This window comes from Malania oleifera, chromosome 12 (genome assembly GCF_029873635.1).
Source record: "Malania oleifera isolate guangnan ecotype guangnan chromosome 12, ASM2987363v1, whole genome shotgun sequence".
Classification (NCBI taxonomy): domain Eukaryota; kingdom Viridiplantae; phylum Streptophyta; class Magnoliopsida; order Santalales; family Ximeniaceae; genus Malania; species Malania oleifera.
The window spans coordinates 85,520,666-85,577,611 of NC_080428.1; the positions used below are offsets into that span (position 1 = coordinate 85,520,666).

The following is a 56,946-nucleotide window of genomic DNA, read 5'->3' on the forward strand; positions in this document are numbered from 1 at the left end:
TGAAATTAAGACATTGAACAATGTGCACATCTTTTTCCCAAACCTTAGGAGGGATGGTGTCCTCTTACAAAAGGGGGAAAAAATTTTTTTGTTGTTGCAATGGTATTAAGTAAAGTCTTGACTATTTAACCTGCAATTTTCATTTAAAAAAAAAAATATTTTTTTCTATATTTAGGAGCTTAAAATATAATTAAACCTTGAATTGAAGTCTTAAATATTTAAAAATTTATCCAAATTTGTATGAATCTAAATCCAAATGTTAAATTCTACAATCTCTTGCCCACAATCTTTGTTGGCAATTTAAAAGTAACACTACTTCATCTATAATTTTTTCATAAATAAGCTTGACCTTGCTCTTATAATCTATTCTTATTTTTCTTCAAAAACACACTCCTGCTATCTCAGGATTTGGACCTTACCCTATGCTTGCAAGTATGAAATTGAGATCTTAAATTTGAATTTATACATATTTATATAAAACATGGTACAAAATTATACCCATTTTTTTTTTTTTTCAAATCCACAACCACAAATTTGAACTCCAAAATTCACACTGGGAAACTCTATCCTAGATTTCAAAATCTAAGCTCAGGATTTTTAAATCACCACTAATTATTATACATGCATTGATCATTGTGTGTATTTGGTGTGATGATGCAGTGTCAATTAGAGATGGCGAATGAGAGGAGCTAGCATTTGCAGGCAGATGCAGAAATCAAGTAGCTATATCTATATTACATTTCCATCAAAATAACTACTCTGTTCTTCCCACCCACCTTCTGTGTTTTGTATTCAAGCAGAGTCACTCGCAGATGTTCCTGGTTTGATCCATATATCTTGTACCACTCTTTATATATATTACTTGTTCTGTTTCCTTGTATACCTTCATTATACAACATCACCTTCACTTCACACACATGGGGAATGCAACCTGCATTTTTACTTTTTTTTTTTTAAATTTTTTATTAGATGGCATTTAGTGATACGAGCAGAAATAAGCTAAGTTTTTTCATTCAAATGGGCTTTTGGAGGCAAGAGGCAAGGGCTTAGCAAACCTTCGACATTAACATTGTGGCCAACACAGGGCAATGCGCATACACCGGTCTATAATTTATGCTCTGTCAGAAGATAAGTAATTTTTTGTTTGGCAAACAAGAATTGAATTGAAAGGAATGGAAACAAAATGAAACTTGTCTATGCAATTTAGGGGTGACCAAACGGTCGGTTCAGCCAAATTCGGGTAATTAACTGAATTAATCGAAAAATTCGATTAAATAGTGCTATTAAGCAAACCGACCAAACTAATGGAGGACAATGAACCAAACCCGACCGAATTACCAATTCGGGTAATTCGGTTAACCGATTTTATTTGAAATTAATTGCTAGAAATAGAGCCCAAAACAAAGAAAAACAACGACAAATAATAATAATAATAATGATCCGGGAAGTCATAATAAAATTCAATGCCAGCAAAACAGCTTATGGGCTCCTTAATGCACTTGCATGTTGCATAAGCAATATAGGGTTGTTCACAATAAGCATAACCAATGTTCATAAAATTGCCAAACCAAATAAAGAGTTTAAGCACAAGTTCTCTTTCTACTAAAGGCAAATTAAGCAAGACAATCCCAGAGTTTAATAGAAAATATAAAAAAAGGGTAGGGTGGAGTGAAGAGCTGAGGACGGCGAGGAGGGATTCGCAAAACCAGGAGACTAAAGGTCCGAAGGAGAGGGCCGAGAGGCTGTAGAGCTGAGCTACCGAAAACTTGAAGAGGGGATTTGCCAACTCCGAGAGGTGGTCCGATGGAGAGCTGCGGGCTTGCAACGCAGATCGGCAGAGCGCAAAAGAACTTCACAGTTCACACTTCACACAAACGAAACCTTAGCCCTAAGTGAGTCTGTGAACAAAGTGAGGTGAGCTGTGAGTGTGAGATACAAGAGAGTGTGTCTTTGAGTCGTGCTTATTCCCCCCAACGCCCAAGCCCGATTGTCCAACCCAAGCCCTATTCCGATATTCCCTAACAAAAAAAAAAAATTATATTTAAAATCTAATTAATTAATAATTCAGTTAATCGGTTAAAAGAATTACTTTTTATTGTTAACCGAACAGAAACCGATTAACCGAAATTTTGTAAAATTCCAACCGAACGGGGTTTTTTACCCGAACAGAACCGGCCAATTTCGGCCGATTAATTCGGTTAATTCGGTTTTTCCCAAATTATGCTCACCCCTACTATGCATTGTCATTTCATTCTATCCCATTTCATTCCATTTCAAAGCACCAAACAATGGGTCAATGTCAATAGGAGAGTAAGAATTGTAGAAAGCATGTACTTTGGATGAATGAAATTGATGAGAATTGAGCTATGAGAAGCTTTTAGAAGAATTTAAAAGTTACAAATAGTTACATAATATATAAGGGTTTTAAGAGGCAATTTACCTAGCTAGCCCGACCCCAACACCCAAAAGGGAAAAATCCAGGTCCTCGTACTTCGAAATACAAATAACCAAAAAAAAAATAAAATACAAGAGACTGGACAATCACTGGTAAATAGTAGGAAAAAAGTTTCCTCAATTTAGTAAACTAGCCTAGCCGCAGTAACACAGTTTAAGAATGGGGAGATAAATATGTAGTAGAAATGGTTACAACTCGCATTACACTGTAGGAAGTTCACCACAATCGCTGATGACCACTTTCTTCCGAGGACGGTCTCCTCTCTCCGTCTCCTGAGACTCGATCAACTTAACAATGTCCATGCCTTCCAAAACTTGCCCAAAGACAACATGCCTCTGATCCAGCCATGGAGTCTGTTGTTCACCACAGATGCACAGAACTAAGTATACACAAGGTTTCAGACAGTTGTAATGCAAATACTTTTTGCTAATGTTTTTAAACACTCTTGCTGCTCACCTCAAGACAAGGTATGCCTAAAAGGTTAAAACATCCCTAGTCATAGTGCCTCCCTAGCCAACATTCCCATTTAAAACCTATCCCTTTTCAAATTACCTCCCAGGGTGGCTAAGAAGTTGGAAAAGATCATGAGGGGTATTTTATTGTCTGGTAATGGGGAGAATAAAAGCAATCACGGGTTAGGCAGGATGCTGTTAGGAAGCGCAAGTCTGAAGGGGGCCTGGGTCTTGGTAATTTGGTTTCTAAACATGTATTGGGAAATGGTTATGGACGCTCCTTTAGAACCTAATTCCTTATGGCATAAAGTAATAAAGAGTAAATATGGTTTGCACAGAAATGGATGGGATTCAAAAGGGAGTGGCATTGCTACTTTAGCAAGTCCTTTGAAATTTGTTTCACAGGTAGCTTGCCCTTTCTTCACTTTTACTTGTTCCAAAGTGGGGATTGGGAACAAAATTCATTTTTGGGAGGATATTTGGGTTGGTGAGTCTTTGTTGGAGCTGTTGTTGCCGCACTTGCTTAGACTTTCCTCTGTCGATAAGGCACCAAATTCAGCTTTTTATTTCAATGGGGGGGACTTTTTTTTTTTTGGTATTTCCATTTTTTTAGTAGTTTCAATGAAAGAGAGGATGATGAGTTAACTTGTTTGCTGAGTAGATTGGGTTCTTTCTCGCCAAATTTGGAGGACACAAGGCTTTGAATTGGGGACACTTTGGGGTCCTTTTCTTCAAAGTCCTTCCCCCCCCCCCCACCCCCACCACTTTTTCAAATCTTACAAAATCCACAAACTATAGTCCCTTCTTGTTAAATAAAGTTGTTTGGAAAGCAAAGATTCCATTTAAGGTTCAAGCTTTTGTATGGATTCTCATACGCAACAAGATTAATACAAATGATGCGGTACAGATCCGGAGACCCTACAAAGATGTTGGTCCAGATATTTGTACGTTGTGCAGTGGTTCAAATGAGAGTTCTAGCCATCTATTCCTTCATTAAAAGGTGGCGAGATACATGTGGAATAATCATTCTTTTGTTTTTTCGGAGAAGAGTGGGCAACTCCAGAATCTATCTTTGATTTTTTAAAGGTAAAGTTTTGGGGATTTGGGAAGAATAAAGCAGGAACTTTTGGGTCAAAACTGTGGGTGTTGTGGATTAGAAGGCCAGGATTTTCAAAGATAAGAAAACCCCTCCCTTACTCTGGGAGAAAGTTATTTTTACATCCCTTTTCGGGCACATTCTTTTGGGGTTTTTTGAGGGTTTATCAGTCTGATATCCAAAGATACTGGAAGGCAGCTTTAATGTGATTGCATTTCTTTGTTAGTTTTCCTCTTTTTACCGAGAGGATTTCTTATCCTCCATTCTCTGTAATTAGTCTTTTCATTTTTATAGATCCTTTTTTGCTATAAAAAAAAATATAAAGCTATGCATTTGCGCAAAAGGTTTTGGCTTTTTGGTTAGGGCTTCTGCATTTCAAATTTGTGGTTTGTATGTCATTTTTTGTTTTAAACTAGGGTAACAAATTTAAATTTTACATATAACACACACACACACATAAGAAAGGATTAAGGAATGTTCTAATCTTAGTGAATTTTTAACACTCTTGAACCTGAACCTTTTCAAGACGAATTGAAAGTAGGAATGATTATCTCTCAGCATGACTTATAATGGAATGAGAATGCAATGGAACAAAAGCTTGAATGAAAACTTGTGGAAATAAAAAGACAAATTTGATCCACTCCAATTAGATTCCATTCATTCCTATGAACCAAATGTATAGTTAAAGTAAATCATGCTGAGAGATAATCATTCCTTAATCCTTTCTTATATATATAATTATATGTGTGTGTGTGTGTGTGTGTTTTACATGAGCTGCAGAAGTAACCTGTGCAACTTATAGTTTAAATGACTTGACCAACCATCTTTTTCTCAATAACTTAAATGAGAAATCTGATTTTATTGACCTAGTCACACAAGTTACTTTTATAAGTAATCCATAACATCCTTAGAAATATGAAAATTTTTCCTAAAGGTACCTTGACAGTGCAGATGAAAAATTGGCTCCCATTGGTGTTGGGGCCTGCATTCGCCATACTAACCACTCCTGGTCCAACATGAGTCACTGCAAGACATTCACCGTTCAGACTGAAAACTTGAGAATAAAAGGAATAACCACATCCCAAGTCAATCTATCAGGATGAAGGGCAAGATTATATCTAAAAGCAACAGTCAATAAATCCCCAAGTAATTAACCAAACTGGAATATGACATTTGAATGATTCATTGACAGCTCAAATCTCCCCCATAAAAAAGAAGGCAGTAAGGCAACAGATAAAACAGCCCTTGCCATCTAAAACTCCTAGGGATCAAGGTAAAGTCAAATGTCGGCTTTATGTAGTAGTGGCTCCCAAACCTCTGATGACTACCAAGAGGCATGTACAAATGAACTTTTCAAAAGCTAGTAGTGCAAATCAACTTACACTTGAAGTTCTCATCTTTAAATGTACGACCGTAGATGCTTTTACCTCCAGTTCCCTGCAATAAATTTCCAATCCCAGACAATAAGTTAAAAGATATACTCACAAACATAAATGACAACACAAGGACACAAAATTATAGTAGCCTTTCTTTCTCTAGGGCAATCAAATAAGGTCTACAGTTATACTTAGTTGTAAGAATTACCAAACCAATGGTACTGTTAATTAATCCATAACAAAAAACACTAGTTACTTAGAAGGGATGAGAAAATATAATATGAGAAAAGCCTTCATGAACTCAACAAATCCTATCATTTCACTGCTCCTCAAAGTTAAGTAGATATGTGTCTTAGTAGTTTATTAGTAAGCATATTACACAAGATGTTATCGATACAAGTGCAGGGCATAAATAAAATTGCATAAATACGCGTTAAAATTCAAATTTCAAGAGTAATATGAAAAATATATTATCCATAGATTGGTCAATGGGATGTTGCAGGATGGACAAAAGCAGCTTGAAATCTTTGCTTTGGACACGTCTCAAATGCCATCATTGTAACATTCATATCCACTTGAGAAATTTGACAATTTTCTACCGAGAATGTAAAATCATATATATTGGCAATTAAATGAGAAGAGACCAATCAAATTGGTGGGATAGTGGAAAATGCTAGTAATGTCAAATGTGGACAATTGTTCCTAATGACAATAAGATTACATTTGCAGATTTGCTAACAGCAAGAGCTTGACTTTAAAATTGCATTCATTTGAATCCCGACTGCCAAAAGACATGAGGCACATCTTTAAGTCTGGATAGTGCTTTACATTTGAGAAAGTCCTCTCCCACCACTGTGCATCTCAATGCCCTTTCCAATGGTGTTGCATGAATCATTATTGCCCATCAACAGAACATCTTAAATTGATTCATATGTGGGGACCCTTCTTTTCACAGTATATATATACTTTTTTTTGGGGGGATAGCAAAAGAAGAGATTTCATTAGAAAAAGAAGAATTTACAAAGAGGATAATAAGCTATCTCCCATTAAAATTCTGGGAAAAACCATAAAAAGAAACTAAAGACAAAAAAGAAATACTTCTAAATATCAAAGCAAAAAATTTCTCCAATCTAGCTGAATTTCCAAAAAGCTCACTCCCTTAAAGCAGCCAGAGCCAACGCAGCATAAACAACAACAAAAAAACCAAGCCTTAATCCCACTAAGTGGGGTCGGCTATATGAATCATTTTCCGCCAATTTATGCAATCATGGACCATTTCTTTTGATAGATTCAAGGATATTAAATCCTTACTCACTATCTCCTCCCAAGTTATTTTAGGTCTACCCCTACCCCCTCTATTGCCCCCCATAGTAACTAAGTAACTCTTCCTCACAAGTGCACTATGTGGCCTACATTGCGAGTGTCCATACCATCTTGAGTCGTACCTCCCTTATCTTATCTTCTATAGGAGTTACACCTAACTTATCACGAATATGTTCATACCTTAATTTATCTTTCAATATTATACCACTCATCCATCTAAGCATTCTCATCTTGACAACTTTTTACTTTTTGGATATTATGTTCCTTTGTCACCCAACATTCCAATCCATATAGCATAGTTGGTCTTATAGTTGTCCTATAAAATTTTCCTTTCAATTTTAAGGGTATTCTACGATCACATAGCACACTTGAAGCACTTCTCCATTTTACCCAACCTGCTTTAACTCTATGCATTACATCATCTTCAATTTCTCCTTCAACTTGCATAATAGATCCAAGGTATCGAAATCTACAAGTGCTATTTATTTCTTCATCATCAAGTTTAACTATGTCTCCAATATTCCTCCTATCATTACTAAAATTACATTTTATATATTATGTCTTTTTCTACTTATCCTAAAGCATCTAGATTCCAAAGCTTCTCTCCATAATTCTAACTTAGCCTCTACTCCGTCCCTAATTTCGTCAATTAATACAATATCATTTGCAAACAACATACACCATGAAACTTCCTTTTGAATACTCTTAGTCAATTGGTTCATCACTAAAGCAAAAGATAAGGACTCAAAGCAGATCCTTGATGTACACTTATGGTGTTTGGAAATTCTCTAGTTTCTCCATTTATAGTCCTTATACTAGTCATTACTCCATCGTACATATCCTTAATGACATCGGTATACCTACTACATACACCCTTTTTTTCCTAAAACCCACCATAAAACTTCTCTAGGTATCTTATCATATGCTTTCTCAAGGTCAATAAATATCATATGCAAGTCTCTCTTCTTTTCCCCTAAACTTTTCCATTAATCTTCTTAAAAGATAAATAGCTTCTATGGTAGATCTCCCAGGCATAAAACCAAATTGATTTTCTAAGATCTTCGTTTCTAACTTTAATCTTTGTTCAACTACCCTTTCTCATAGTTTCATCATATGACTCATAAGTTTAATTCCACGATAGTTATTACAATTTTGAATATCTCATTTATTTTTATATATAGGTATTAAAGTGTTTTTCCTTCATTCAACTGGCATTTTCTTAGTTTCTACAACTGTATTAAATAAATTAGTTAAACCATATAATTCCATTATCACCTAAGCATTTCCAAACTTCAATTGGGATGTTATCTGGACCCATAGCATTCCCATTTTTCATCTTTTTTAGTGCAAACTTAACTTTGTTAACTCTAATTTTGCGAATAAATATTATATTTTTAGTCTTTTCCTCATTTTACAATTCTAAGTTTAAGCCTTCTATTTGGTTTTCGTTAAACAACTTACTAAAGTAACTTCGCCATCTTTCTTTAATGTCTTCGTCTTTAACCAAGACAATCTCATCCTCATTTTTTATATATTTTACATTTCCCAAGTCCTTGCTCTCCCTTCTCTAACTTTAGCAAGTTTAAATATATCTCTTTCCCCTTCTTTTGTACCTTATCTATCATACAAACTATTAAATGATCTATAGTTAGCTTCATTAATGGTTTTTTTTTGCATCTTTTCTTACCTCCTTATATTTTTCAAAGTTATTTCTGTTTCTACATTTTTGTCACGTTTTATACCAAATTCTTTGTCTTTATGATTTTTTGTACGTCTTTATCCCACCACCAACTCTATTCGCTATTTGAGAATTTTTCCCTTGATTCACCTAAAATCTCTTTTGCTATCTTTTTAATAGAGCTAGCTAATCTATTCCAAAGGGTATTTTTATCTATCCCATCCTCTATGCTCCAATCATCATCTTTGATCCTTTTATCTTTAAATTTTATTATATTTTCTCCTTTTAGGTTCCACCATTTAGTTCTCTTACACTGGTTTATTTTATCCTTTTTCTTTCATTTTTTAATACATATATCTAACACTAAGACTCTATGTTGTGTGGTTAGGCTATCACCTGGAATAACTTTACAATCCTTGCATGATAAATGATCTACCCTCCTAGTTAAAAAAATCTATTTAACTTCTATTTTGTCCACTTTTAAAGGTTATTAAGTGTTCTTCTCTCTTCTAGAAGCAAGTATTCATTATACTAAAATCATATGACATAGCGAAGTCTAAGATCATCTCTCCAGACTCATTTTTGTCTCCATATCCATATCCTCTATGTATCCTCTCATAATTTTTATTATCTCTTCCAACATGTCCACTCAGATCTCCTCCTATAAATATTTTCTCAGTCCCTAGTACGTGTTGTATAATACTATCCTTATCTTTCTAAAATTGTCTCTTAAGATTTTTTGCTAAATTGACTTGAGGAGCATAAACACTAATGATATTTATTATCTCTTGTCCTAATACCATCTTGATTTTTATAATTCTATCCCATACTCTAGTTACATCCACAACGCTATCTTTTAAGTTTGTCTATAATAATGCCTACTCCATTCTTATGTTTTTCTTTTTCAGTGTACCGAAGTTTAAATCCTGATTTATCAATTTCTCTAACTTTCTCCCCCACCCACTTAGTTTCTTGAAGGCAAATTATATTAATTCTTCTTCCGATCATTGTATCCACAATTTCCATGCTTTTACCCGTAAGTGTCCCTATATTCTAAGTTGCTAATCTAATCCTAGTTTCTTGAATTAACGTCTTTACCTGCCCACGTCCAGAATGATGCAGGAACCCTCGCATATTTGACATCATACCCGGGTGACAACCTAGCCCACCATCGCCCACTTTTCGCTATGCCTGGGTGGTTCAAGTGCAACACATCGCTCGTAACGGACGCCACAGCAAATATTCGGTAAGAATTCATATCATAGTGATCTGACAAATTTTATGCTGGCTATTAGCTACCTAACACAACCCTCCTCCTCTACCCTCCTTTTGATCATTGTTACCACAAATAATGAATCTTCTCCCAAACCGCTGCCTGCTCAATTTTTTCCCTGAAAACATCCGTGCATTAAGCTCCAACAGTAAATCCCACAGCACTGAAATATTCCACACTTCCACAGCGCATTCGTATCCTTTCTTCTTCTTAAGCCCTCAAAAGAGAGCCAGCAACCCATCCACCAATCACTGGACAAACGCAAGCTTCTCCCAACACATCAAATAAATTATTCCAAATGCTCCAAGCAAAATCATAGTGCAAGAACAAATGAGGAACCAACTCAAAATTCAAATAACAAAGCACACAAACATCTGGAGGTGAGGCCTTCACAAGTCTCCTAATTTGCAAAAAATTATTACTATTGATCCCACTAAGCACAGTCAGCCAAATGAAAACCTTAATCTTTGGGGGAGCTTTGACCTTCCAAAGACAAGGAAATAGAGGAAAACAAGAGTAGGAACAGGTCAAATACTCCAAGAAAGATTTACAAGAATCAACCCCTGAATGGTCCAAAGCCCAGGACCACTTGTAAACCCCTGAATGATCCAAAGCCCAGAACCAAGTATCCCTATCGCAAGAAATATGACAATTGTTCAACAACTATAACAAGGAGGAAAGTTCCATCATCTCTCTATCATTTAGAAATCTTCTAAAATAAAAGTTCTAAGAAACTAGAGTCAAATTTCCTTGCCTAGACTTTGATACAGTTGAACCCCTCTCCATTGCGCTAATTGTAGCTAACAACCCTTAAGTTTCACTATCATTGGATGTCCCAGTCAAATCCATATCTATCAACTCATTTGAAAATAAGGTCATTTCCATTTCGAAAATAGGGATGATTTAACATCCTCCATGGAAATCATCTCTCTCCAATAAATGATTGTCTTAAACTGCTTATACAAAAGGTGGCCATGACACAACAATAGAAGGACCTAAGCTTCATCCTCTATTCTAGCATCCAAATTCTCTAAATCCAAAATGATGGAATTGAATTTATCAAGATGGGTCCTAGTGAAAAAAAAAAAAAAAAAAAGCACTCTTTCAAATGAAGTTCACTCATGGAAGACTAGCATATAAAGAGACTCCAACACGTCAACCATGAATTGACAATCAACTCTTCATGAAGAACCACATGCAATAATTCATTTGACAAACTTAGCTGTAAATTGAAGTAAGAGCATGCATATCTAATTCTCCCTTTTCATCTTGAGTTATGTACCAAGCATCTTCTCCTTTCTAGCCAAAGCTTTCACCAAGACTTTATGAGAAAAGAGAACTTTCATCTTTTTAATTTCAATAGAAACAGAAATTTATTAAGGTAAAAGCAAAAACATAGAGGATGAGGAATCCTCAAAACAATCAGAGAAAGAATTTCATCTTGATTTTCCATAAGTTGAAACTTATGATCTGATCAAACTCAAATTTGAACTTCATAAACAATTCTTTGCCTCCAGTAGATAAAAATCCTAGGCTCTTATACCTATTTGCTGTGGAATATAATGTGGAATTAAGCGCAAAATATCAATGCAAATGACTACTACGTGCAAGAATAAAACAAAGTAGTGAAGTTGATAAATGCCCACATGAATTTACATGGTTGGACTACACTAACAAGTGCCATGACAGGAAAAATCCATTATGATTAGGAAGGGTATAAAAGAGATGCAACATGAAACTCTCAAGTTCAAAAACCACTATTGCACTCATTATCATGGAAGGAACTCATAATAATGGTTTTCTCACCTTAAAAAACCTAAACAACTTCAAATCCAAAACACAAGTCACTAAGAGTAATCAACAAACACTCTTGGTCTTCCTTCTACAGTCCAACTCTAAAAGCTCTGCTACCTCTGAAAACCAAAAGGATACAACCCACCTGTATACCCAAAAATCTGCACCAACAATTATCTTTGTCAGCTCGGCATTTGCTGTCCAAACTGCCACAAGCACTTCCCATGCAATGGGCTACTCATATAACAAAAAGGATAAATACCCAAACTTAAGTGCTTAAATTTATAGAAATTTAGAGACGTGGTCAACAAATTGACTCACATAATTTTTGTTCTGATATGTAACTTAAATTGAGTGGAAAAGGAACCACCAGCACAATAGGCTCATTACACAGCTACATTTGCATTAGTGAAAAAAAACCACAGAGAATTGTTGGCAAAGAGAAGGTGTAGCTCCCTTTTTGCCATACACATTTCCACCTTATGAGTTGGTCCTTAACAGAAAAATAGAGGGGGTGCCAATAAGAGAAGAAAACGCCCCATATTTTGGGGACTTTCTTCCTTCCAAAAAAAGAGCTCCCCTTGAAAGCTAGGGAGAACAATGAATTTAATATCCCTTGCTTATTTGAAGAAACCCCTACCAGAAGGCAAATGTCTTCCCTTTTATTGCACAGTACCTCCACATCCATTAAGAAATTAAAGGACTTAACCACCTTCAAAATTTTCTCCTTCTTCATCCTTTAAGCAAGCTAGCTAGATACTTCCTATCACTCTCTCCCCAAAGAGAAGAATTAGTTGATTATCTCAACCTAACTTTTGACATTCACACTCTGACCCTTTGGCTAGCCAAAATCCTTTTGGGCTTTCGTCAGGATTTGTGAGTGCTGATCAAGTTCTGGGCAGCTCTTCTTGGAATGAAACTAGACACCCAGGAGACCCTCTTATTTCTTTACCAAGTTATCAAGGCATTTGAGAGTGAGAGACCCTAAAGCTAGGAAACCTCTTGATGTGGTCTATGACTCTACGGTGCCCAGCCAAGAGACACGATGCATCTTAAGGCTTAAATTGCTAGAAAAGTAACAGTGGACAGATACCTTCATTGCCTTCTCTATTTCCAAAACGACACAGTTTTATGAGAAATGACGACTGCGTAAATAGATCTTCACTATCAATCAAAGACTAATGAGTTTAAGTTGAAACTATAATCTACACATAGCCAGAAAAAACAAGCAAAGACATTTTTTTTGCCAAAATCCTTCTGGTGGAAAATAAAATAAGGAAAAAAAATTCATATGCTGACATTGTAAATGCCATTGAGTTCCTAGACAACAAGCAATATTATTCAAGAATTTGCACAATACAAGCAAATGAAGGCATGAAGCTAGATAAAAGGAATAGATAAAATTGCCCTCCTACCAAAATACATTGACATGCTTTATCATAATGGTCATAACCCATAATGTTGCCATTTGAGTAAGAGGTTGGTGCTAATTACGACAGAATTGTAAAGGATTCATACATAAAGGCAATGTTACCACAAATGAATAAATTAGATGTGACCTACATTTCCCTTATCAAAGTCTCCTCCTTGAATCATGAAGTCCTTGATGACGCGGTGAAATGAAGAGCCCTTATAACCAAAGCCCTTCTCTCCTGATTTATTAAAATGAATAAATAATTGAAAAGAAATAATTACATCAAAATGCATTCTGAAGTCCAGTCAATCTTTCAACAGAAGTAATACTGATACAAGGTCTTAAATTTCGATTCCGACTCAAATTTCGAAGCTCCCAAAGTACGGAAATTTTTATGGAAATTCTGATTTCAATGTCAATTTCGATTTCAATTTGGAAAAATAAAGGAAATCAGTAATAAGGCATGATATTCTTTTATGAAACTTTAGAAATGATTAATAGACATAATAATGTAAGTTTTAAGACTAATATATTACAAGTAAATACATCTACACTGTGCATGAGGTGGAGAAGTTGTATGTGCATCAAACATATTTATAAGATGATGTACATTAAACAGATTTAGTGAATCAGTTAATGCAAATGAATTCATAAATCATTTAAATATTATTTATTCTACAAATAATGATAATTTAGACATTAATGGTTAAATAATATGTTGTAGTAGGTTGATTTTTTCATATAATTTCAAAAGCACTTGTAATAAAATTTTGTTTCGATAAAAACAAATAAAATAATTTAAGAGAGAAATTTCACTTCACTCTTAAATCTCTCATTTGAATTCTGAGAAAATTTCATTGCATAGTTCAAATTTCGACAACTTTCACTAAAATTTCAAGATTTGATAAATTTCGGATGATTCGTTGAGATTTCGATGGATATTATGCAAGAAGAAAATCGACTGGCATTTTGATTTTGAGGGTCACGAAAACTGGAAATTTCGACAATTTCGTGGAAATTAAAGACCATGATACTGAATAATAAATATCAAACTCAAAAACCATGTCAAGCACCTGTGCAAAGAGCTCGGAAATTCTCCGCTGTTTGGGGTACATCATCACCAAACAGTCCAATCACAATCCTCCCAGCAAGCTTCCCCACTGGATTCCCAATGCTTATATCAAAATACACCTTGCTGGTGACTTTTGACTGTAAAGCTACTTCCTGAAATTAAATCAAACAATAGTTACAACTTACAAGAGACAGACTGTCACTTGGTATCATTGCTTGTACATGATAGACACTTGCACATTCTTGGCTTTTTTGGCACCTTTTACTATGAGTTATTCTTCTCTTTTGACACTGTTTGTACATGGTGACAACCCCTTGGTGCCCTTTAAAGGAATTTTCTCTCTGCCACCCCCCCCCCCCAAAAAAAAAATGATAAAAATACAAATAAACAAATACATAAGCCTTTCATACCTATGCAGTTCATTTTCTCAAATGTACAAGCAATAGTATGAGAAGCCCACATTTTAGAAAGATATTAAATACGGTTCTTAGTTAAAAGAACATTCTTCAGCTCCATTCAGCCTGAAACTAATTGGGCTGTGTGTCTCTTGAGTTAAAATAAAAATTATTCCCTCGAAAACTAATTGGGGTGGCATGCATTGAGTTAAAATAAAAAATCTTCTCCAGAAATCAAAACAACTAACAACATAATATCTTAAAGTTTGTAAAATTACTCCTTTTTTAGTCAATATTAATGATAACACTCTTATGATTTTCAGAAACCTACACAACTCCAAAAACTATGGGGAAAATGTTAATATATTGAATCTTCCAACTTAGATCATTTGTCCCACCGTAAGATATACAACCATCACTTGGCTCAATTGAACCTAAACCAGTAGAACTACTAGAGGTTGCATCCATTAAAATTAAATTTTAAAATCCCCCATAAATCAAAACAACGGTGATATCTTTATATGCTTGGAGTTGCCCTCTTTTCTTCGCTTGCTAAGAGGGGGAAGAAATAGAAGAAAATTGTAGACATACAGAAAAGATGAATATGGATTAAAAAGATCACAATCGAGCCTGCAACTGCATAAGCTATGAAATGACAATTAAGTCAACATATGATATAAAATTGTCATCGATTAATCTAAACATTCATTTCCTACTTCCTAGCCATCCAGTATCAGTAATAGTATAATTGCACTATACTACTAACTACTTGCAACTTGCTGATTGGGAAAAACAAAAATACTAAATACTTACTACTCACACATTCCAATTTCCAGCACATAATAAAACCCTACGTAAATTAAAATTCAAGAACAATTTACAAGAGCCAAAACATGGATATTTCTTTGTTAAAATAAACTGAAAAATAATCTGAGGACGCTTCTTAGATGAGATGTGACTTCTAGCCTAACTTTAAATCCACAACACTTTCTCAACAACCAAACAGATGGTAATGAACGAAAAAACTACCCCTTACCTGAGCACTGGCGCGAACACGGCCGAAGAGACCGCTTTCTTTTGTCCGAAAATAACGGTCCAACGAAAACGTAATCGGCGCGAGACGCAGGGAGCGAGCGAAAACGCTCGACGACGCGAACGAAATATCTGAGGGCAAAGGGAGTTTCCGAAGCTTGGAAGCAGTACAGGCATAGCCGACCTTGACCTGGCTTCGAGGACCAGATAGAGAACCTACGTTTGACTGCGATGCGCAAAAAAGAGAAATGCAAGTGAAGATGGTGAAGCCAGAAAAGGACTGAAATGAGAAATACTGAGAGTAGATGAAGCTAGGGCTTTACCAGGGTTGTGAGCGGGGTAGCCATTGACGGAGCTCGAATCTTCTAAGAGTGTGTGTTGTTGGTGGAGTGGCAAGGGCAGTGGTAGTGGGTAGATTGGAGGAGGCGGAGAAGCCGAAGGGCACAGGTGGTGAAATGACAATTGCGTCCTCTCGCGTGGACTAGGATATGGAAAATCCGGTGGCAGTCTCGGAGTGGAAAAAAATCAATGGCTGTCGTAGCAAAACGACGACGTTTTTGCCTCAGACAGTAATTCAAAAAAATTCTCTCATTTTCAAGTAATTAAAACCCCACGACTTGGCATATACATACAAAATAGAAATAGAAAATTTAATCAGATAAATGTCAATCAATTTCAACATTATTCAACTCACCAATTTTAAAATGGGTTGATTATCATTTAAAATAAATACAATGAATACAAAACAACTCAAACTCTTCTTTTTGATATAATAAAATATCAAATTAAATTGTGTTAATAACAAATTATTTGATAATATTATTATTTTTATTAGACTTCAAAAATATCTCAAGTGATTGAAAATTGAAAATGATGTTTTAAGAATGCAAAATCACTCGAATTAAAATAGAAATATATCATCCTTGATAATTTTGAAGAAGTATTATTTAGTAATACAAATATTTGATTTATTTCACTATATTTGCTAGTTTTTGTAAAATGACAATTAGTAATGCATCGATTCTTTTATAATTTTGCAATTGTTTGTTTTTCACAAAATATACAACACCGTATATATGATAGAATGAAAGTTTCAATTGATTTTTTTTTTTGGGTATACAAGATAGTTACGTTTATCGTTTTAAGAATTATCTATCGACACATCGGGATATTTTTTATTAATTAAATTCACATATAATTTTTCTTTTATAGTTTACAAATGACATTTTTGTAGTTACGAGGCAAAATGACAAATGATATTTATTTTGATTTTGTTTTAATAACACCACTTAGGTTGCACTAAAAGTAATTAGTTTAATATATTAATAGTAAGTGTTCCTTGTGGTATTTGTAGGATTTTTTTAAACAGCTTATTGATTTATTGGAGGGAATAGACTTTTTAATAAATTATTGGTATAGATAATGGAACAAAATGACAAATGCTTTGACTCGATAAGGTACTATGAGGAGAAATAATTTGTTTACAAATAGTAGTCAACTTCCTAAAGTTATCAATGGTCTGTAAAAACTGAAAAAGATGGGTACGACTTATATGATGTATGTTTAACTTATTTTCTATTGGTATTGGTTTACGCTTATATGAGGTTTTTTTTCTTTTGTTTGTTTTGTTGCGTAAGGTTTGTTTTGTAGGTTCTTGTTTTGTTTTGTTTGGACTTGTAACCCTGTTTTGACTGGATGTTGGTGTTGTTTTTTGAGAGGCCTTTAAATCTATTGTAATCTCTCATTACTTATCTTGTAATCACATAAATAAATGAATGTGTCGCTCTTCTTTTAAATAAATAAATAAATAAATAAAATAAAATAAAAAGTTCAGTTAATCAAAATGTGTACAACTTACTTTGGGAAATATGCTTGGAATGTAGTTTTTTTTTTTCTTGGAAGTCTAAGTTGTTGAAATTTTTGCATGCTATAACTATACATTGTTCAATGCAATTTGGAGAGTCTTTGTTTCTCGTTTGTCTTTAAATGATTCCCTTAGGATCATTTGATATTACTGTAAAAAATTAGAAAAATGAAAATTAAAAACTAAAAATTAGATTCCAATAACTTGTTTGTTTAACATTTATAAAATTAATACAAATAAAAAAATTAATTAAAAAACATTTATTTTCACCTTTAAATCAAATAATTTTATAAAACTTTAATTAAAATAATAAAATCACAAATAATATACATTTATTATAATTAAAATTTGATTTTCAATTTTTTGACAAACAGTTGAAAATCAATAATAGAAATAGAAAACAGACAAAATATACAATTACATTATTATAATTTTTATTCACAATAACAATATAATCACGGATCTTTAGTTGTCGAGAAGGTTGATTGGAAATTGTACTAAATATTCAAAAAAAAAATTAAAAATCTTAAAAAAATTGAGAAAGGTCTACATTTTTCTGACTTAAAAAAATTAATTAAAATTTTAAAAATCAGGTTTGTGTCTTATTTGTTTCCTTGAGAACTTTATAGTATCGATTTCATTTGTCCAAAATGTAAATATTTCTAATGGCAGTGAGACTGAAGCATATAATATCAGTGTGCCCCGTCTCTCACCTTCTCAACTCGCCGCGACATCCGGTCTCCCGCCGGAAGAAATCCGAAGTCCGAGTTTCTGCAGCAAAAATGTCAACCACGATGGCAGCCGCCGAAGACCACGAGAAGACGACGGTCTCACCTCCTCGTACCAAAATCATCGACTCGCATCTGCACGTATGGGCATCTCCTCAAGAGGTAGTAGGCAGTGCCCAGATGCTACTCCAGCACTTCTTAAATTCATATGATTCTCTAATTGATGTGTTTCCTAACGTTATTAACGAAAATAAAATAGTCAAATTATCATTCCTTAGGGTTTGCATTTTGTGTTTGTTTGTTTCACTGTCGCAGGCTGCGGATAAGTACCCCTACTTTCCCGGTCAGGAGCCCACTATTCCTGGAAATGTTGATTTCTTGCTACAGGTACGAAATCCTATTTTTTTTTATTTTTTATTTTTGTTTTTGTCTTTTTGCTTTCCTTTCTTCTGAGTAATAGAAAAAGTGCAATTTTTTTTTCCCTATGGGATCTCATGAAAAGCTTGTATTGAAGCGTGGGGTTTGCTTGGGTGTGATTTTATGGAATGTACAGAATTAGGTGATAACCTCATAAACTTGAATTGGCAATTTCCACAATACAATGCTTCCCACATAGGAAGGATAGATACAGAATAAGACGTATGATCTCATAAACTTGAAATCTCAATATCCACAATGTAATGTATGTATGTGTGGAAGGGTATAAACCATCTTTCTTTACGTGGTGCTTCATTTGATGATCACTGTGTTGGCATCAATTGGTATTTTCCCATCATTTTTCTGATTGAATTAGCAGATAGGGAGGCTTGCTCAACCTCATATTGCAATTGAATAAAATAAACTCTTGCGAGCTGATCCTTGAATTGCTTCAATTCCAACTTACATGAGCAGATTTTAAATTTGTTTGTTTAAGCTACATTCAAGTTCAATCTTCGCTTAACCAAGTCAAATTCTGAGCAGCTCATTACTAAAAAAATGCTATTCATACAATTATTTCTAATATATTTCCATTCTACAAGATTTTTATAGCTATACTTATTGCACCCATTGAATTTCAATGAACTGTTTCCCACCACACAAATTGTTTCAAATATTGGGAAACATAATCATTGGATATCATTGTGTGCCCTAATAGTTAAAATTTAGAACTGTAAATGTCCATCACCAAATCAAGACATCTGCTTGTTTCTCAATGTTATTGTTCTCAATATATTTGGTACCATGTCAAGATAAGTGCACACGTGTGTACAAACATGCACATACTGTGTGCATGTGCAAATGACTTGCAACAAAACCTCATCCCATGCCTTTAATTTTTAGGGAACTAGTGAAAGGCTCGTTTATCCTTGAGATTTAAATTTGGCTCTTTTGATAAGGATATTTTTCCTTTTACCTATTTATTTTTAGAATGGATTAGGTAAGTCAATGGACCAAGGGCTTTATTTTTGTTCTTTTGTCACAGTTCACATATTATTTTATTTCTCTGAAGTTTTGATGTGAACTGTTATTTTTTATGAGAAGAAAAGTTATAATAATCTGCATATTAAGACAGATTTCAACCCTTTTTATCATCAAATTTAGCCAGACAGTTTACTTGGAAAACAAATGGATCGTGCTTTTATTGTCATTAATATCACATTTCTATTTTTGCAGTGTATGGAAGAAGCAAGTGTAGATGGCGCACTCATTGTCCAGCCAATTAATCACAAGTTTGATCATTCCTTGGTGACAAGGTCTGTTGGCACTACACTGTAATTGCTTATAAACATAAAATATAAAGTGATTTTAGTTTAGGAGTTTTCTCTTTTTCATGTAAGAATTGTGTATTTCACAAGGCCTATTTCACAAGGCCAGCTGGCCCAATGAAAATTAGTTGTGGACATGGGTCAAATATCCTAAGAGGAAGGATATAGGAAGTAAAGGAGTTTGCAAAGGAAAGGAGTTTAAGAAAAAGGGGAGATTTTTCAGATAATGATAGTGATGACTTAAGTGAGTTTGAGTGTGATGGGGTTTGTTGTTGGATTAGATTTGAGAACAATATGATTATGTTTCTGATTCTTGCGATGATCTCAGGGACCTATCATATGTTCATCCAGTCCTGCTGGAAGGATGAAGAGGGTTTCGGGTAATAACATGCAGTGCAATTATGGAATTTTACCTACACCAGTGGAGGTGATTCCTAGAAAGGCTTTAGAAGCCCAAGAGATATTGGATAAATTGAATTTAAGAATGTGTGATGTTGGAGAAATGGAAGTGTGTTTTCTTGGGGGTAAATACAAAGTGAGGAAGGGTAAGAGGGAGCTAGAAAATCTTAAGTGCTTGGTGAATTACAATGGAAAGGGATTGAAAAGGGGTATTTTAGGTTAATTGCTCTTTTTTGCTTTTATTTTATTTTTATTTTATTTTATTTTATTTTTTTTGCATGTTTTGTTTTATTTTTCTGGGACAGATATCTTGGTGTTAATGATGCAATAGATGGAAACAACATACAAATATGAGCAACCATTGGGTTGGCCACTAAATGCTTATTTATGTGCAATTGTGTGTCCATGTGATATGGGTATGGCTTAAAAGTTGTTCTTTGACCTAAAAGTTTTTATTTTCCTCAATAATCTAATTTTGAAAGATTGAATAACAACACTCAGTAGAATCAGCATTCATGAAGCGGTTAATTAGCAATTTTTTTAACTCCTAATTTCAAGCCACGATCCATCCAAGAACCATCCTTTTGATCAAATGATTCAAGCCATCTAGATTCTAGACAATAAGTTGGTGGATCATTATCAGTGGAACATTTTCCTCTTAAGGATGGTTTGCAGTTATTTTATGCTTTTTCCTTATTCAACTATTTCCTTTTTCATGGTGAAGGGATGTTGCCTTATTCTGAAGTTATTATTGGACAGTGTCCTGCAGAAGTACCCTTCTAAATTTGTCGGCTGTTGCCTTGCAAATCCTGCGGAAGATGGAAGTGGGGTTCAACAGCTTGAACATCTTGTTTTGAAGGTCTTTGAAAAGTTTATTGTGATCAAAGATGTGATACTTTTTCCTGAAGAAATCTCTCACAAAATGCTTCTTGTGCTAGGATGGTTATCGTGCGGTACGGTTCAATCCATATTTGTGGCCTTCTGGTCAACAGGTAGTAATCTTCAAGTAAGAATTGCAACTGCTGTTTATCCTGACTCCTTTCGGTGTTCTTTTTCATTTTTATGAATGAAACTTCCTTACGCAGGGGGTGGGTGGTGGAGAACAGCAGCAGTCATTTGTAATTCCAGATCCTCATTGGACCATTGATTCTGTTTTTTGGAAGAAAAAAAAAAGTATCCTTACTTAAGTGAGGGCTGGGCAGCCTCCAACTCAAGAGTCTTATGCCAATCAGCCTGACAAAGAGGAAAACATATATCCACTTTAGGATTTGACATGAAAATATTCTTTAGTAGGCTTCACATTAATGGTAGACATTCCCCTTATGTTTGTGGTTGATACATGGGATGTGGAGGGCTGGAGGCAGCTTAAATGCTTTCTGTTATAACAAGTGAGTGGCAAAAACTATATAGACTTTCTTTTTTGGATCAGGAATATCTTCTGTTTGAGATATTTCTGAGGTTTGAAGTGAAAATCTTCTGTTTGAGATCCCCCCGTGTTTGGACTTTTTTTTTTCTTTACTTTTTTATTTATTTTTATTTTTTTATTTTTTTGTTTTTTTGTTTTATGCATACATGGCAGATATCTAGCATTGGTGGGGAGTATGGACATCACAATGGTGAACCATTTTTTATATGCTTATGTGCTGTTTGGATCTCTAATTTACATGGGAAAGGAAAAGAAAACATGAAAAAAAGCATTCTAGATGTTTGGTGCAGATGAAAAAGGAAGGAAAAGAAAATAGATGGAAAAATTAATGCATTTTTTAAATTTTAAAAAAGTAACGAGGAAATCATATTGTCTTAAATAATAGATGAGGAAAGTTGAAGACTCTAGTTCTTATTCTATAAATTTTAATTGACAGATTGGCATGCAATCAGGTAATAATTGCTTGTTTATTGACTATCTCAATTTGATAATCTGTGGGCCTGCTTCACCTGTGCATAGGATTGATTAATGGATACGGGGTGGGCTTTTTATTTATTATGGGTTGACTTGGTGGGCTTGAATGGGATCTGTGGCTGCCTGGCCCCCTAATCCTAAACTTGCCCAAAAGTTACTAGCGTCATCCAGTTATAACCTTCCCATATTAAGATATTCTCCTTTTTGGCCACATGTTGCCGTGCCATTGTGCATTCAAACTCCTCTCTCTCATTGGTTAGATCCTCATATGGTACTCCAGTTGGACGATGACCTCATCCCAATGCTATAGATACTTCATCCTTGCCTCTTTTAGCAACTTTTGGTCATCATTTTCATAGACCCTCTCTCCTTATAAAGCGAAAATACTTCATTACAGAATGAAGTATTTGGAGTTTGGATTGGTCTATGCAGCTGTCTTCTCTCCATTGACAGGCTGTTGCTGAACATTAGCTGCCAAAGTTCAGCACTAGAGACAATAACAACCCAAAATGCTACTGCGTCTGTGTAATTGTTGGACATCCTATAAAAGATTGTAGAATCTGTTGAAAATGAAGAATCTTCCAAAGAAAAATGCCTGATGGAGAGCTTTTAATGAAAATGATTTCTGTAACAATTCTTTACCATGTCATGACAAAGAGGCAGTTTATGTTAATGCCATAGCCATGGTTTTAAAACCTGGGCTGGTTATATGTATCACAAAAATGCTGGTTGTTAGTCAAGCAACATCTGGATTGATTTTTGTGTTACTCATTATTTTAAAAATATTCTTGCAAGTTAATAATGCAACTTATTATTATTAAGTTTCAAGAATTGCTATCATCATCATCGGATATACAAAATTAAATGGTAGTGAGAAAAATGTTTGATTCAATTTAAAATGTACTTAAAAGTAGATGATTTAATGGTTTGATTAATCCCTATGTCTTTGTATATTTGTATATATTTTGTATACATGCAATTTATGTGGTTTATATATATATATATTGTTCAATTATAATGACAAACTCCTTGATGGAAGTAGGGGGAAGAGCCTTCTTCACATTCCTTTAACTTTTCATTTTTTATGGCATCACTTCCTTCAATTTTTTTGTTGAAGAAGCTGGGTTCAATCATATCTAGCTGGGTCTGGTTGAGCGTTGTGTGACCCAGGATCACTGCAAATTCGGTTCACCACTATACTTGGATTAGTAAACTGATTGGTTACAATCCAATGCGGTCGATCTTCAGAACTATGGCCATAATAAGGATTCTCATTGAGATCTTTGGTGACAAATTCTCACCTAAATCTATTCCATCCTGTCACTTAAATCAAGTTGAACTGCCAAAAGATGACCTGGAGTTGCTCTCGTTCAAATTTCGAGTTATGCATATAAACAATGTAGTTTGGTCACTTAGTCTGTGGGATGGATGGATATAAAAATGTTCACCAAGGCTGACATGCGCCCAAAGAGTTCTGACCAGAATTGCCACCTTTATGTGGGAAGTACTATTAATGATTTATCCTATTTGATGCACATTCGTTAGTGATGGATTTTCCATAAACATCATTCATCTGCGTATTTTGAATGGTGCCTGATGTAATACAGATGTTATATATATATATATATATATATATAGAGAGAGAGAGAGAGAGAGAGAGAGAGAGAGAGAGAATTGTGAGAATTAGAAGAAGGAGAAGGAGAAGAAGAAGAGAAGTAGCAGTAGCAGGAATACAAAACAGAACAGAACAGGGGGGAGAGACAGAATTAGAAGAGCGATAAGAGAAGGAAGAAGGAGAAGAGAGGAGGAGGAAGAAGAAGCAGAACCTGCACGACTGCAATCTGATTCAAAACAATAACTGTACAATAACTTGCATGTCCAGCACTTATACCACTAAAACAACTAACACATATTTACAAATAGGACCCAACTAAACACATAATTACAAATACTAAAATCCCTAAAAATACAAAGAAGTCTTTCCTAATACTTCCAAAACCAATGCCTAAAATACGTGTGCCGAATGGACAGCCTAGGGGGTACAGGTGGTCCTCCATCAGTGCTAATGGTACAGATTTGGGCCTAGTCAAAACAATCCATCACAACTCAGGGACTCAACAATATCTACATTAAAACCAAAGGGTATGTGATTTTGGGCTCCAGGATGGGCTTAGTTAGGGTCTACACCAGATTCTATGTGATTGATGCTCCTGTCACCCATCATCTATTCATCAAAAGGAAGTGGCTTCGTGATTAAAAAATCTAGTCTCTACAGTTCGTCACTGTCTTCATCCTTCTGGTCAAAACCTTATTTGAACACTATGGCTCAACTAATTGGCAGCTCGATTCCCTCATGTGAGGATATTGAAGAAACTTCAAAAGACAAGAAGTGCAGAAAGTGGGTGGAAAAAGGAAAAGAAGAATTTAAAACTCCTAGGAGAATGTGAAGATTGAGTAGGGATAGAAAGATCTATCGTTTCTAAAGGTGCGTGGGTTGGGTTGTGGAATCTTGGAGATCCTTCTTTAAGACCCAAAGAAGGCTGAAGAGAAGTGAACTGGACCAATCCCCAGGGACTGAGGTGTTAAGTGGCAGGTGGAGGAAATGTGAATGATGTAAGTATAGGTGCACAATGCCCTTATTCCAAAGATAATGCAAGGGAATATCTGAATATCCTTGTGAGTGAAGCTGCAAGAGTGATGTCAGAGTCTGGGTTAGAGATAGAAAATCTCAAGTGAAACTGGTGTGATGTCGGGCTAAATAAAAGTTGTTAAAATAGTTTTGAATAAAAAAAATAAAGAATTCAATTAGATAAATCCAGAATTCTATATACATCTGATGATGTTAAGTTATCCATTTGCTAAAAAAATAAAATGGTGCTAGATCAGACAAGATCCGAAAGTGCAGAACTTTTAGTAGGCCCAAGATAACTTATGGCTGTTTGTTTAGAAGGAATTGAGATCGGAAAAGAATCGTAATTACGGTCCCAATTTGTTTACAATGGTTGGTTAGTTATTAGATGGTGGGAATCATGATTCTTTTGGAATGGACAATCCTTTAGTTAATGGAATGAGCATTCTACTCCTCTCTTTTGTCTCAAATGACTAAAAAGTCCTAAGAAAAATTTTATTCTTTGAGTTGGTCCCTTACAAATCTGGCGCCCATTTCCTCATCTCTCTCTCTCTTTCTCTCTCTCTGCTGGAAATCCCTCTGTGTCAAAACTTACCATGCGCCATGCCTCAACTTCATCCTTCCTACTCTGAGTGTTGGGCAATCTGGTGGCTTCCCGGTTGCCAGTTCTACTGGGAAGGTGGGCATTTTCAAGGGCTAAGGGGAAGGACGAATATTGAACTTGAAGAAGTTGGCGTAGGAATCAACTATGTTAGTTCAAGCAGATTCTAGCAGTGTGCCCCAAATTGAGGGCTTCACTTTCATGTGACAGTGTGGAGTGCAATGTGTTAAATTACCACTTTACCTAAAAGCTTAAGCTGTTAGGTTGTGGACCAATAATGTATATCAAGCTTTAACACTCCCCCACACATCCAGCTTGACAGCACGTGGAGAGGTAAAAACATGATAATATCACCCATTATAAAGAATACAATAATTTTTTAAATGCCACAAAATAAACGCAGGCAACCAGACTAGAACGCAAGACCTCTTGGTAACCAGCTTTGATACCATGTTAGATTACCACTTTGCCTAAAAGCTTAAGCTGTTAGGTTGTGGCAATGTGAGCAGTGCTGCAGTTTGTCGCCACAGTTCAGTGGGGCAAATACGTTATGTCTCAACAGCTCTAGCTCTAGTTCCAACTCTGTGGCAGACCTATGAAATGGAATAGGCATTCCATCCCAGTCAAGATTAATAATGCAACCAAAAAATAGAATGGAAACACATATTCCTTTCCATTCCTCATTCAATTTCACTCTGCGAACCAAACAAGCTGTTAATTGTGTGGAGCTAAAGTCAGCCAAAAAAGAGGGTTTCATTCCCTCTGGATAATAGGCCCATTAGGCCGTGGAGCATTTAGTAATCTCATTTTCCTCTCTTATTTTCCTTATTCCTTCTAAACCAAATGACATGGAGATTTTGGTTTTTTTTTTCCTTTAGCTTTTAATGTACATTTTGACATCTTGCCATAATCTTAATTATCTATACAGATGACCAATGAGATTGGGAAGGCATTGTTCTCTAGAGCAGGGGAGCTTGGAGTACCTGTAGGTTTCATGTGCATGAAGGTATCATCGTTTGTTCTTAATGATGCTGGAACCTAACTGCAGTTCCTTTTTTTTTTTTTTTTACCTTGATCACTATTTTCAAAACTTGTAATGTGACTAGCCTGTCATTCTACTTAGCTATTGTTATGTCTAATCACACTACTTTCATTTGTGTTTCTAGGAGAAAATTAGAGAAATATAACTTACTAGTTTTGAAATGTCAGTAGTTGACGAATTTTATACTAAACCAATAAAAAATTTCAGGGCCTCAATCTGCATATTTCAGAAATTGAGAAACTGTGCTTAGAATTTCCTGCAACCATTGTATTGCTTGATCATTTAGCTTTCTGCAAACCACCAACGTAAGCTCCCTTGTGCTTTGACTTTGTTGTGAGTAGAATCTCTAGCTGGGCATGGACCCCACTAACACATCATATTGCAGAAATGATGAAGAAAGCTTATCCCTTACCAAGCTTTTAAAACTGTCCAGATTCCCTCAGGTAAAGGTTTCCCAGTGTTTCTCATTTTCCTCTATTTATACGAGTTGAGTTCATTTCTTGATTAACACTTCCATATTTTGACCTACTGTTGACGATATTCATGGTGATCCCTGAGACCCTTTATTCTCTTGATACATTTAATTGGGCAGGTTTATGTAAAATTCAGTGCCCTATTTAGGGTGTCAAGAATGTCATTTCCATATCAGGATTTGTCCCAGCTTCTTTCCCAAGTGGTTTCTAGCTTTGGTGCGAACCGTGTCATGTGGGGCAGGTAACTTCAATTTTTGTTTCACACACCTTGTTTGGTAACTTCTATATTAGAATGTATTAGTTGACATAAAACTGGTGTTATTCCAGAGCAAGCGACTTAAAAAAATATTGGTGATATTCCAATCACTGTGGAAGAGCTTAGGAATAAATTATAGTTTGTAAATTCTGGCTCGACCAACCAGTCGGAACAGGTTCAACCAGAATTGTGGCCGGTTCAGACACAGGAGGAGAACTGGATTTGAATTGAATTGGGTTCAACTTGGCCAACTTGGTGGGAATTGGCCTAAACTGGCTAAACCCAGGAGTCAGGTGAGTTGATCCGAATTCGAAATTGTTAGAAATGGGAAGAGGTTGGGCTTGAACCTTGGTCAATCAGTGTAGGGTGGAAGACTTATCAGGTGGATGGGGTTTTGGTTAAGTGTAATATTGCAGAATGATTTATATTTTACTGCTTCTTGATATATTGCATGGCTTTTTTTTTTCTTTTTTTTTTTCCTGCAAAAAACGGAAAACTATTAAATTCTTATTTTTTAAAAGTTATTTTTGTGTAAAGACATATTTTATACAATACACAAATTATGCCATATTTTATGATGTTGGTTGGCCCATTAGTTCAACTGTTCCGACCAACCTAGTGAGCTTACTAGGTTGACTGCTGGTCTGGCTTTGAAAACCATGGAATAATTATATCCATGGAATGATTTGCGACAAAAGTTGTGAAGTAGCTGAAATATTTGAAATCACCGAGATGGATATATCATTTAGTATACAAATGAATTTGATCTGTCTCTTAGAAAGGTTAAATTTTAGCTTCTAAAAGTTTCAAACTTGTAACTATGAAAAACTTATTAAGAAAGCTAATGGTTATTTGTTTAAATCAAAAAAACATGCACACACAAAATTGTTGCACCCTTCTTTTGTTTTAAAAAAGGATAAATTCATGCAAAAAATAATAATAATAAGGGGCCAAAATCACCCTATAAGATTTGAATAACACCGTTTTTCTTAGTGTCAAGATAATTTTTGAATTTTTTTAGCTAATATATTCTTTTATTTTGGGGGGGGGGGGGGGGGAATTGGGAGTCAAGAGTAGTTAGCACATTTCCCATCATATAACTCTTTGCACTGGCATCAAACTCGAGACTTCCAACATGAAGGTCCCCAGATTTAATCTGATGTCCAGTATGAGATGTAGCTACTATATTCTAGTTATTACATTTCCACTCTATTCCATATTGCGAATAACATAGCTTTGGTTCTTTCAACTCAATTATTATTATTTTGCAGGAAAAAAATTTTGAAGGAACAAAAATTTTTCTTATATAAACATTAGAAGTGACTAAACTTCTGCCTTGCTGGGCAATTTGTTACAGTGATTTCCCATTTGTTGTTCCGGAGTGTGGTTATGAGAAAGCTAAAGAAGCAGTGCTGTGTATTGCTAATCAAGTGCCCTTATCATCTTCCCAATTGGAGTGGATCATGGGTAAAACGGCTCTGCAACTCTTTCAATCCTAATGGCTTCCATAGGTATATCTGCAATATTGACCTAATGCTATATATGCTTTTGCCAAATTGAATTATAATTGTATTTTGTTTATAATGAAGATAGATTGAACTGTTTTAATCTTCAAGCATGATTATGATTTCTCATCTAAATGGTGGAACTTCTGAGGCTTGTCAAAATTAAGTAACAAAAATTTGATTTTACATGTCATTCAATTGTGATTTTCTTAATTTTAATCATATTTAAATAAATTAACTCATAATAATATTTGATACATAACAGAAAAAATTAACTTCTTATCTTCTTTTTCGTTTAGTTTTCATGCAAAGTTCTTGATTGAGACAAAGCTATAGACACATAAATGTAGCTTAAACGTATTTTTTAGTCCTCATTTCTTTTTGGGGGTGGGGGGAGAGGGATTGCATTGGCCTCTTAATAGTTCAGTCAAATTTATATTTTTTTTGGAAAAATAGGTTTGTCAAAATTAAGTATTAAGTGGGCTCAGCTTAGGCGATGGGCTACGAAGGAATCACCACTTTCGAGCCTGTCATCTTTGTATAGAAAAAGGTTAGGCCCATTGTTGGTGAACCTAGATCCAATTTTATAAACAAATTACATTACACATAATTACACATACAATGCAAGTGTCCTCTTATTAAAAAGAAAGAGCATGGATGCAAAAAATAAGGGAAACTTGCTGATTATATTTAGATCAATGTAATTTAAATTCAATGTCAGTTGTGCACACTAAGTTTAGCAAGAGGACATCTGGGGGCCAGAATTAGCTTTCAAACATAAATCTCGCACCCAAGCCAACCTAACCCAACTTTGATTAAATTGTTGGAAGAAATTGTTGCTGAAGAAAAAAGAAAAAGATACCAATCAATCCTTGATCAAATGTAAACTTATACTAACAAAACAAAACCTTGACATAACCTGAGCCTCCTCCTATGAACTTAGATCTTCAGTTTTATTCATTATTAACTTTTTTCTCTAGTGAAGTAAATGAGGCCATGGATTTGGTCAAGTCAGGATAATTTCTTGAGTGCATTATTTGGAGTTTAAATTTTCTCATCCAGTTCACCCACAGAATCCTCAAGATCTGCAGAAGCTCGGAAAGTATGATCATTGAAGGTGTGGTGCATGCAAAGAACAGTTCTTTTGCATTTTGAGCCTTGTCAATTGCAAGCATGAAATCAGAATTAGACCTCTAACATCAAAAAAGCAACAATCATAAATAAAATGAAGTTAAAAACAATCCTCACAACATCCCTTGTTCATTTGGAACATGGAAGAGTTGCTTCAAATCATCATGACTGCTCTGCCTAATATGCTAATCTGCCAATACCTAAAATTGTTGGTCCCTTAATTACAATATTTACAAACATGTAATTCCCCCCCAAAAAAAAAAAAAAGATATCTGAGTTGATGAGCATTGATACTAACAAAAATGTCATGGGACGAGCCCTTGAGAAGAAGAAATTTTTTGGTTTTGCAATCGAGTTTGGATTCAAAGTTCACGTCTTCCTCCACAATGCTCCCATAAACCCAACAAATTAATGATCCTCCTTTTTCTTTAGAACACATCTTGGATAATTTATTACCTTGTTTTACATTAAATTTCAAATATTTGAATAACCAAATTTCTTGGTCACATTTTATTTTTTATTTACAATTAAGATGATTATATTGCATTCCTTATGGTTTTCAGCTTTGGAGGGTCAATATTAAGCATTGAAATATGATATAAAGAAGGAACTATAAGCCAAGTGAGGAAAGAAATCTGGTTATTTAAATATTTAAAAATGATGGTAAAATTAAAATGAGTAATCATCCTAGGTGAGTTCTTACCAAAAAAAGAAGACAAATCATTAGGGTTTGTTGGTTTTATGATGACTTGGAATCCATACTCAATTGCAGAACCAAAAGGATCTCTTATTTTCTGGATTATTTCTCGAGAGCGTGCCTTATGACATTCTTTTTATTACCAATGTCACCAGCTGATCTTTTCCTTTTTTAACTCGTAGTTTCTTGTTTGAAGGCATTATTATAAGGGTGGATTATCATTTTGGTTTTTGATTGCCAAAACAGGATATCATGATGCTGGGAAAATTCAGAATCATAAAGACGGAACTATAAGCCAAGTTAGGAAAGAAATCTGGTTATTTAAATATTTAAAAATTATGGTAAAATAAAAATGAGTAACCATCCAAGGTGAACTCTTACCAAAAGAGAAGACAAATCATTAGGGTTTGTTGGTTCTATGATGACTTCAAATCCTAACTCAATTGTAGAATCAAAAGGATCTCTTATTTGCTGGATTTTTTTCTCGAGAGCGTTCCTTATGAAAGATTGTACAAACACGATGTAGCAATCGATGCTTACATCATTCTCTACACGTTTCATTTATAGAATTACAAAAACTATACAAGGATGTTTTACATACAAGGAAAGACTTGATAAGCGTGACATACAAGGAAATGCTAGCTATAGATACATTCTAAATAAGGAGATACAATCATGAAAGGAAACTATGTGTTCGTTTGAGAGAAATTAGTCGAGTCAATCACCACGCGTTGATTGACCGATGATAGCTCCAATCTCTGAGTTGTCTTGTTTAACACACCCCCGTAAGCAAAATGGGGGTTCACAGACCATAAGCTTGGACTTGAGAAACTGGAAGCGATTCGAGGTGAGACCTTTAGTGAAAATGTTGTCAATCTGATCTTTGGATGGTATGTAGTGAAGGTTAACATCTTGATTGACCACCTTTTCAAGAATAGTCAACCTCGATGTGTTTTGTTCGTGCATGGAACACTAATTAGCAGCAAGAGCAAGTGCACTTTCATTGTCACATCATATAGCAAGAGCCTTAGGGAAAACAATTTGTAAATCACATAAGACCATTCACTACAAGTGTCAACACAATTCGGACTGTAGTTGGCTTTATAATAGGACTGAATGCCTAAAAAAAAATCAACCCCAGAAACTTGATGAAACCCCTTTGCCACTAATCTTGCGTTATACTGTTCAATTGCCCCAGATGGAGTCTGCTTGATCTTGTATACCCCGCGCATTGGAATCACCTTTCTATTTAGAGGTCAGGGAACCAACTCCCAGGTTCCGTTGTCCATCAGCGCCTGATATTCCCCTACTTTGCCTTGCACTAATCACTAGACACAACAGCCCATGAGTAGTAAGATGGTTCAGAAATTTCAAGCATAGTGTGAAAGGCCTTTATGGGGTGTTTGGAGGCATTGAAGAGATGATAGTATGTGTATTTCTTGGGACGAGAGGAGCCAGTTTGGGATCTAGTGACTATAAGTGGTTCACGAGGCACGGGTTGTGACATAGGAAATGGGTCAAGCTAAGGGTTATTTTGTATAGGTGGGTTAATTGGAGAGGGGGGTTCGTAAGGCTCAGGATACAGGACTATGGGATTTAGGTCCAAAGAATCAAGTATCGTGATGGGTTTAGGTAATGAGATAATGGGATTATTAAAAACTAGGAGGTTAGGTATCGTGACAGACTGTGTGAGGGATTATGTCCTTCCAGCAGTGTGCGTCCCATTTTGTGCGATCCATTACCCACGACAATTGTGTTCGAGCCATCATAAGGCGCTGGAGAAGCCATATTCTCAGGAGACGGGACAATGGGATTTAGGTCCAGAGGATCAGGTATCAGGACGGGTTCAGGTGATGAGATAATGGGATTATTAAGAACTAGGGGGTCAGGTATTGTGACGGGCTGTGTTAGGGATTGTGTCCTTCCAGCAATGTGCTTCCCGTTTTGCAATCCACTACCCACGGCAACTATGTCTGAGCCATCATAAGGCGTTGGAGAAGCCATATCACCACTATCATTGGTGATGTGCCTGTTTGCCCCACTATCAGCCAGCCAAGTATTATCTTCCAGCAGAGAGTTCGAGTGAGCTACCATGGCGGCAATCCAACGCAGTGTGGTTTTCCTTTTGGCAAATCTGGCAGGCATGACAACACAACAACAACAAAACCAAGCCTTAGTCCCACTAGGTGGGGTTGGCTATATGAATCCTTTTCCGCCAATTTATGCGATCATGAACCATTTCTTTTGATAGATTCAAGGATATTAAATCCTTACTATCTCTTCCCAAGTTATTTTAGGTCTACCCCTGTCCTTTCTACTACTCCGCACAGTAACTAAGTCACTCTTTCTCACAGGTGTACTATGTGGCCTACGTTGCAAGTGTCCATACCATCTTAGTCGTCCCTCCCTTATCTTTTATAGGAACTACACCTAACTTACCACGAATGTGTTCATTCCTTAATTTATCTTTCAATGTTATACCACTCATCCATTTAAGCATTATCATCTCGGCAACTTTTACTTTTTGGATATTATGTTTCTTCGCTGCCCAACATTCCAATCCATATAACATAGCTGGTGTTATAGCTGTCCTATAAAACTTCCCTTTCAATTTTAAGGGTATTCTATGATCACAGAGCACACTTGAAGCACTTCTCCATTTTACCCAACCTGTTTAACTTTATGCATTACATCATCTTTGATTTCTCCTTCAGCTTGTATAATAAATCCAAGGTATCAAAATCTACAAGTGCTATTTATTTCTTTATCATCAAGTTTAACTTTGTCTCCAATATTCTGCCTATCATTACTAAAATTACATTTCATATATTTTGTCGTATTTTTACTTATTCTAAACCCTCTAGATTCCAAAGCTTCTCTCCATAATTCTAACTCAACCTCTATTCCGTTCCTAGTTTCGTCAATTAATATAATATCATCTGCAAATAACATATACCATGAGACCTCCTTTTGAATACTCTTAGTCAATTAGTCCATCATTAAAGCAAAAAGATAAGGACTCAAAGCAAATCCTTGATGTACACCTATGGTGATTGGAAATTCTCTAATTTCTCCATCTATAGTCCTTACACTACTCATTACTCCATCGTACATATCCGACATCGGTATACCTACTACATACACTTTTTTTTTTTTTCTTTTTTTTTTCTTTTTTCTAAAACCCACTATAGAACTTTCCTAGGTATCTTATCTTATGCTTTGTCAAGGTCAATAAATATCATATGCAAGTCTCTCTTCTTTTCCCTAAACTTTTCCATAATCTTTTTAAAAGATAAATAGTTTCTGTGGTAGATCTCCCAAGTATAAAACCAAATTGATTTTCTGAGACCTTCGTTTCCAACATTAATCTTTGTTCAGCTACCCTTTCCCATAGTTTCATCGTATGACTCATAAGTTTAATTCTACTATGGTTATTATAATTTTGAATATCTCCTTTATTTTTAAATATAGGTATTAAAGTGTTTTTCCTCCATTCATCTGGCATTTTCTTACTTTTTACAATTGTATTAAATAAATCAGTTAACCATATAATTCCGTTATTACCTAAGCATTTTCAAACTTCAATTGGGATGTTATCTAGTCTCATAGCTTTCCTATTTTTCATCTTTTTTAGTGCAAGCTTAACTTTGTTAATACTAATTTTGCAAATAAATCTCATATTTTTAGTCTTTTCCTCATTTGACAATTCTAAGTTTAAGCATTCTATTTGATTTTTATTAAACAACTTTTTAAAGTAACTTCACCATCCTTCTTTAATGTCTTCGTCCTTAACCAAGACAATATCATTCTCACTTTTTATACATTTTACATTTCCTAAGTCCTTACTCTTCCTTTCTCTAGCTTTAGCAAGTTTAAATATATCTTTTTCCTCTTCTTTTGTACCTAATCTATTATACAAACTATTAAATGATCTATATTTAACTTCACTAACGACATTTTTTGCATCTTTTCTTGCTTTTTTATATTTTTCAAAGTTATCTTTGTTTGTACATTTTTGCCACCTTTTATACCAAATTATTTTTATCTTTATGATTTTTTTTGTACATCTTTATCCCACCACCAACTCTCTTTACTATTCGAGAATTTTCCTCTTGATTCACCTAAAATTTCTTTTGCTATCTTTTTAATAAAGTTAGCTAATCTATTCCAATGAGTATTTGTATCTATCCCATCCTCTATGGTTCAATCCTCATCTTTAATCATTTTATCTTTAAAATTTATTATATTTTCTCCTTTTAGGTTCCATCATCTAGTTCTCTTACGTTGATTTATTTTATCCTTTTTCTTTCATTTTTTTATACATATATCTAACACTAAGACTCTATATTGTGTGATTAGGCTTTCACCTAAAATAACTTTACAATCCTTATATGATAAATGATCAACCCTCCTAGTTAGAAAAAAATCTATTTGACTTCTATTTTCTCTATTTCTACATTTTTGCCACGTTTTATACCAAATTTTATCTTTATAATTTTTTGTGTACATCTTTATCCCACCACTAACTCTCTTTGCTATTCGAGAATTTTTCCCTTAATTTTCCTAAAATCTCTTTTGCTATTTTTTTAATAAAGCTAGCTAATTTTTTCCAATGAGTATTTGTATCTATCCCATCCTTTATGGTCCAATCCTCATCTTTGATCATTTTATCTTTAAATTTTATTATATTTTCTACTTTTAGGTTCCACCATCTAGTTCTCTTACATTGGTTTATTTTATCCTTTTTCTTTCATTTTTTTATACATATATCTAACACTAAAACTCTATATTGTGTGGTTAGGTTTTCACTTGAAATAACTTTACAATCCTTGCATGATAAACGATCAACCCTCCTAATTAGAATAAAATCTATTTAATTTCTATTTTGTTCATTTTTAAAGGTTATTAAGTATTCTACACTCTTCTTAAAGCAAATATTTATTATACTAAAATCATATGACATAGCGAAATTTAAGATCATCTCCCTAAACTCATTTTTGTCTCTATATCCATATCCTCTATGTATCCTCTCATAATTTTTATTATCTCTTCCAATTTGTCCATTCAAATATCCTCCTATCCATATCTTCCCAAAATTGTCTCTTAAGATTTTATGCTAGGCCGACTTTAGGAGCATAAGTACTAATGATATTTATTATTTCTTATCCTAATACCATCTTGATTTTTATAATTTTATTCCCTACTCTAGTTACATTCACAATGCTATCTTTTAAGTTTTTGTCTATAATAATGCTTACTCCATTCTTATGTTTTTCTTTTCCAATGTACAAAAGTTTAAATCCCAATTGATCAATTTCTGTAGCTTTCTCCCCAGTCCACTTAGTTTCTTGAAGGCAAAATATATTAAGGCAAATCTGGCAGGCATAGGGATTAAAAACATCACCATTTGGGTTTTGATTATTTCTGAATGGCTGAAAATTCCCTTGAAATTGAAATTGATTATTCTTCTACTTATTATTATTGCCTTGGAATCGAGGAGGGCCTTGATTTTGATTTTGTCTAGGAGGATTGGGAAACTTGGGTATAAAGGGATTGTTCTACTTCTTTTGGCTTCCAAGACGACGAGCCATCATAGCAAAAGTGTCTGCATTGTGCAGCTGTGGGACATGCACAAGTCGCTGGCTTTGAATTTGAATTTCACAGGACAATAGCTCTGAGGAAAAATCATCAAAACTCATTGATTTGTCACGCAAAACAACACCCATGGAGATCGAAAAGTTGAAAACGAGGAATTCAAACCACTGAGAACGTGATGAATTAAATCATCATCCTCTACAGGTTGTCTGGCTGCAGTCAGTTGATTTGCACATGACTTTGCATCTTGAAGATATTCCGTGCAACTTTTCCCTTCCTGATTTAAAGACTGCAACTGGCGCTTCAAGTAATTGATGTGGGAACGGGACTGTGAAGCATATCTATTGGCTAAAGCAAGCCAAACCGCACGAGCAGGATCAAGACCAAAGGTTACTAACACAACCTTCTTATCCAAAGTGGCATTTAGCCAGCTGAGAACGAATTGATCCTTCTTTGCCCAGAGGAGAAAAGCCAGATTAATTTCAGGAGTGAAAGTTCCCACGTTTCCAGTGGCTGGAAGAAGTTTAGCTGGGCACGATTCAGTACCATCCACGAAACCCAGCAAATCATTACTTTGTAAAACCAGAAGTAATCGGAAAACCCAATTTAGGTAGTTCGTTTCATCCATCCGTATCGAAATTAGCTGTCCAATATTCAGGGGATTAAAAGTGGTGTACAAGAAAGACATTTTTGCGGAAGTGTACAGGTACGCAAGAAAAGGCGTTGGCTTGTACAGCTCTGATTACCATGAAAGATTATACAAACATTGTGTAGCAATTGATGCTTACACCATTCTCTACGTGTTTCATTTATAGAGTTGCAAAAATTATACAAGGAAGTTTTACATACAAGGATATAGTTGATAAGTGTGACATACAAGGAAATGCTAGCTATAGATACATTCTAAATAAGGAGATACAATCATAAAAGGAAATTATGTGTCCGTTGGAGAGAAATTAGTTGAGTCAATTTGACCGATGATATCTTCAATTGGACCGATGATAGTTCCAATCTCTGAGTTGTCTTGTTTAACACCTTATGACATTCTTTTTAGTACCAATGTCACCAGCTCCGCCGATGTTTTTTATTATTATTTTAAACTCTTGTAATTTCTTGTTTGAAGACATTATTATGAGGGTTGATTATCATTTCGGTTTTTGATTGCCAAAACAAGATATCATGCTGAGAAAATTCCGATGATTTGAAGCAGTTCTTTCATGTTTCCAATCAAGATGTTATAACCATTGTTTTTTTTTTTTTCTTTACTTCATTTGATTTACAAATGCATCTTTTTTTAATGTGTGGGGTCTCATTCTGATTGTATATGCTCAGACTCTATTTGCAAAAGACTGCATTATGCGTAAACTACACATTCAAGATTAATATTTTCCAAACCGTAGCAGATTCACTGTAGCAGCTGAGAACCCCATGAGCGAGTTGTATGAGGATATTGAAGCTCCAATACAGACTTGGGTGGAGATGCGATGGCCTTTTTTGCTTCACCGAAGAAGGAATTTTTAACAAAGGGAGTGTGCTGAGGTTTTGTTGTAAGTGAATTTGTTGGTGTATGTGACCAATTGACACTAAATTAATACTACTTTTAAATAAGAGTACTGTTTTCTCTCTCTCTCTCTCTCTCTCTCGTTTACTTTTGAGAGAAAAATAGACATTTGAGTTCACCACAAGGAAATGATATGTTGGTACACGAACAATCGAGAGCCCTTTACAAATACAAGGTGTTCTAAGTGTTGATTCCTTTGTGATCTATTGCTTAAGTTGAGCCCAATTCACACAATTGGGTACATTTGGTACAACGGAATGGAATGATAATAATTATATTTTGTTATTCTATTTAAACAGAAATGAGAGGAATAAATATCTTTTGTTATTCTGTAGTGAACTTTGAAATTAATCATTCTTTATTTATACCTTATCATACAGTCATAGAAATTTATGCTATGGTTATAACATATCTTCAAATGCTATTTAGTAATCATATTATTGGTAAAGATAGACATTTTATAAACTAAACATAACATTAAAGACATACCAAATAAATATTCTATAAGCCAAATAAAATATTAAAAATTTATATGCTATTTTTTGAAGCTTTGTTTATTTTTCACTAATAGTTATTTAGTTCTTATTAGTCATTGGTTTATTGATTTTGAATAAGTTAATTAAATTAATTTTAGATTCTTAAGGTTTGATCTTATTTTTTCCAATTCTTAAGATTGAAATCATGATATTTTTCTATCATAAGTACAGATTTTCTAATAGAAAGTGTCGCTCTCTTTTTTCCAAAAAAAAACTAAGATCCCAATCTAATTTTCAAAATTTGTGTTTCTAAATGGCCAAACTTTGCTCAACTTGCAAATTTACTTCAGAGCTTAAAAGAAGTTTTTTTTTTCAATGGTATTTGAAAAACCACAACTCATCATTGAAGGCATTCAATGCAAGCACATCCGAAATTACACCCAAAGCGAATATAAAAGGATACAAACCCAAACACATCTTCTCCACACCCCACCAAAAATCTAAACAATTTTCATTCTTCCCAGCTCTGCTTTTCTATTCAAAAATACCAAATCAGAAAAGTTCAAACAGTTAATATCTTTTCCCGCATTTCTTACCATCCGGCGATTGATCCGACACATCCCCCGCCCCACCCGAATGCCTCTTCTTCTTTTTCTTCCTCCTCAGCTTCTCACACACGAAAGCTCTCTCCAGCTGTTCCACTCTCTGCGACAGATAGCTCAGCAAGCTCGTCTGAATTGCATTCCTCTCGTACAGATTCGTCATCAATCCCATCAGCTTCTCATTCTCCTCCATCATCCTCTCAATTAGTTCTCGGTTCTTCTTGTTCCCATTCCCCTCTCTTACGTCCGACTGGCCTATGTTCTTCTCTTCCCTTGGCTTCGCATTTGGATCCTCCTCGCCGCGTTCCGTTGGACTGGGCGAGTTCGCTGCGGAATCCGACTGATCACTAGGAATTGGTGCTATAATTTCCTCCGCGCATTCGCTGGCAGAAGGCGTTGCATTTTGATTTTCGACAAACATCTGCGAGGTAGGAAGCTCTTTATTTGCTTCTGAATCTTGCGCGCCATGGTCTTCGCACAAACCATCACGTATCATCTTGGACTCATTTGAATCAGGCGCTGTCTCTACGCAATTTTGCAAATCTAGAGCAAGCGTGGCCTCAACGGTTACATCTTCCAACTCTTCAGTTCGATCAATGGCGTCGTGGTTGGAAGATTTGCAATCGCCAACAAAATCAGCAAGATCAGTAATATCCGAGGATTTACCTTCCGTTTCTTCCTCTGCATTCTCGCAGTTTATCGAACATTCGGAGGGAACATCTTTAGTTTCGAGCAATTGATCGACTGCTTGGGGAATAACATCAGAATTTCCCATAGAATCTTCAAGATTTTGACCATTCGTTACTGTACTTAGGGTTTCACTTTGACCGCCGGAAACAATCGCGTCCACCGTTTCCTGCAACGCTATCGCCTTCTTGATCGCGGCCTTTCTGAGATCCCTAACCCCGGAATCAATTCCGCGAACCGAGTCTAACCGGAGAAGCAAAGCCATGAGCGTCTCGGTTACCTTCAGCCGTTCCTTCGAATCTTTCCGGATCGAATCAACGACTTCGCTCGTCGAAATCCTCCGCTCGATCTCATCGACCTCTCGCCTAATCGCCGAGATCCTCTTCACGCTCTTCCTCACCAAAAACCCTCTGAACACCTTCTGGATCTTCGCTGCAGAGGTCGACCGTGTCGCCTCCGAGCCGACGAAGTGAACCGGAATGGAGACCACCTTCGGGGCAGCCTTCGGAGACGGCGCCATTTGGCGATGCTGCACAGGAATTCCCCGCACGCTCGGGGCGTAGCGAGGGTGGGATGTCGGATTCCAATGGTTTCTGAAGAAGCGACTATCCATCAAATGGTCGGTAGATTGAAAGCTCTGTAGAAAATCAAAGAAAGAACCAAATTGTTTGCTCGCTGTGCAAATTGTGTGCTCCACGACGGATGAAAGATGAAAATTTCAATTTATAGAGAGAGAGAGAGAGAGAGAGAGAGAGAGAGAGAGAGAGAGAGTTCTGGAAGTTTCTGTTGGAAATTATGGCAGTCGAAGGTTTTAGATGCTTCTTCCTGCTTCTGGATAACTGTGGATTCTTCCATCTGGCGGCGGTGGATAAGGCGCATGATAGCATGCCCCACAGTTGCGCGGGTTCTTAAATAAATTTTATTTTGGAAAAAAAAAATTATCACTTTAGTTGTTTTTTTTCAATTATTTAAAATTTGCTCAGAAAAAAAAAATAAAGTATTTAAATTTTATAATTTTATAATGGGTGTGTTTTAACAAATTTCGTATAAAATCATATACTTAAAATATAATGCTCCAAAAATAATTATTATAGAAGGATGTAGTGATTTAAAAAAATAAATAAATATAAATAAATAATTAATTAATTAAAATTTATTAATTAATTTATTCTATTTATTTATTAAATTATTATTAATCAAATAATATAATGTCACAACCTGCTTATTTTTTCACATATATTTTTTTTATATATAATATCAATATCACATATCTTATATTTCAACTCAGCAGGTCACAATCCACCTCGACCCGTGGGCACCAAGGATATATCAGAACATAAAGCAGAAGCCCTAATAGCAGAAAATATACAAACATGTACATCTCAATACCATATACCACAATATATTAGAGTTATTATAATCACTGTATTTTAATATATACATCCCAAAAATAAAACTTAGGGACATTTCCCACAAAATCTAACTGTCCCTACAAAACTTACCCTTCAAAAAGGGCAGATAGACCGTACTATATCATCGGGGCTTTTCCCGCTCTCCTATCCGGGGCTCCTGAAAAGTTAATAAGATTTAAGGGTGAGACACCTCTCAGTAAGGAAAATAAACTAATACTAGTGTGTGGTAACATAAGTAATCTATGTTCTACATATATCATACATAACATATTCAGTACTGTTTATCAAATCTGGGAAAACATATGCATATCAAAACATGACAGAATATACTCCATTTTCATAAACATTTCTCATCTCATATCATAATAATAATAACATAAAAACAATCATATTAGGTTAGCTGGCTGTTGTCATGTATTACCCCCACATGACTGGGTTATGTGGCCCGAAGGCCGGACCTGACAATGGTTGGCCGACTACTGTCAAGTCAAACAATAGTCTGTAGGTCCGATGGGTCTACCCAGACTAGTCCGTACACCAGGGGCGATAACAACACACTTCTTGAAAATAACCACATCGACCATCCAATCCCACACCACTCCGTACAGCGGCGTTAATACAGATATCATGATCACGAGGACCATGGACACATAGCAACGGTACCGTGCAAGTGCTAGCCTAGATCAAGCCAACCAGATTCTGATATTATATACATATACTAAAATCGTGATACATGGATATCTCATATCAATAATTATCAAATCAATCATACCATTTTTCACATATACATATTTCATGAAAATCATCGGCTCGTACGCCGGAATTACACATTTTATCATAGCTCGGCCCGTACGTCGGCAAATCACATAACACAGCTCGTACGCTGGCAAATCACATAGCTCGGCCCGTACGCCGGCAAATCACATAACACAGCCCGTACGCTAGCAAATCTCATCCACATAGTACGGCCCGTACGCCGGCAAACATATCCACATAGCACGGTCCGTACGCCGACAAATCACACACACACACACACACACACATATATATATATATATATATATATATCTCGGCCCGTACGCCGATTTTCCATCATAGAAATCCATATCGTTCTCATTCCCAGAAAATAGTATTTCACAACATTTTTATACTCATGCCACCCTAAACAAATTTTCCACGTATTCAACATATCATCATTTAAACAGTATTTTTCAAATATAAATCATATATATAAATATATTTATTTTTCCTAAAACCAGATGCTACATATATATATACATGCATTTTCTCAAAACAAAATTAGTTTAGTTTATCCCCTTACCTGATTCCTGAAAAACCCCTAAGAAAATCTTTCCCGTACCCACAAGGTTTTCAATTCAACACCCTGAAAATGAAAACTCGTAGAATTAAAGTTCAGTATTTTCGTACGTACAACATTTGCTATAACTACCACTAAGTCAAATTCGGCTTAAAAAGTCTTACCTCAACTTAGGGATGATTCCCAACATTCCCAATCAAATCCCCTATAAATGAAAACTTTCAGTATTAAAGTTCAGTATTTTTACGTATATATCACTTTCTTCAACTGTCAAAAATCCAAATATTGAGTATAAAGTCTTACCTTGGATTTGGAATAAAATCCAACTTTGTTTCCCTGACGATCAGCTCCGGCAGACTTGTAGAGAACTTCGCCAGGAGCGTCGTGGTGGCTTCGGTTTGTCGATCCGACGTAAAACTGACCCAGAATCGAAGAGAGAGAGAGAGAGAGAGAGAGAGAGAGTCGTAGGAGAGAGAGAGAGAGCACTTCCAAAAAAAATCTAAGCAAGCTTCTTGAAGAAGCTTGCACACCATTATGTATATATATATATATTAATATCATACTAAACATTAATTAAAGTAAAGTTTCTTGAAGAAGCTTCACACTTTATATATATATATACCTTTAACCTATATATTAAATATATATCATAATAACTTACTTATATATATACATACATATATATATATATATATATATATATATTCCTTATCATACTATTCATTTTACTTTTAATTTAATTAATTTATTTTATTTTATTATTTTATTATTATTTTTTTAAAATTTTATTTTTTTCGGTTACTACATATAATATAATATATAACTTATATATTAAAGCTTCGGGAAGCAAGCAGACAGAGGGCCCCCCTTTTTAGCGCTAACTTCCGTCTTTCTCTTCGTTCTCTCTCCCACTCTCCTCAATTTCTCGACTGATATTCACCTGATCGAAAATCAAAAAACACTGTTGGACTCCATTCTCTGCTATCGAAATTTCTACTGGAGTGGATTTGTTGTAAGAGCGACGAAAACATATCCCTTGGAGTAAGGTAAATTCTCGCTCTTACCTCAATTTTTCTTAAATCTTAAGTCTAATTGACGATCATACATCATTACGAGAATCTAAGGATGATTTTTTACAAGTCTAGTAGAGCGGATTTCTCGTAGGATCGTCGTAAATATAGCCCCAAAATTAGGGTAAGTGAGTTATTTAGGAATTAATTATAATTTAATTAATGTAGATTTGAAATGTTAAAATATTGGACATTCTGGGGTTGAACTGAGTAAGTAGGGTTTTTGAAATTCAGGATTTAGGTGAGCGCTGCGGGTATAATTTCGGGATCTCTGCAAGTATAGTTCAGGAAATCAGGTAAGAAGAATAAATTATTACAATTATTTTTTAGAATTACTGATTTAGTTAATACGTGAAAATAAGAATATGTTATTTTGCCTAAAATTATTATAATATGAATATCAGATAAAATAGTGTGACATATGACTTATATTGAATTGCGGTGCTTTGATATTTGAAATATAAGAGGTGATGAAAAATGATAAATATTAATGAATATTTTCTAAAAAATATTGAAATACGTGAAACATGGTATATAAAATTATGAGATGTGTAATTAGGTATTTAGATATATTTATTAAGTGTTAAAATTTTGATTAAATATCTAATTATGTTTAGTATTTAAATATTAGATTTAATTTATAAAATTTGAATTTTTATTTTATGTAAAATTTATGAACTTTTATATTTAATTATTGTAGAGTAATTTTTGAAAATTCGAAGTAGAACTCGGTCATACATTGGGCTTTGGGGCCATGCACGCATTCAAGTGGGCCGCGTGTCTGAAGATGGGCTTGGTGTGCTGGAATGAAAACAAAAGCCAACAAAATAAAAAAAAAGAGGTGGGCTGGGTGCTTGATGTGACCCAGCCATGCAAACTAAAGAGCTTAATGTGCGCGTGTGTGTGCTGGCCGTGTAGGCTATTGGGGGCGCTGGCAGCAGGCTAGTAAGCTAGGATGAAATTAAAAAATAAAAAGCGGGTAAAACAAGAGGGAAGGGAGTAGGGGTTAGTTTTGGAGAAATATGGTTTTTGGGGAAAGGAGGTGGCGTGTGGGTTGAATTTTTTGGGAGCAGCGCCGCTGCTTGCTGTGTGCTGGGAGACCCGAGCCCCCTGCAAAATTCCTCACGGTCAGCTCTCCCATCTTCCCCCTCTATGTCTGCTTTATTTGAATAGTATTGTTGAATTATTATCTATTTTTGTTTGTCAATTTTCATAGATGCTTTAAAGTATAGTTTGAATTATTTATTGTATTGAATATTTATCTTCCAAGTAGGGTTGGGTATCTCTCCCTCAACTTATCCCTTGACTTTAATATTGTTTAAATATATTGTTTGAGTAGTTAATGTTGAGTTTAAATATTAATTTTTACTTTATTATTTCAGTGGTTCGTTAGATTAATTAATTTCTTATCTTTTATTTAGTTATCCTAAATGCTTCAAGGTTAGTTTAATTTGTTGTTTAACTTAGCATACATTTAGTCTAATGTTTGGAATGATTATAGGGTGGATTAATTAGTTTTATTTTAATTTTAGTATACATCTAGTTTATTATTCTTTTAAGCTATTGTGTTTTATTTTATTGTTGCAATGAGTTATTATAGGAATAGTTTGATCCGAAAATTTTGGATTGCAAGCATGAGTGTCTAAGTTTTATAACTTGGTTGCGGGTTAACGTCGGTTGTTTTTCATGATTTATTAATTTCCATGAACTTTACTTATTGTTTTGCTTAGTTTATTTTTATTTAGTTGAGATATTGCATAATCTTTATATTTCCTTCAAGTTATCATTGTGATGAGTTGTGTGTTTAATCTTAAGTCATTTTTGAGATTTAATTTTAGTTTATCTTTGTTTAATTAGTGAGTTGTTTGGTTGGTTTACATGTGTTAAATTTTTAGTTTAGGTTTGCGTTATTTCAATTTCATCACAAACTTTCAAAAATATCAAGAAATCGAATCTGAATCATGTTCAGTATAATTGTTTTCTTATTTTCTTTTACTATTTTGCGCTAGTTTAAAACTAATCAGTATTTCCCATGGAGACGATATGACCTATTTGGACTAATTATTATACGACGTAACTCCTATACTTGGGATAGTCGTTGTGCTACTCATTTTTAGAAGTGAGTCACACGGAAAGTGATGAGAATAATTTTTATTGAGATGAATTAAAATATACTGATATGAGAGTTATTTTATTGAGAAACGTTGAAACGAGGATATATGAATATATTGAAGAGTATTTTCCGAAAAATGATAAAATATGCAGTATAGAAACGTTTCACTAGGAAATGTTGAATAATGTGAAATAAGATAGATATGTATTATTATGAAATGAATTTTAAAGTGTGAATATTAAAAATAGAAATATTGCAATGTAAATTATGTAATATGAATATTGAAATGTGAAAATTGAAATGTGAACATTGTAAAGTGCGAAAGCTGTAATGGGATCATTGAAATATGATTGATAAAATGTTAATACCGTATAATGATTGTGAGTATGTGATAATGATAACCCTGGGAGATAGATATAGAAACCCTAATAATGAGTTGTGATATTGAGTATGGTACCGTTGCTAGTGGTATTAGTGCAACCACATGAACTCGTGGAGCGTGTGGTATGACAGTCGACTGAGCTATTTAGTAGAGTTGTTGTGTCCCCTGAGTCCGGATCAGGGCTATAGGTCGGTCATTCGTATTACAGATATGGGATATATGATATGGTATTTTAATCTAACTAGGTCAGCCAATCGTGGTTAGATCCAGTCTTCGGGCTGCACAACCTTGACCATGGGAGGAAGCATGACGTGGAATATGGAGTGAGACCTCGACCATGGGGTGAAGCATGGCGTAGTGAATATCCTTAGGGCTGTCACGAGTTACAGACGTGGGTATATTGGTTACCAAGCACACTCATGAGCTAGATGAAAGTGGAAAGGAAATGAAAATGGAAATGAAATGAAAATGAGAATGAGAAAGAGAAAGAAAATGTGAAATGAAATTGTGTGAGTTAACATTATAAATAATTAAAGCGAAGTAAAACTCACCGCCTGAGGGCTTACTGAGTAATGTGAGTGCCCTAATAAGTGTAACGACCTGAAAATCTATACCATTTTTTTTCTTTTTCAATTAAACTTTACTATGTATTGAAACTTAATTTACTCTAATACCCTTGGATTATCTACTATAACATCTCAGACCCCAAATGAGCACTGAGGAGACCCTGTTCATTTTGCACACCTACGCGGTGGAAAACATAAACCTGTACATCCATATTTACAATACCAGAACTCAATAATTTCCCAAAATATATATACACAAGAACACATCTCCCAATAACATCCACCAAAAATCCTGGAAAACTACCCAAAAACACATCTCCCTGAAAAACATTTACCCCACAACCAGGGCAGCGCAACAATCCCTCTTTCAGCGAGCCTGATATACTCGTCTAGCTGGATCATTTGAAAAATGTTAAATCACTAAGATGAGACAACGCTCAGTAAGAGGAAATATGTTATTACTAGTGTGTGGCGATTGAGTTTCATAAATACTATACTAATAAATACCTAAACTATAAAAGCTGGTAGAACAATATACAGTACAACTTGCATCTATTATAGTTTAAAATACAATTGTAATATCTGAGTTTTCTACCTTTTCATACTTCTGCTGATATTCTGTAAATCTGTATACATATACATAACTATAATATTTTTCCTGGAAGATTGTACGTCATGATTTAACCCCTCATGACAGGGTTGTGCATTTCGTAGGCGGGACTTAACTCTAGTTGGCCTACTAGGATAAGTCAACTGTAACTCTGCCAATCCTCAGTCTAGCCATCTGCAATCCTTCCAAGGCATGGTACTGGTATCTACCTCGTCAAATCGACCACCTCAACCCAATCTTCTGGGGAGCCTGCAATCTCTCCAGGCACAGTTGACGGAATCCTCCACACACTATCTGAGATGTGTGGTTGCACTCCGATCTGTAATAGCAACGATACCGTGCTCTGCTAATATCTGAATTGATTCATCAGGGTTTGACACTGTATAATACTATTTTTTATATATATATCTTACTGTTTCATCATGATTCCAAAATAACCATAATACCAAAAATTGTTCTGAAAATACTGCAATATTGAACTGTAATAGCTGTAATAACTGATTTGTAATATCTGAACTGTATAAACTATAATATCATAGTATTATGTCTTTAAAATTATGGGAATCATGGTAATTTGTAAATGTTATAAAATATCTATCTGTATATACACTATAATTCATAATTCTGTAAAATTTGATAAAACATAGCATAAATACTGTAAATCATAATAATCTGAAAATTGTAGGATTTCTGTATAGATCTGATAATGTCTTATGTCACATGACTAAATAAATAAATATTTCATATTCTGAAAAACTGTATCTTCTAATATACAAATAATTTGCGTACTGGATAATAATCTAGAAAAACATATAATTTACTGATAAACATTCCAAAATTCCTAGCATAACATATTTTCCTTACCTATCTGACTGGGAGTGTAAGGACCCGAACTCGAGTAAGTTTCTACATATAATTTTTTCAGCGGATGCAAGTAAATCTAAATTATTTTTATTACCAGAGCACCAATTAGTTTTATTAGAAATATACGTCTCAACTATTAAAATGCAAAATTTTAAAATTCTAAAATACACAAACATATTCTAAATTATATTATGCTAAATTTTTATTCTACTCTACTATTTCTACTCCCGCCCATGCACTTGCTACTCCAGATTTTTAGTACGCTCCTCAAAATGATCTAAAATGTAAAATAATGATTGGAATGAGATGACCCTTAGTAAGTAAATAAGATTATTATTATTAGTGTGTGGCCAAAATGAGTTTTCATAATTTCGTAAAATAATATTTAATACTATAACTTCAAAAATGCTCTTAAAATTAATGTAAATTTAAAAATTTCTGCATAAAAACTTTTGTCATCAACTACAACAGTAAAATTTTATAATCATACACTATATCTATTAAATTAAATTTTTAACTTTAAAAACTGTAATTATAATTTTTAATTATATACATATATATACTTTTTCTTATACGTTTCTTTTAGATCATCATTTAGGCACAATAATGGTTATGTTCATATAAACTTATACTTTACCTTCAATCGTAAGTCATGTTTACTCCCATGACTGGGTTGTGCGGTCCGAAAACTGGACTTAGCTGGCTGGCCGGTCAAACTAAATCAACATACATCATCATTAAGTGAGATTTTCCCTATTAAACCTTAGATCGACCCAAGTGTGCACTCAAGAGAAATCCACTATCATATAAGACCACTCTACAAACAGCGTGGGTGTACTCTGATTTGTTTAAATTTTAAGTTGCGGTACCAAGCATTCGTAATTTTCGGTATTGTTTGAGCCATAAGGGGTTTTAAAAATATTTTTATTATATAATTTGTATAATTAAAATAATATTATGAAAATCTCATTTTTACTCATATTTTCGTGAAATACGCAACATAAAAAAAATCAACTCATGTAATATTTACTCATATCTTCGTGAAATATGTAACATATAAATAAACTCATGCCACACAATTTTTGTGTTAAAAATATTTTCTTAAATAGAAATTAATGATATAAAATATTCGAGAGATTTAGAATATTTCTTAACTCAAAAATAAATGTAAGTATATTAAAAATAAAAATATGCGTAAAATTAAACTCAGAAGAATTTTATAAAATTAACTAACATAATTGAAATTTACTTACAAATAAACTCGGGTATGAATTTTAAATAAAAATATAACATAATCAAATTTACTTACAAATAAATTCGGGTATGAATTTTAATAAAAGTCTAACATAATCAAATTTATTTACCTCTTCTTTTACTTTGTGCTATGAACACAATGACTATCTCTAAGAAATGAGATCGGAAAGAGTGGTGAGTGAGAACTTACTAAAAAATTTTCTCTCCACCACTAATTCTTTCACTCACTAATCCTTCTCTTCCTTTGAAAATTTTTATGAAAAATGAAGGTTGAGAGCTTCCTATTTATAAGAAAATTTTGGGGAAGAAAATAGAATTTGTAAAAGTGTAAGGAGAGGGATGAAATTATTTTTTTTTTTAAATTAAAGAATGGGCATGGGATGGGTTATGTAACGACCTGCTTAATAAACTGGTTTTTTTTTTTTTTTTTTATACTATGATAATCTACATGCTCTGATACCATACTGGGGGTAAACTCAATCATTAACCTAAGCAGCAAGAAGCTGAATCAAATAAACATAACCACATATAATTATATACAATACAATACCAAAGTGTTATCATGTTTTTCAAAATATACACATATCACTATTCCCAAAATATCCTCAACTATGCTGGGATATACAAAAATCCTCCACAATACTCACTTCACTGACACGGCACTACCGAAGCCCCTCTATTTGCGAGCCTGGTCTGCTCGCCTACCTGGATCACCTAAAAAATGATTCAACATTGGGATGAGCCACGCTCAGTAAGACGAAATATGCTATTACTAGTATGTGGCAAATGAGTTACAGTATTATGAAAATCTATTTTCATATACACATGTATAACTAAATATGTAATTACAGTATAAATCATAAAATTCACCCCCTTACCATGTTGCTTAACATAACAGTATTGTAGATTACTATTCACAATAATTCTATTATACATAAGTATGTTCCCTATTTCTGAAATCTATACATACGTAATAGTAACTGAAAGCTTTCCCTGTGGATAACTGTGTGTCATGATTTAACCCCTTATAACAGGGTTGTGCAGCCCGTAGGCGAGATTTACCCTGACTGGCCAACTAGGAATAAATCACTATACTCCATCAGTCTGATCTGCCCATCTCAACCCATATCTGATGGGGAGTCTGTCTACGTCAAGGGCCTAGGTGATCGACCTACTACCACGTATTATCTAAATAGGTGGTTGCACTTATAACATAATATAATATCTGTAGCAACGGTATCGTGCTCTGTAACTGCATAGTCCAATAGGGTCTGATACCATATAATATATTTCTATATACAACTATCTGATTTACCATAATTCTGAAATAACTGTAATAATCATGTTACTGCATAAACTGTACTGTAATTCATACATCATAATACTGAGAACTGTATAATCATAACACTGAAACTGCATAATCATAATATTGAATATCGTATAATCATGGTGCTGAGATTCGTATAATCATGATACTAGAATTCGTGAAATCATGGTACTGAAATTCATAAAATCATGATAGTAAAATTCGTATAATCATGGTACTGAAATTCATAAAATATACCCCCGTATTATATTCATATTCTCAAGCCACACTATACTTAATACATAATTTTCATAATTAAATAAATTATCTAATATTTCAAAATTTCTTAGCATAACATATTTCCCTTACCTGACTATTGGAAAGCCCTTATGGTTTACTAGCTTAACACCCATAGGGCCTCCTACATAACACCCTGAAAACAACATTTGCCAAAACAGAATATCAGTATTTCTTCGCCTACATCATTTCCTATAGCTGCCAGAAGGCCAAAAATGGGCTAAAAGGCCTTACCCTGAATTTGGGATGAATTCTAACTCGATCCCACCGACGATCCGTCCTAGCAAACTTGAAGAGAACTCTGGCAGGAACGTCGTGGTGGCTTCAGATCTTTGATCCGGTGAGGAATAGGCCCAGGAGCGAAGAGAGAAGTGAGAGAGAAATGTAGAGAGAGAGAGAGAGAGAGAGCGGCGTTGAAAATGGATAAAAATCCAAATTTTAGTTATTTATAGGGTCAGATTCGTCGACGAGACACATCACTTCGTTGACGAATCTTTCAGTAAATTTGTCGACGAAACCCTGTATTCGTCGATGAAATTCAGAGCAACCCGAACCGTCTCTCGGTATTTTCTCGTCGACGAAACCTTATGTTTGTCGACGAAGCTTGGTAATTTTCCTGAAATTATGATTATCCCCAAAATGTAATGTCATCGACGAATGCGGAGTGTTTGTCCACGTTCGTCGACGAATCTACTGCCTCCTTCTGTTCCTATTTCCATTTTCCTCCCCCTTTATTATTAAAATAATATTATTCTTCGGGTCACTACATGTAGTAACCGGGAAAAAAAATAAAATTTTAAAAATTAATAATAAAATAAAATTAATAATTAAATTAACAAGTAAAATGAATAGTATGATAAGGAACAAATATATATATATATATAAATATTAAAGCATGTATATATATATATATATATATATATTTATATTTATATAAAGTGTGAAAGCTTCTTCAAGAAGCTTTACTTTAATTAATGTTTACTATTATATATCAAGAAGTTTTACTTTAATTAATGTTTACTATTTTATATATATATATATATAAAATAACACAAGCTTCTTCAAGAAGCTTTGAAAGTCAAAATCCAAATTGAATTGGATTTTTAGTGTGCGTGAGTGCACTCTCTCTCTCTCTCTCTCTCTCTCTCTCTCTCTCTCTCTCTCTCTCTCTCTCTCTCTCTCTCTCTCTCTCCTACGACTCTCTCTCTCTTCGATTACGGGCTAGTTTTACGTCGGATTAACAAACCGAAGCCACCACGACGCTCCTGGCGAAGTTCTCTACAAGTTTGCCGAACGGATCGTCAGGGAAACGAAGTTGGATTTCATCCAAAATCCAAGGTAAGGCTTTATATTCAATATTTGGATTTTTGACAGTTGAAGAAAGTGATATACGCGTAAAAATACTGAACTTTAACACTGAAAATTTTCAGTTCCAGAGTGTTGATTGAGAACATTGGGAATCATCCCTAAGTTGAGGTAAGACTTTTTAAATCGAATTTGACTTAGTGGTAGTTATAAAAAATGTTGTACGTACGAAAATACTAAACTTTAATTCTGCGAGTTTTCATTTTCAGGGTGTTGAGTTGAGAACCTTGCGGGTACGGGGAAGATTTTCTTAGGGGCTTTTCAGGAATTAGGTAAGGGGATAAACTAAACTAGTTTGTTTTGAGAAAATGCATGTATATATATGTAGCATCTGGTTTCAAGAAAAATAAATATATTTATATATATGATTTATATTTGGAAAATACTGTTTAAATGATGACATGTTGAATACGTAGAAAATCTGTTTAGTGTGGCATTAGTATAAAAATGTTGTGAAATACTATTTTCTGGGAATGGGGACGATATGGATTTCTATGATGGAAAACCGGCGTACGGGCCGAGATATTTATATATATATATATGTGTGATTTGCCGGCGTACGGGCCGTGCTATGTGGATATGTTTGCAGGCGTATGGGCCGTGCTATGTGGATGAAATTTGCCAGCGTACAGGCTGTGCTACGTGATTTGACAGCGTACGGGCCGAGCTATAATAAAATGTGTAATTCCGGCGTACGGGCCGATGATTTTCATGAAATATGTATATATGAAAAATGATATGATTGATTTGATAATTATTGATATGAGATATCCATGTATCACGATTTTAGTATATGTATATGATATTAGAACCTGGTTGGCTTGGTCTAGGCTAGCACTTGCACGATACCATTGCTATGTGTCCATGGTCCTCGTGATCATGATATCTGTGCTAACGCCGCTGTACGGAGTGGTGTGAGATTGGATGGTCGATGTGGTTATTTTCAAGAAGTGTGCTGTTATTGCCCCAAGTGTACGGACCAGTCTGGGTAGACCCATCGGACCTACAGACTACTGTTTGACTTGGCAGTGGTCGGCCAACCATTGTCAGGTCCTGCCTTCGGGCCACACAACCCAGTCATGTGGGGGTAATACATGACAACAGCCAGCTAACCTACCAGGATTGTTTTATGTTATTATTAGTGCATGAGATGAGATACGTTTATGAAAGTGCAGTATATTCTGCTATGTGTTGATATATATGTATGTTTTCCCAGATTTGATAAACAGTATTGAATATGTTATGTATGGTATATGTAGAACACAGATTATTCATGTTGCCACACACTGGTATTAGTTTATTTCCCTTACTGAGAGGTGTCTCACCCCTAAATCTTATTAACTTTTCAGGAGCCCCGGATAGGAGAGCAGGAAAAGCTCCGCTGATATAGTACGGTCTATCTACCCTTTTTGAAGGGTAAGTTTTGTAGGGACAGTTAGATTTTGTGGGAAATGTCCCTAGGTTTTATTTTTGGGATGTATATATGAAAATACAGTGATTGTAGTAACTCTGGTATATTGTGGTATATGGTGTTGAGATGTACATGTTTGTATATTTTCTGCTGCTAGGGCTTCTGCTTTATGCTTTGATATATCCCTGGTGCCCACGGGCCCAGGTGGATTGTGACCTGCTGAGCTGGAATGTATGATGTGATGATAATTTATTTATTAAAAATATATATATATGTGAAAAAGGAGCAGGTCGTTACACTACAGGTTAGGCATAGGTTAGGTATGGAATAGGGATGGAGGTCATGTGGGAGTCCTTGCCACCACTCCCCTTTAATTAATTACTTAATTAATTTTTAATTAATTACTTAATTAATTATCGATTTATTTATTTTTTAAATCATTATTATTATTACTAATATTATTATCATTGTTATTATTTTTAAGCCATGTTTTAGTATTTTTTTTTTAAAGAATTAAATTCAAATTTTGAAAACTCAAGTGGGTCATACATAACTCCAATAGTCCTCACACGGTTTTATGAGCCCTACATAGCTTTGGCACTCATGTGGGCCCCACATAGTCTTGTGGGCCCCACATAGGATACCTATATTATTATTATTATTTTACCATGTATTTTTACAAATTATGTTTTTTAAAATACTATTTTATGTATATGTACTTATTTACGTGTACAAACAGTATCTATCCTATTTATCTTATGAAATTCCATTTTGACCAGGCCGACCTCCAAGGAGCGACTAAGCCGTAATGGTCTCTGAGCACTCGCTAAGACAAGGTCTTTTTCAAGCATCAAATATGGAATCAAAGATCCTACAGAAGAGCACTTCTGTATTGATATTAACTTAATAAGCATTTTTGTTATTATTATTATTATTATTATTATTATTATTATTATTATTATTATTATTATTATTATGCTTTAATCATATATATATATTTTTGGATCATCATATGGAAGCTTGCCTCCAATTCAACCCTCACGCCCTCGACGTACCAACCTCAAAATCCTGTAATTACATATATACAAATTTCCCCAGTAAAACACTGAATTTCTCAGAAAATTATCATACTCAAATTTCCTAAATCTGCCTATTCGTAATTTCCTAAACTATAATTTACCTGGATTCCTGGAAAAATAACCACTGAGGCCCTCAACCTATGCCTGCAGAGTCCCAAAAACACCATAACCTTGAAATCATAACACTCAAATTTTACTCCACAAAACACTAGTATATTCTCATACAATACAAAATCTGGGTTTAGATAAACTTGGTAATATTAGAAATACCAAAATAATCTACTTACCTTGAATTTGGGATGGTGCCCAAACTTCTAAAATCAACATTCTGCTCCAGTTAGGTTGTAGAGAATCTCCCCACGATCACCGTGGTAGCTTATGATTGTCGAACTGGGGAGAAACGGAGTCGGAAATCTAGAGAGAATGAGAGAGCACCGAATTTTAGTGAGAGAAAGGAGAAGAAGACGAATTTTTCCACTGAAAAGTGAATTTTTGGCTATATATCGATGGCTAGTCACATCGCCTCGTCGACGAGACCAAAAAGGAGGTTTGTTGACGAACACATAACCCCCATCGACAAATCTCAGGCCTTGAAATCAGCCCTCTCGTTAAGTTCTCGTTGACGAGAAATGTGTCCTCGTTGGCGTGCCTAAGAAGACTGCTCATCGACGAGACCCTGCTAAGTCCCCCCCTTTGAAATTTTCTTTTCTCTCCTTCATTTTTATTAGTTAATTGTAATAATTATTCGGGTCTGTACAATAAGTATCAGTTGTGGTAGAACCCAAGTTATTCGAGTAAGAATACAAACAATATCAGAGTAGAGGGAAACTACTTGTATGGGCGGGTAAACTTCCCTATTCTCAGGAACTTTGCTGGTAAACATGAGTTGTGTACGAATGATTTTGGAAACGAAATTAAAAGCTTTTGAAAGCTTGTGTTGTTTATCTATATGACTATATATATGAAATGATATATTTTCTCAAAAGATACAATCACTGATATGTTTATATATTATGATATAATGAAACTCATACTGCCACACACTATAAATAGTTTATTCTGTCTTACTGAGACGTACCTCACCCAAATTATCTAAACTTTTCAAGGAACAGAGATAGGCTAGGTAATAGAACTCCGAGACAGTAGGGAGCTGAGATCCTAATATACAAGGTGAGTTTTTGGACTAGGGAGATGTAATTCCCCTAGGGTTATGTTGTTTTTGGGTATGTTAGAATGGGTGTATATGTATATTGATACTCTATATATTGCATTATGGATGGTATGTAGATTATGTATTTCGTTGTTAGGTTGTGTATGTGAAATGCATGTTTACTTGGTACCCAATGCGGGTCGGGTTATGTGTATGGTATCAGAATTGTTGACGTGGCCGATATATGATTGTTTAATATTGTTTTTTAAAAAAATTGGTACGAAAATCGAGGCATCACATAAGATCTAAAATTCTAATTTAAAATTTGAAGATTGATGGAAGATTTTAATTTATCTTATTTTTCAAACACTAAAATTAAATTTGAGTATAACAATGAATTTTATTCACATGTGTATTGGGGTGGTTTTGTGCCTGTAAGGATAATTTGGGCTCTATGTTAGACACCTTTTACTGGACAAGCCCTTAAAATTAGTAGGTCAAAGCAAACAATATCTCACCAAAGTTAGAAACAAGATTGTCACATTTGGTTTCAGTCATCCTAATGATGCTATCATGTGGGTGGATCTTACACAAAGGTATAAGTTACTCTGATGATGGTGTCAGAAATCGAACATGAGATCGTCTCACAGTCCCACATTGGATTTGTATTAAGAAGATCTTGATCTTATAATGATAGTTTGGATTCTAACTATGTGAGGTGACTTTAATAGGACAAACTCATGAGATCAGTATGCCAAAGCGGGCAATATCTTACTGAAGTTGGACCCAAAATCATTACAATTTGTTAGGGGTTAGTTGTTCATGCTAAAAAAAGAGTTCAATTTTTTATTTTAAAAATGAAAATTAAAAATCAAGGACTAAATTTTCTTTGTATCCTATTAAAATCTATCACATTTATTACTTTGCTTGTTGTAGCTTGTCAATATACTTTTAGGAACGAAATTACGTGAAATTATTGTCTTAGCTCGAGTGAACTAAAAGAAGATATTCAAGGTACAGCAATAAATTTTCGTTAGAGGGTATGCCAAAAAATCATTTTTTGCTTTGAAGATTTCAATTTTGGTCAAAAACCCAACCTTGAACACTTCAAAAGTGTCACCATTGCTACTTATTTACCATTTTTTCCCAATATCATAGCCTATAAATTTTCTGTCGTAATTTATGCAAAATTTTTATTACGATGCGCTTGCAAAGATCAAGTTTTATATTAAAATTTTTAAATAATTTCATATGCTCTTAGACTTCACCTAGAACTTCAGATGACTTGGTGTAAGATTACAATTTAGTTCACAAATTTAAATTCTATTTGCAATTATGTTAAGTTTTGTACTGGATGTGTACATTAAATTATCTTTTTGCCAAACTAAAAGAATAATTTACTATGGTAAATTAGAATCCATTATCAAGGCAAGTCTAGAAAATTTCTACTTCTGCTCTTTCTCCACAAGGAGATTTCAAAATTTTAATCACTGAAAGA

The 56,946-nt window shown here is 34.6% G+C and overlaps 3 protein-coding genes across 9 annotated transcripts; 1 reads left to right on the top strand and 2 right to left on the bottom strand.

The window, feature by feature from the left end:
* Positions 1–1,484: 1,484 nt before the first annotated feature.
* LOC131144818 (photosynthetic NDH subunit of lumenal location 5, chloroplastic-like) lies at positions 1,485–15,840 on the bottom strand. 2 transcript variants are annotated; one of them, XM_058093704.1, is made up of 8 exons: positions 15,684–15,840; positions 15,365–15,586; positions 13,935–14,085; positions 13,011–13,099; positions 5,386–5,440; positions 4,942–5,027; positions 2,660–2,808; positions 1,485–1,898 (listed from the first exon to the last, which is right to left on the bottom strand). In XM_058093704.1, exons 1-8 carry the CDS (start codon positions 15,705–15,707, stop codon positions 1,889–1,891), a joined length of 786 nt encoding a protein of 261 aa, XP_057949687.1. In that variant the 5' UTR covers positions 15,708–15,840; the 3' UTR covers positions 1,485–1,888. The 2 variants fall into 2 exon arrangements, with proteins under 2 accessions (XP_057949687.1, XP_057949686.1); XM_058093703.1 differs by having other exon boundaries at positions 1,485–2,018.
* Positions 15,841–17,836: 1,996 nt separating this feature from the next.
* Positions 17,837–37,552, top strand: LOC131144812 (uncharacterized). Of its 6 annotated transcripts, none has more exons than XM_058093689.1 (12): positions 17,858–18,114; positions 18,268–18,339; positions 19,606–19,685; positions 20,856–20,955; positions 21,035–21,088; positions 21,182–21,214; positions 26,155–26,232; positions 26,476–26,573; positions 26,654–26,711; positions 26,861–26,982; positions 28,355–28,508; positions 37,258–37,552. In XM_058093689.1, exons 1-11 carry the CDS (start codon positions 17,890–17,892, stop codon positions 28,494–28,496), a joined length of 1,062 nt encoding a protein of 353 aa, XP_057949672.1. In that variant the 5' UTR covers positions 17,858–17,889; the 3' UTR covers positions 28,497–28,508; positions 37,258–37,552. The 6 variants fall into 6 exon arrangements, with proteins under 6 accessions (XP_057949674.1, XP_057949672.1, XP_057949675.1 ...); XM_058093688.1 differs by having other exon boundaries at positions 17,877–18,114; positions 37,326–37,552; XM_058093686.1 differs by having other exon boundaries at positions 17,877–18,114; positions 37,329–37,552.
* Positions 37,553–38,532: 980 nt separating this feature from the next.
* LOC131144051 (uncharacterized) lies at positions 38,533–39,864 on the bottom strand. The gene has a single exon (XM_058092397.1). It carries the CDS (start codon positions 39,862–39,864, stop codon positions 38,533–38,535), a length of 1,332 nt encoding a protein of 443 aa, XP_057948380.1.
* Positions 39,865–56,946: the final 17,082 nt, after the last annotated feature.

Coding starts and splice junctions, on each gene's coding strand:
- LOC131144812 (XM_058093689.1), top strand. CDS start 17,890: ATGGCAGTGAGACTGAAGCATATAATATCAGTGTGCCCCGTCTCTCAC. Junction 26,233..26,475: donor TAGGTTTCATGTGCATGAAG/GTATCATCGTTT, acceptor AAAAAATTTCAG/GGCCTCAATCTGCATATTTC. Junction 26,574..26,653: donor GCTTTCTGCAAACCACCAAC/GTAAGCTCCCTT, acceptor ATCATATTGCAG/AAATGATGAAGAAAGCTTAT.
- LOC131144051 (XM_058092397.1), bottom strand. CDS start 39,864: ATGGATAGTCGCTTCTTCAGAAACCATTGGAATCCGACATCCCACCCT.
- LOC131144818 (XM_058093703.1), bottom strand. CDS start 15,707: ATGGCTACCCCGCTCACAACCCTG. Junction 5,028..5,385: donor TAAAGATGAGAACTTCAAGT/GTAAGTTGATTT, acceptor AATGTCTTGCAG/TGACTCATGTTGGACCAGGA. Junction 2,019..2,659: donor TGTGGTGAACTTCCTACAGT/GTAATGCGAGTT, acceptor TTTTTTTGTTAG/GGAATATCGGAATAGGGCTT.